The 72089-nt window shown below is 32.4% G+C and overlaps 2 protein-coding genes across 4 annotated transcripts; one reads left to right on the top strand and one right to left on the bottom strand.

Annotated features, from left to right (window-relative positions):
- Positions 1–19326: 19326 nt before the first annotated feature.
- Positions 19327–41690, bottom strand: LOC139521087 (gonadotropin-releasing hormone receptor-like). Of its 3 annotated transcripts, none has more exons than XM_071314355.1 (4): positions 40906–41690; positions 25795–25996; positions 24707–25135; positions 19327–20848 (listed from the first exon to the last, which is right to left on the bottom strand). In XM_071314355.1, the coding sequence occupies exons 1-3, from the start codon at positions 41419–41421 to the stop codon at positions 24708–24710; spliced, it is 1146 nt and encodes a 381-aa protein (XP_071170456.1). In that variant the 5' UTR covers positions 41422–41690; the 3' UTR covers positions 19327–20848; position 24707. The 3 variants fall into 3 exon arrangements, with proteins under 3 accessions (XP_071170456.1, XP_071170455.1, XP_071170457.1); XM_071314354.1 differs by having other exon boundaries at positions 24847–25135; XM_071314356.1 differs by having other exon boundaries at positions 24861–25135; positions 40906–41676.
- A 7837-nt stretch (positions 41691–49527) lies between these two features.
- Positions 49528–53663, top strand: LOC139521076 (piggyBac transposable element-derived protein 4-like). The gene is made up of 5 exons (XM_071314334.1): positions 49528–50344; positions 50800–50998; positions 51498–51781; positions 52208–52389; positions 53209–53663. Exons 1-5 carry the CDS (start codon positions 49653–49655, stop codon positions 53553–53555), a joined length of 1704 nt encoding a protein of 567 aa, XP_071170435.1. The 5' UTR covers positions 49528–49652; the 3' UTR covers positions 53556–53663.
- The last annotated feature ends 18426 nt before the right edge of the window (positions 53664–72089 follow it).

Here is a 72089-nt window from a genome sequence, read left to right as displayed (position 1 = left end):
ACACTGCATTCAGCAACACACCAGGTACCATGTCTTCTGACTAAGATGAAGCACCTGAAATCTCCCCCATCTTATAGTAGAATTTTGGTTGCTATTGTGCCTTTTGGTATCTTCTGCTGTTTTTTGGTGGAAAATATACTTTTGTTGCTATGTTACACTTGCATACATCTCAAATAATCGCATTTGTTATCATATCAGTAATATATTTTAACGTGATACACTTGTTTCAATAGCTGCCCTATTGTGTGATCTAATTAAGTTTGGATCAGTAATTGTCACTTCCGGATATTCTTGGAACCATTTCATTACACCTAATTGTACATCACGACACTTTTCCGGCTCACTTTGAATGATCTTAAGACCATCATCTATATTGCATAAGACAATATACATAAATAAATGTCAATACGAATGCCAAGTTTTGCATTTACGGGTAAATTGAAATTATTAAAACGCGCAAGATTTACTTCAAACAGAGGATAGTCTGAAACAAAGAGAGATTCCGTCATTCTCCATAATATTTCAAATAAAGAAAACAGAAGTATATGGTTGTTCTATAATCATAATTCGATTAAGAAACAACAAATCAGTAACAAACTTAAACCGAGGAAACCACATCAACTATAGGAGAAAAACGAAAGAACAATAGAAACACTGAAATGCAACAAATTCAAACGACGATATACATAGAAACGGACTGTCGGTAACAAAAGTGACATTGATGGTGGCTTATCTTAATCAGCGCCAAGCAGACACACTATCTTTTAAATGTCGACTCACTCTTTAAGATTTTCAAGCATCATTGTGAAGATTTCACTTTATCTTTGGATTATCCAGATACCAAATGACTTGTCATTAAAATAGACATTTTGTCGTAAATTTTTCGAGCGTAAGGATCAGGAAGTAAACTATATATTTCTGGCCCAATACTAATAATTTGGTCGTGAACAAGGGCAAACACCGTCTTTGCGTCCATTTTTGAAAAAAAATGCTTTTCTGGAAATACAATTTATGACATGTAGTCAATACTGTACAGAAGTTACTAGTACTAGTACACTATTGGCTGATGACTTTATTACAAAATTACTGTTCTTATAATAGTTACTGATAACGTCTGTAAGTTTGCAAACTTCGATTGTAGACTAAGTTATGTGTCTGCCTCTCCTTGAGTACAAATGATGACTATTACTCTTAGTGCCGGCACAACGTTGATTTGACTGGATTAAAACACACAAAAAAAACCAGATGCGAAAATGTGTTTCGGTATTGCAACACGAATTATACCATACAAATAGAAATATCACACCCCTCCCCTTTTGAAGGTAATTGGTTGCGACCAAAATTAATACAAAGAAATATTCTAAAAAATCAATCCAACGAAATGCTAAAAATGTAGGAATTTGTATAATAACTCTTATACATCGATTAGAACAGCATAGATCTAATTTAAGTATATTATCTTAATGAATCGGAAATAAAACATTTGCCTATTATCCTTCTTCAAATTAAATCCTAGGGATATACACAAACATGATTAGTCACGAGTGACAACGACTGAATAGACACATTTGAGCGTCAAAATTGTTCATTAATTAGTTATATAAATATATATAACATTTTTCATTGAATAGCATTTCTAGAATACATTTAGTTTAGCATACAAGACTTAAAACTGCTTACCGTTCATACAATTAACTAGAAATCACGTGGTGCCAAGTCATTATTTTGTATGTACCAAATTTGTTGCCTTCAAAACTGACTATTTGAGATTAAGATTGATGGTCACATTTGGTCACACAAACATATATCTATGTCTGCAAGTCTTGGTACATATTGTAATTAATCAGACAAACAGAGGTTAATTTCAGATTAATACTAAAAAACAATTAAGTATTTACTTTTTTGTATAAGCTCTGAATCGAAGATCCATCATAATTAAGTCTAGTTATTTTGATTTAGGTTTCAGGTGATTATTAAGTGCGACCAGTCTTAATAAAAGATTGATATTAAGGTAAATGTTAGGATTTATACAATATAGTTTATTTCTTAGGGAATAATAGCAAAAGTATACTTTCATATACATTAATTTCCTTCCCTCTTAGTATAAACAAATTAACCACAAACAACTGTATATGATTAAAAAAACAAACATATTATAACTAGTGAGAGGTTTAGCTAGCTATAAAAACAGGTTCTTTTGCGATTTCATAGTCATGAGTATGATAGTTGTTATCCATTCGTTTAATATGTTTGAGTTTTCACTTTAAATTTGCCATTTAATTGGGGACTTTTTGTTTTGAACTATCCACGGATTTCGCATTTTTTGGTGTGATTTCTTTTCACATCACCGGGCTTCTGCAAAGGGGTATAAACCCTTGTGCTTATTGTACGCTGTAGATTTTTCATGTGTTTTTTAATGTTTGACAGAAAGGTTTTTATTTATTCAAACAAAGTGTCTAGTAGTTGTCCATGTCTGTCAGGTGTACATGTATCCACATGTCTTTCAAAATCCTTATCCGTCAGTAGCTTGAGTTTTTTTTATCCAGTAGATAACCAGGGTAATTCGATATTTTAGGATTTGTGTTGAGACTACTTAACTATGTCTAACACGAAATGATCCAACATATTTATAATTCCAATAAAGAAAAAGATATAACAATCATTTCCGCTTCATCATATGACAGTGATATTGAAGTTTTGGAGAAAAAAAATGATGGTCTAGCACTCATTGATGGCTCGTGATTTTGAAATTTCTTGTTTTGTTTCTGTGTGCGAATGAATAATTATTGTATTTAAATATTCCTACTTATTGCTGGGAATTTGATGTAAATAATTGCAACTCCCGACCAATTCAGGCAGTCAGGTAGCTTCACGATTTAATTCCAAGTTAAACTTCTAACCCATGTTAGAGAGAAATAGAGGTAATTTAGTTTAACCTGAACTACATGTATTTGTATTTCAACAATTACCAACAGTAAATTAGTAGTGTTTTATTACAAATTGAGAGAAATAAAAAGCTGGGCAATTTCTTTTTTTTCTTTTTCTTTTTATAATATTTTCTATTTTTTGTAATGCGTAACATTGTTCGCACGTATTTTTTTTCTTTTTCTTTGGAAGGGTTTGGTGACTGTGTAATAAACTTTTTTTTTCATAATATTTGTAATTCCTGTAATTCTAATGTATTTTTCAGTGAAAAGATACAATGCATCATATTTAAACATAATTTTTTTTAATGTGTTATATTTTAATACAAATGTATTTCGGTAACATCATGACAATTCATATGGAAGTATTATATTGTCCGTGTTATACCGAATCTGTATGTATATTTACCCTTTATAATGTGTTTCATGCAGATAGAGTCATTAGGGTATTTGACCTACAATTATGCGTACTGTAAAAGCAGTATTTGCCTTTAATTATCCCCCGTCATTTTGAGAAACTACACGATTGTACGTTCATTTACCTTTGAACTACTTTAAATTTTGAAATCGCTTATTGTTATACTTCACGTATTATGTTGACGTTAATGCTATTACTTTTAATGAATTTGTGACGGAAAACCTAACTATATCTAATGAACTTTCTCACCAAAATGAAAGACGATACTAACTAAGCACGATTAAAACCCTAACAAAGAAAAATAGGAACTCATATATAATTAAGCAGAAAGCGACATATGAATAAGGTTGAAACAGTACACTCTTCAGCATTAAGGTGTTTGGTCAATGCCCATAACATGTGCACTAATGTGTTTCTGTAAAATGATAACCCAGTTCGCTGGAGATGAACACATTAGGAGGTTAATTGCATAAAGCATTTCTGTTTGTCATTTCTTAAAGCAACAGACATCGGCCAAAGCATTTGAATGTTATAACACGTTCTTGAATAAAATAAGATAAATAAATTTATGCTGAATTGATATGTAAAATGCTTCCAACTGCATTTTTTGTTTTCTCAACCAGATCTATACGAAGAGTAGTATTTATTATAGTTGACTCGGAGCGACAACAACCCAAATATTCTGAAACAAAAACTGTTTGATACAATAAGCAATCAATTACCGTTAGAGAACTCGAACGAAAAAGTGCATTGTTCTAGATTTCAGTTAAAAGAAATGAAACACATCCATTTCGATAAAAAAAAATTATGTGAATTAACTCGGCCAAGTCGTACAGAAAAAGCAATACTCTGTGCACATATTAGGAAAAATTGAGGAAGTTTCTGTTACAATGCATTCGGTAAATACCACGTGTGCCAGGTCTGCTGATTTAATGTAGCATATGAAATCAACCATATCTATTAGTTTGAATCTCAGAATCTAATAATAAAGACAGGAAGAGATACGCGTAGACAACATGGTATCGTGCAAGAAAAATAAAGAAAAAAAACTATTTTTGGAAATATTCATAACACTTTTATAACTTTAACGATTGCACTGAGGGATTTGAAAGGTTTTATAATGGTTAAAGTTACTATAATCGATTTCGTAGCTGTTATGACCGTTCTTCAGATTCATAATGACCATTGTAAAATAATTTTATTAACGAATTGTGACCGTAAAGTGATTACTTCCCTATTGTACGTAACGTTGACTAATATTCTCCACACTTTTATATCAACTATAAACCGATAAATCTTATATATGAATGTTTGATTTGAAATCGTGTAAAAGATAGAATGAATAGCAGTGCTATATATTGATGTATGATACCATATACTAAGTTTTAATAAACTGATGTTTGGCACTCAATGATTATTCGTGATTTTCCAATTTCTTGATTCGTGATTTGTATCCTTATTTTTTGTTTCTGTGCATGAATATGTTAGATTTGTACCTTTTGGATTTATAATGTTATGTGTTCCATTATTATGACTAATTGATGAAAATTCAATGTAAATAGTTGCAGCTACCGACCAATTCAGTCAAGTACCTTTACGACATCATCCTAAACACAAGGTCGTGCCTATGTTACAAAAAACAAATAGCTCAAATTTAGGTCAACCTGACCTACATGATTGTGTTTGCATTTCAATAATTATCAACAGTAAATAAGTTGTGTTATTTACAATTTGAAAATACAATCAGTATGATTTCTATTTTGTGTATGCCTACCGTTGTTTATTTAAGTGTATTTTTTCCGGAAGTGTCAGGTGACTGTGTAATGTGTTGAGAGTTATCAAAGGTACCTGAGTTAGAGTTTCATACGCTAGACGCGCGTTTCGCCTTCATATTCTTCATATTTACTCATCAGTGACGCTCAGATCAAAATAGATGAACTTTGTATTAATATCGACAATTCCTGTTCTTCTTATAAATTGTACTATTCAGTGAAACGATACAATGCATCATATTTAAACACCATTCATTTTTCTAATACGTTGAACTAATACACAGAAATTTTGGTTCAACTTCATAACAATACCCATGGAAGTATTATATTGTTAATATAAAATTACCGTGTTATACCGAATCTATAATTATGTATATCTGCCCTTTATATTGTGTGTCTTGCAGTTAGAGTCATTATGGTATTTGACCTACAGTCATGCTTACTGTAAGAATAGTATTTGCGTTTAATTATCCCCAAAATTGTCGTCATTTGAAAAACTACACGATTATACGTCCATTTACTTTTGAGGTGTTTTGCATTTTGAAAAGGCTTGTTGTTATATTCATGTATAATGTTGAAGTTTATGCTGTTGTTTTATCGAATTTGTGACGACGAACCTAACTCAATTAATGAACTTTCACACCAAAAAGACAAACGATACTAATTAAGCACGATTACAAAGATAAATAGGAATTAATATATAAAAGAGGGACGAAAGATACCAAAGGGACAGTCAAACTCATAAATCTAAAACAAACTGACAACTCCATGGCTAAAAATGAAAAAGACAAACAGAAAAACAATAGTACACACGACACAACATAGAAAACTAAAGAATAAACAACACGAACCCCACCAAAAACTAGGGGTGATCTCAGGTGCTCCGGAAGGGTAAGCAGATCCTGCTCCACATGTGGCACCCGTCGTGTTGCTTATGTGATTACAAATCCGGTAAATAGTAGTAAGCAGAAAGATATTTAGGAGTAGGAATGAAACACTTCAGAAAGGAAAATCTGATTGTAAACTAAAGGAATAAACATGCACAAAACTATAACAGTACACTCTTAAATATTAAGGTTTTTGTCAGTGCCCATTAAACGGTTTTGTTTGTCAAATAGTAGAAATAAAAAGTGACATCGACAAAGCACAAACATGTAATACTGTGAAAGTACTTTAATTCGTGGGTATCAATTTTCGTGGTTTGAGCAATATTTACATGTTCGTGGGTTTTTAAATTCGTGGATTTTAGGTTTTTTTTTGAAATGATTGAAAAATTAAAGCCTTTAGAAACGAAGGTTACAAATTGTCTGGATTGAAGGAAATTGCAAAGTAAACATTGACCGTGTAAATCGTAGTGATAACACTAATTAACCCATGATAAAGTGATCAACAGGCTAAAGACCATCAAAGGTGTTAATTAGGCCATAAACATGTCACCTTAAGAAAACTGGTAACATACACAAATGCTATAAAAGTATCTTGAAATGTCAAATAATTCTTATCAAAATCATTCCCAGCATTAAATTATTATTTCCCATATGTACGATAACTATGAGGATATAAAATGAACACTTTATCATACTATCATATAAATACCGTTAATCTGAATTTCATCCATCAAAAATATTTTTTATGAGAATTAAAAGATCAACAGTTGTACAGTTTAGGTTCTAAAAGATTAAATGGATTTAATCCGGCATGCGGTTGTAGTTCTGTGACTGCTATTAAAGTTCTCTCAGATTTGGCGTTATTCAATATATTTTCTAGATCATATCAGTAGTCAAACCTACCGATGGGGATCTTTCCATGTCTTGATTTGGACAATAGTTGTTTTATTTCGTTGGACACTTAAATTCGTGGATAAAGTCATCCACGAAAACCACGAAAATTGGTACCCCACGAATAAAAGTACTTTCACAGTAGCAAGTCCTTGACATTAAAAAAAATGTTTACCATAGTAAAGGACTATCACGATGATATAAGAGATGTTAAAACATTGTTGTGACGTCATTCTATTGTTTTACCTCTTGTTTATTTCAGTGAATGGACTATCATTTACCCGTAAGAAACCATTATGTTACCTTTAGCTGTCCAATATTTTTAAGAATAGTCCTCTTCTTTCTTAAAAATATTGGACATCTAAAGGTAGTATAACTGGTTCTTACTTTTTTTTTTTTTTATTAAAGTCAAGTTCCAGTACAATAATTTTGTCACTCATGAAAATGGTTTCTTGAGGAAACAAATCACTTCCAAATTGATTTTTAACACTACCAATACTCATAACACAGCCATTTTTCTCGTGTTTTTGGGTTGTCTCTTTCCGCACTAATTAAATAAGTTGATTATGCTGGTTGTAAGTCTTATTTTTGTTGCCAGTCTTGTTTTTTTGTTGCCTTTATGAATTTCTTTTTTTTTTCAAAGGAAAATCAAGACAAAATTACGTTTCGGTAACATTGAAAAAAAACACAATGGACTCAGTGAGTATACACTAATAAACGAAAAAAGAGTGATACGACCTTGCAGAAAGAAAAAAAAACATAAAAAGGGGGGTATTCAGGTGGTTCAGTTTGGGTAAACAATAACAGTCACTTGAAAATTCCAACAAAAGAATATAACCGATTGCATGTTGTTATCTCTTCGTTTGTTCATAATGATTTTGTATTTGAAATAAAATCGACTGCGGTGCACTCGAAATGGTTCAACAAAAACCTGTCTTCATATGCTATTCCTTTTTTTCTCATTAACCCCGTAAAAAAAACCGAGAAGAAACAAGAAACTTATAGAAGAGGACTACATTTTGAAATATAATATATATAAAACTTGCCATTACTAGCTGCTTTGACTATATCCTCTTTGTAATCCGACTGAAATAATGTACCTGAATAGATTCTGACTACACATATGATTTATTCCAAAGTTTGAAACAATACAATAACCAATTACGACATCTCTTTCTTCGTTTTTACATTAAGAATATAATTTCATCACTTTATCCATTTCAACCACAAAACGCATGTAAAGGTATTCATCGAAAACTATTAGCGGAAACTATGAGTTGTCCTGGGGCTTGCGCACGCAAAAGTCACGATACGCATACCCTGTGTCTTATTCGTCATGTAGCAATACATGTTGTTTACCTTTAGCTGTACTTTCTTTTTGTCTATTTTTTTATGTTGAGCTACTGTTTAAAGGGGCCAACATGTAGGATATATTTTAATGTAAAGAAGTTTATTCACAAAACAGTTTTCATACTAAATGAAAATAAATCTTTGCTTGTTTTTTTCTTTTGTTTTACCTTTTTCGACGTGTTAAACAATGTTTCTGTACGGGATATAAGCCTGCGGCCTCAGACCTGTCCAATATTTTACAGAATGGACTGTTATCGGCTTATATCCCGTACAGAAAAAAACGTAGTGGGACTAGAGGTGTATGACTCTAATTTGATTTCGAGTACTAATATTACTAAAACTAGATAGATGGCTTCGGGAATTTAAATAAAAAAAAACTATTGGAAACATAGAACTCGAATCATGATATCAATCGAAATTTGTTTTCGGCGATTGCCAAACTACTACAAACATCAAATATGGCTTTAAGTTGTAACGAGGATGCCTCAAATTAGTTGCAATGTCTAAATATCATGACAATAATGGCATAGAGGGCGTACGCTACCCTAAATCATCCCTTCGTTATTTTTACTGACGCCATTTCCCGTTTCACAAATGATATCGGATATGTTCCTTACGTCATAACTACAATCCCCTTCCCTTTTATGAATGTGACCTACCGAATGAGACTATTTACCGGATTTGTTATAACATGAGCACCTGAGAGCACCCCTAGTTTTTGGTGGGGTTCGTGTTACTTATTCGTTAGTTTTCTATGTTGTGTCATGTGTATTATTGTTTGTCTGTTTGTCGTTTTCATATTTAGCCATGGCGTTGTCAGTTTATTTTTGATTTATGAGTTTGACTGTCACTCTGGTATCTTTCCTTCCTCTTTTAAAAGTAAATGATTCAGTATTATGACAAACATAAGTATTGCGGTTATCCACACTGTTACGGGAATTTATACATAGATTTTTAGTATAAAAAAAGTCCAGAAAATGCTTCGCCTTGCGCTAAATATGTTATTATCAGAATGGATAAACAAAAAATCCAAATCAATTCTTTGTTTCGTATCCCCTCGTCGTTTTGATTCTTTTTATGACATATCATTTCTTTTTACAAAACGGGTGAGGTTGTGTCAGTCACTGATTCCCCAAATAGTTTGCTATATGCCGACATAAATCAATCCTACAAATGATTTTTTCAATAAACAATCAAAACAAAACTACAAACATCTGGAAAAGGAGACATACACTTTTAGAAACTATCTGGACAAGGGTGATGATTTTTGTGACTTAGAGGGATATTTAAATATATGTTTGCTGATTTGATATGTAAAATGATTCCACCTGGCTTATACATTGTTTGTTTTCTCATCCAGATCTATACGAACAGTAGTTTGCATTATAGTTGCCTCGGAGCTACAACAACCTATTTCAAATAGTCGTAACCCCAAACTGTTTGATACAATTAGCAATCAGTTACTGTTAGCGAATTCGAACGAAGAGGCGATTTGTTCTATTCTTGAATAAAATGAAAGAAAAACATCCATTATGATAAACATTGTTATGTCAGACACCTTACGACGATTGATCATGGAAGGATTAAATACCCCAATAATTGTTATTATCTTGAGATCACCCATATGGCTTAACAGTACCACTTGTAGTTTAATTCGTTCTCTGAATGAACAAGTTTACACAAAAAAATACTCCAGGCAAATAAGTGCAAAACTGAGAAAGTATCCTTTTCACTACATTCAGCAACAAAGCGGGTGCCATGTCTGTTAACCTTACTGGAGCACATGAAATCAACCCCATCTTTAAGTGGGATTTGTGTTGCTACAGTGCCTTTTGTTTCATAGATAATTCTGGTGTTATTTTAAAAATTAATACAACTCAAATAACTGCATGTGTTATCATATCGGTAATATTTAATGACGTGACAAAATTGTTTCAATAACTGCCACTATTGTGTGATCTAATTGAGTTGACATCAATAATTGTCACTTCCGGCTATTCTTAGAACCATTTTATTACACCTAATTGTACATCACGACACATTTCCGGCTCACTTTAAATGATGTTAAGACCATCATCTACATTATAAAAGACAATATACATATATATATGTAAATCTCAACATGAATGTCAAGAGTTGCGTTTAGGGGTAAATTGTAATTCAAAGAACCAATGAGAGTGAAACAATGTTTATAGACACTTAAATTGTCAAATTTTTTTTCCAATTATTTTTATGTCCTGATCTGCATGAACAGATAGGTCAATATCTAGACGATTCATTTTTAAAATAAATCTTGATACATATATGGGTTTTATACCATCTGTCCTTTTTGCCAATGCCGAAGAAAAATTAGAATCTGTGTCGTAAGCTTCTCGTGCGTACAGATCTGTACATGTATGGCCAATTACTTTTACTTATGTCGTAAACAAAGATATACACCGTTTTGCGTTAACGTTCTTGGTTAAAGAAACTACAATTTATGACATGTTAAAATTACTGTACAAAAAGTACTAAAACACTACTGGTTGATGACTTCATTACAAAATGACCTTTTTTTATCATAGTTCCTAATACCGTTCTGTTAATTGTTACACTTTGACTGTAGAATACGTCATATGTCTGTCCCTTCTTGAGCTCGTAACAAATGATGACTTTTACTCTTAGCATAGTCCTGGAATAATATTGATAAGGCTGCATTTAAACAAAGCAACAGATAGCAATATTTGTCTCGGTCTTGCAACGCGAATTCCTTGTAAAACACATAGAACACTTATCAATATAAGTTCATGAACAGGTAAACACAACAATTTCTTCCGCTTCTTGTAAATGATCTGTATGCAAAATCTTACCTTCCTTTGAAGTAGAGCTTCTTATTCCGTCCGATGGCTTTGTAGATGCCGCATATCACACTGATCGCACCAGTTGATGACGCATCCATTATTTTTTCAAAGCATGAGAGCTTCTAGTAATAATTTTCCTTATGACAACAATTGTCGTCTACTTACAAAGCAAGACATGCAATTTAAAGGTCAAGTAAAAGCTATAGATAAAGATGAATATTTCGTGTTTTTCGAAATATTTGCAACATTATGAAGGATAAGATCGTTTGTGGTATAAGACCACAGACGAAAATTGTCTATATTTCAAAAAATGTGAAATCCACCATCAAACAGCACGCAGCGCGAGTAGCCGAGAAAAATCTCGACTGTGATACTGAAAATTCCAAATAAATAAAAATAAATTTCAAAGAAAATTCTAAACGTAATATCCATTATCAAATGGTAAATTCAAAAACATAAACCAACTGAATAACACTGTTATATTCCAGGCTTCGTACAGACATTTCTTCATATAGAATATGATGAATTTAACATCTAGCTTTTCCTTTAGATTGATTACAATGTATTGGCAAAACAAACAGTCTGTGTCATTTTGTCTCTGGTGGAGATTTGTCTCATTGGCAACCACACCACATATTTTTTCTTTTTTTCTTTTCTTTTTTATATATAGACATAATCATGATAATAGGTTTAAATGTCAAAAACAGGGGTACAGCAGTCAATTTTAAGCAGCATAACCACCATTTACCCAAAGAATTTACTCAAACCTTAAGGACTTCTATATTAGCTACACAGTCCGTTTATTAACTCAATAAATGAACCAACATTTGTCCGATGCCATTGCTAAGTAGAGTAGATCAAACTATGTTAGCTCCTTATCGATTAGGACAGTTTAGAGACCTGTTTTTTCACTAAATAAGTCAAAATTTGGTGGCTATGTCGAATGCATCTATCCCATTGAACTAGAGATAAAGGATACAACATATACAGTTAAGTCGGCCTCATATCTTGACTTACATCTAGAAATTGACAATGAGGGTCGATTGAAAACAAAACTTTACGACAAAAGAGATGATTTCAGCTTTCCAATTGTGAACTTTTCATTTCTAAGTAGCAGCCAGCAGCACCCGAATACGGTGTATATATCTCCCAAGTGATACGATATTCCCGTGCTTGCATTTCCTATCATGATTTTCTTGATAGAAAGTTGTTGCTCAGAAGGAAGCTATTAAATCAAGAGTTCCGAATGTGAAGTTGAAGTCATCTCTTCGTAAATTTTACGGACGCCATCACGAGTTGGTTGACCGTTATGGAATAACCGTTTCACAAATGATAGCGGATATGTTCCTTTCGTCTTAACTGCAATCCCCTCCCCGTTCATGAATGTGACCTACTGAATTAGACTATTTACTGGATTTGTTATACCATAAGCAACACGACGGGTGCCACATGTGGAGCAGGATCTGGTTACCCTGCCGGAGAACCTGATATCACCCCTAGTGTTTGGTGGGGTTCGTGTTGTTTATTCTTTTAGTTGTCTATGTTGTGCCATGTGTACTATTGTTTGTCTGTTTGTCCTTTTCATTTTTAGTCATGGCGTTGTCAGTTTACTTTCGATTTATGAGTTTGACTGTGGTATCTTTTGTCCCTCTTTTACATATCTCAAATAAAACATTTGCCAAATTATGCTTTATTAAAATTAAATTCGAGAGATATACACCAAAGTGAACAGTAACGAGTAACCACGACTGAACAGACCTTTTAACATTGAAATTGTTCAGTAATTAGGTATGGCTTATTTTTTTTTTTTTTATCCGAGCATAATTTTATGGAATAGTTTTGCATAAATGACTTAAATCAAAATTAATATTACTAATATTTAACCAGAAAATCCAGTGGCGCCAGGTCATTTATTCAAATGTACCAAATTTGTTGCCTTCAAACTGACTATTTGAGATTAAGATTGATGGTCTCATTTGGTCACACAAACATGTATCTATGTCTAAAAGTATTGGTACATATTGTAATTAATCATAGAAACAGAGATTAATTTCAGATCAATTATAAAGAACCAATTAAGTCTCTACTTTTTTGTATTAATTTTGAAACGAAGATCCATCACAATTAATTCCAATTATTTTGATTTAGGTTTAAGGCGATAATTGAAGGCGACCAGTCCAAATAAAAAAATGATATTAAGGTTAAGGTTAAGCTTTATGCAATATAGTTTATATCTTTGACAATATCCAAAGTATACTTTAATATACATCAATTCCCTTCGATATCATTATTAACAAATTAACCAGCGATTACTTTTAGTTGATTTAACAAAATAATAAATACAATATTTATAGAGCGCATTACATAATAACAAAAATTACTCTAAGCGCTTCACATTTAAAAACATATAAAATACAAAAAATACATAAAACATAGATTACAAAGCACTATCTTAAAAGAATCAAACAAGCATATAAAAATTTACTTTAAAAAAAACAAAGGGAGAACTAACAGGTTTAACAGTACCGATATGTGACCCAATCGTTAGTCTTATCCTATTTTGAAATATAATCGTGTTTGATTTCATCTGTGTTTTGCAATTTGGAAACTTTAGTCACATAAACGGTACTAATTCTGATGCAGCAGTTGTGCATTTCGAAACATAATGTCTTCAGTGACGCTATTGGCCAATTTGTAATTGAATATTCAAATATTTATAGGAAGATGTGGTGTGAGTGCCAATGAGACATCTCTCCATCCAAAAAAACAATTTATAAAAGTAAACCATTATAAGTCAATGTACGGCCTTCAACACGGAGACTTGGCTCACACCGAACAAAAAGCTATAAAGTGCCCCACAATTACTAGTGTAAAATCATTCAAACAAGAAAACCAACGGTCTAATCTATAAAAAAAAACGAGAAACGAGAAACACGTATAAATTACATAAACAAACGACAACTACTGTACATCAGATTCCTGACTTAGGACAGGTGCAAACATTTGAAGCGGGATTAAATGTTTTAATGGTACCAACCCTTTTCTTTTTTCTGAAACAATAGCATAACATTACAACATAGAAAACCACACGATAAAATATCAATTGATAGGCTTAACTCAATCAAAAAACGTAAATGAACACACTATGAACGAATAAATTTCATCTGCGATACCTGAATGCAAATGCAGAGTTAGTAAAATATTAGGGACAAACATTCAAGGCCAAAAAGCAAACAAACAAGTCCAAACAAAGCCATGACAAGACACCACCGCCAAATATTTAACCCTTCGAAAATAATCACTTTTGAAAAAAAACCAGTTTTAATAATATCTATAGATAACTGAAAAATAACTTTGTCGTTTTAGGTATACTACTTATAAGTATAAAATTCTTTGGTAATATAATTAGGAATACCAAGAAAGTTCTGTAACATAAATACATAATTTAACACTAGATACAAATTGGGGTGAATATCAACAATAAAAATATACAATTAGAGCTAGCTAAAACTTCCCTGTACAGATTTAAGGAGAAAAATCTTGATATTCATACAAATGTAGTACGAACATGAAGAAGAAGTGAAAATTAGTAGATATACCAAATAATCAAAGCTGGTATATAAACAAGATCCATATTAATATAAAATAACAAAAAACTTTACAAAAAGTATCAACAGGTCGAATTAACAAGAAAATACGATTTGAGAGTACTCGCAGTTACTGACAGCTAGTTAAAAGCCAAAAACAATTAATAATAAAAAAATCATGCATCAGAGACTAAAATCAACTAAAACACATCCCAGGGATTTAGTATTTTAACGTCATGAACAGTCAGAGAAGACATGACTTGTGCAATGCCAAAAATAATTGTATCGACAGGTAGTAGGATAGTGAGGAGCGACGTTAATTTTAGAGATACAAATTAACGTGTATGTGTCTCTATACATTCCGCCTCAAAAGAAGATACAATTTAGTTATGTTTTAATTTGCTAATGACCAAATCGATATTAGTGCCAATGTTAACTATATTCAGAGATCCCGTTACAATATTGGTACGATAACCATTACTTAAAAGTTTGTTTAAAGGTTCGACGAGTTTACACGGATCACATAGTGATTTTCTCGCTTTAAGTACAATATTACCGTAAAATTTAGGTACAGCCAAATTTAATAATCAAATCTTTGTATCTATGAAAGAACTTAGTAAAAGTTTAAAGTAATTTATGGTATCGAAATCCCTGACATAATTATTTCCCAGTGATGCATTGATTACGTTCGTTAAAATCTATGACATCAGAACACACACGGGCATACCGAACGAGTTGGAATATATAAACACCGTATGATGGAGCCAAAGGCACATCGCCGTCTAAAAAAGGAAAATTAACAATAGGAAATGAAAAATCGTCTCTTTCGTCGTAAATTTTAGTATTTAGTTTCCCGTTAGAAATTGAAATGTCTAAATCTAGAAAAGGACAACTGCTGCTGTTAATGTTAGATTTAGTTAAAGTAAGTTATTTTGGGTAAATTTCGGGAGTATATTTAGAGAACGAAAAAATATCATCCAGATAACGGTAGGTGTTTTTGAATGTATCAACCAAATATAAAAATGATTTGTCTTTACTGAGTTTGTTCATAAACTGAGATTCATAGCAATATAGAAATAAATCTGCTATTAAAGGGGCACAGTAAGTGCCCATAGGAATATCTACTACCTGATGATACACTTTATCGCCGAAACGTACATAAATGTTTTCTAGCAGAAAATTTAAAGCTTCAATCATATCCTCACATTTCCAGTAAGTGTATCTAGCATACTTTCCTTTTTCGTTACAAAAAAAGGCTTTAAACGATTTACAGCAAATTACAATGAGATTTTTCGAAAGTCCATTTTATCAAATACAAAAACCTTTTTTTATAAGATTGTGTGGAAGTGTAGTGTACAGAGTAGAAAAATTATAACTGTCAACAGAATTATAAGGACCATCAAAATCATGTATTTTATCTAAACCCTCTAAAGAATTTTTAACACTCCAAAAATTATTAATACCATTATTTTTATAAGCTTTATTACAAAAGTTAATAACCAGTTCTTTGATAGTAGTAAGGGAGGTAGTTAGAAGAACTGATAGTACACTCCTCGATGCTGAGATGAAACGGAATTGAAATGTTTTTTTGTGTACTTTCGGTAACGAGTACATGGTAGGGACTTTCAAATGTTCGGAAGATGCTTTAAGCTGGGTAGTGGCAGTAGTATGCTTGTTAACGATTTGACTATCTGTGGTGCGGACGAACCTGAATGTAGAGGAATTAATAATTTCGTTTGAAGAACTTCCGTGTAGTATATGCGGCTCACCACCACTACATTATTGGCTGCCTTGTCTGCCGATACGAACACAAATCACTCTTCGAGTACCTTGAGTTCATTTTTGTTTCACGTTTGCACCAATTTTTACAGTAGGCAGACAGAGCGTCCTTAATGACCTGACGACACTGTTTCCAATCTATTATAGATGGAGGACGGTATTTCGGTCATTTCTTTAGAAAAGTTATGACCTCACGGTCTTCGACGTTTTGAGGTCTCCTGTAATAATATGACCATAGGGAACATATCTAAAACTAGATGTTTCGCAGTCTCAAGTGGAAGGAACATTATTTTTTATATTGACGTCTGCTGTAATTGACGTATAATTTTAAAATAATCAAATTTCTGCTAGTTTCTTATATAAGAATACGAAATAAGGGGTTGTTCTTTATTATTAAAATATGGAGGTATTAAGCTATAGCCGGAAGAGTCATTGAATATGCTAAACAAATTAATATATCCATACCTCTATTTATATATTCTGAATACATAAAAGCAACAGTAGTATACCGCTGTTCCAAATTCATAAATCCACATGTTTAAAAGCGGATCATGTCCAATAGGATCTAAGTAGTTAATAATTTTAGGGAGAGGTGTTTAAATAATACATTTAGTATTGTTTTGCAAAGAAAATTTTGATATTATTGCAAAACAGAATGTACATTGTAAGTGAAGATTCTGTATTACATAATCATTTTAACCATCCGAAGATACATTTTCTAAAGCCTTCACTTTATTGAATGATGTAGCGATATACGTGGGATTCTCCGTTTTGCTGTAAATTCCGATTTCTTAAATAAGTCATTTCAAATGATTTTGAATATAAAACACTATTTATTGCTAGCCGTATTGTCTAGTGAACAGCATCCATTACGTCATTTATTATGCCAATTATGGAATTTTATCCAACTGTCATAAAAATAAAAGGTTAAGCTAGCTATGAAACCGGGTTTATCCATCATTTTGTTAATAAGAAAGTGTCTATAATTAGTCAGGAATTTGACAGTTGTTAGCCATTCGTTTGGTGTGTTTTAGCTTTTGATTTTGTTACTTTCCGTTTTAAGTTTTCTCCGGACTTTTTTTTTATTTTCTTTTCTTTGATCTTCATCATATTTCTCCAACCATTAGCAATATACCAGCTTCACCTGCATATCGGATATACATTTCCCAACTCAATCGTATTCAAGACCTTGTAGCTGCTACTTAGACTTAAAAAAAAACGTCATCAGTATGTGATCAGAAAGTTGATTAACCATAATTATGTCAAAGAACTCTCGTCTTTATTTTTCTAAATCAAAAACATTAAAAGATACCAAGACCTTGTTGATAAATTTTCTGTTTTTACTCCACCATACATGCTGGTCTTAGTATAGATTATTTGTACTTATATTGTTCATGTGTTAAAGTGTTCTTTTCATTTGTCTTTGCATATTAATAATTTCCTTTTTGTTTGGTGATATATGCATATATGTTTGACGTGTCTCTGTATTTATACTTTCCGCTATTGTGTGTTTTGCTATGGTCTTTTTTATACTACTGTGTTTCATTTTCGCTTATATTTTTTGTCTATAGACTGTCTATATGGCATTTTGGTTTTTCTATGTTGAAATAGTTATTTATTTAAATGGTTATTAGAATTATTACACAGTATTGACATTTTTAAATAGTTTGTTTTTTTTGTTCACACATTGTTGTCTATATAATGGATTTCCACGAACCTCATACAAGTGAGAGGTTTAGCTAACTATAAAACCAATTTAATCTGCCAATGTCACATCAGTAAATACATGTACCAAATCAGGAATATTACAGGTGTTTCCCAATAGTTTGATGTTTTGATTTTACCGTTTGACAAAAAACTTGAATTTTCCTTGGAGTTCAGTATTTTTGTTATACTTTTCCATAAAAAAAAAAAAAGAATTACACGTAAATTAAATAACAGGTCAACCACACATCAAATTAGAAAAAAACATAGATTCTCATGAATAAACATTCATGTAAATATGAGTCTAGTCAAATATCGCTCTGTTTTCAGAAAACATCTGGATAAATGTAATAGACACTACATTATATCTGCTATCGATAGGAAATCTACAAAAGGACAAATATATTAGGATACAAACTAACCAGTATCAACCGAGTTGTCTGGCTTATGATATACACAGTGACAAATGCCAGGGTTCAATGTATAATTAAACACAACCGTCTCCTCTTGATATCAATGATGCAACAGTTTATAACAAAACTCACGAAGGATCGGTTTAAATATACCAATCCGACTTTTTACTCAGTAATTAATATTTTTCCAGAAGTAACCTTCTCTGTGGTAGGACATTCTGGCACTCGGTCAACCAAGAGCAACGTTAATAAGTAAATTCGAGATTTTAATCGGTACAATTTTGAGAAAAGTTTACTGTTTTAATGCTTTCTATACATGACTGAATCATCTGCAAATAGTAAATTTCTCCCACCGATCATATACATTTGATTTTCATTTTTTTTTGGCTGCTCGTAATTGACAAAGTACCAGGATGTCCTACCACAGAGTAAGTAACCTGTCGAATAATTGTAGACCCTGGAGTCAAAAGTCGGTAATATGAAAAAGGTCTATTAAAGATTTCCATCCAATTTCTCAAGCGTATTAATGTCTACCCACCGACAGAAAGTATTCTATTCTACGTTTACTCGTCAAGAACATACAAGACACATATTCTACTGCACGTTATTAGTGTCTGAAATGTTTCTATTCTTGTAATGCTAGAAGCACAGACACATTATCCATCGTATTATTAATTTAGAAGAAATAATGAATATATTTATAGCATCTATTATTAATACAAGATATATTCTGTAGATAATTATTAGCAAATAACGTCATATCATGATAACTCCTGTTTATTTTAAATCTTAACAACAACATTTTAACAATACATACAAATAACAAAATATATGTTTCAAATACTTTCGAATATCTTTTTCAGTGAGCATCAATCAATAAGGCCAAATAACATTGGTCGAATGAAATGTAAAATGGTTGGTTTATACATTTTGTGAACAAGGAAAAATGCGGCGTAACTGTAATGTACAATAAACAAACAACTTCAGTAGAATTTTTGGTTTTGTTTGCGCTGCTCAATCTTTAGTTTTGAATGCACCTTTTAGTCTTTTCGACGTATTTTGAACCTTTGTTTTGTCTGCATTTTCCCGACATAAGTTTAAATCACCAGCTTGTATCGTCTCCATTTCCTTTGTTTTGAACTAGAGTAAATATTCATACCTTTGAAAATTCCTTCGAAATCAACCCAAAGTTGAGTTTATTTTCTCTTTGTTTGTATGTTGCACAAAGCAAACTAGCGAGTTTGAACAACGGTAAAGTACTGTTGCATAATGTTTATGCAGTTAAATTCTAAATATAATTCTTGAACAGGTGATTTAAAAGTTATTTTGGCGTATATAATTTGACTTATTATGCACTCATTTGACACGAGTTTAAAAAGTTAAATACTTTTCACCTTTTATCTGTGTGATTTGGTTTTCCTTCTGTTTATAATCTTGCGAAACTGATTACTTGGAAACGTGCGGATATAAAATGTATGCCTGATATCTTTGTTTTTTGACGCCATTAAATTCGAACCTTTAATTTGCGGTCGTTAAGTGCCCGCGGGAATCACCAGCTAAGGAGTCAGTACGCCTATGTTGTTAAAGTCGGTCGTCTACAAAAGACATAGATGGCTGTGGGTGATGTTGATTTTTTGTTGCAAAAATAGACGTATAACCTACGTTTTCAAACGTAAATTAATAAAATTGATCACATGTTTTTTCCATCAATAATTCCTTATTACAGATGTTTTACGCAATGTATTTGTTTGGGCGTAAATTCGAATGGTTAAATCTCACATTATTGTGCATTGTACGTATCTAATATTTAATGCAGAATTTCTTTTAAAATTGCATTAATTTGATTTAAGTCGATATGTGTCACTTCATCAATAGCAGCATCAATAACTTGATGTTAACATTTCACAATTTACAGTATACTTATTTTATTCAAGGTGTGACAAAATGAGCAAATGTTTTAACGTAATATGTAGTCATTAACATTATTCCTTTCGTAATTTATTGTCATTTGTGTATTATTATGTATCTCCAGAAGAAGTAACCTCTTCCGTTAATGGTTTGGTCCCTTCATCACATTTACACATAATGATGATACATGGGACCTTTGATTGTTTGATCATTGCTGGAGTTTGACTACATTTACACATGATAACAGTATTTCGCCTCATCGCCACTATTGTCATATTGGTTCCATTAGCCCCATCGTGGTCCTCATGTCTGGTGTAACGGCGAATGAAGGGAATTTTATCGCATGTTCCTGGTGATTTGTCTCTTTTCATAAACCTGAAAGTAGATAATTAAACATTAGAATATGTTTATATAGCCAAACACTACAGTTAAACTTGGACTTGGATTACGTATAGTTATCCGAGTACATTCAGAACGTATTGCAATATTCTATAAATTCGAAAAATATGACTATTGAATTTATACAATTCGCAGTGATTTTTCTTTTTTAAATGTTGCGATCGCAGTGATTTTTCTTTTTTAAATGTTGCGATCGAACTAATCAGATATTGCTTTTTATCATAAGTCAGGGAACTGCAGTTCATAATATTCGCATTCCAGTATATATATCAGTAAATAATCCAGAGAAAAAAGAAACACGAGAAAAAAAAATCTTAATTACGATTCAACCTACCATTTTACCAGGAAACTGTGCGAACAAAAAAAATCAAGTATAAGAGAAATGTTATATATAATGGTACATTTTCGGTCAACCCCACTGCTTGGGAACAACAGTAACAGGTCCCCTGTTGTTTCAGCTCAGTAGCGGGAACAACAGTTACAGGTCCCCTGTTGTTTCAGCTCAGTAGCCAGGGGATCGGTACTGATATGAATCATAACAGATACAGGTGGTTTGATTTCACCATTGATGCATTAATTGTGAAAATCATTTCTAATTGGCAATAACTCCAATGACAAGTCGAATGAAGATTCAGCCATAATTGCTTATTTTAAGATCTAGTTTTGCTGATCATTTTTTAAATTTAACGTTTCTATAATAATTTCCAAGTTAATATGCAATTGCAATAAAAAATACAAAAATACAAAAATAATAATTAAAGGGCAATAGCGTCAATTACTGACAATGTCGGTGATGTAGACTTATTGTAGACCTTATGATTTTTTAATTTGATACCCTAATGCTGAATGTAGACAAATTTGGATAAATTTGGCCCAGTAATTTCGGAGAAGATTTTTAATAGATTTTGACCTGGTGAGCTAAAAACAATATACTTTTTAGTAAAGGAAATTTAGACACAAATTTAACCTTAGATAAATTTAGCGACTGATTTGTGAACAGTTTTGGTCATACCGCTCTTATGGTATAGAACTATTAATCTTGGTCCGGTCCAAAATAAAATGTAAACATTTTTAACCCCATAGTTCCTTCGCATAGCTGCATCTTTGTCAATAGGTAAAATATTTTGGTAGTTGTTGGTATTTGATGAAAGCTTGGGACTTGGGATCACTGTAGAACCATTATTGAAAGTTTATGATTAATGGTAAAGAAGTAATAAATTTGTAATAGAGAGCACAGTAGCTCTGTTGTTCAGATCAGAAGTACCGGCTATTTTACTATCAAACTTCTGGGAACCAGTACGCTCTAATATGCAGTTGAAGGCATGTTAAATGTTTCAGTACAAGTATGGATAAGGTATTGTTTTGACATGGAATGACTGTCACTTTATTTGAACTTAAGACAGAGTACCCTTTAAATTAAATGCTTGAAATTGCAGATTTTAACTTAGAAAGCAAAGGGGTTATGAATTAGCGGTTTTATACTTTAACGACTCTACGTATTTATGTATCCCTGGCTTTCAAATTCTTATGTTTCAGCGTTCCTTATGAAAGTGAACCCAGAGGTTCGGACGGAAAGGATTTATATGTTTCAGCGTTCCTTATGAAAGTGAACCCAGAGGTTCGGACGGAAAGGATTTATATGTTTCAGCGTTCCTTATGAAAGTGAACCCAGAGGTTCGGACGGAAAGGATTTATATGTTTCAGCGTTCCTTATGAAAGTGAACCAAGAGGTTCGGACGGAAAGGATTTATAATGTGTTTCAGCGTTCCTTATGAAAGTGAACCAAGAGGTTCGGACGGAAAGTGAACCCAGAGGTTCGGACGGAAAGTGAACCAAGAGGTTCGGACGGAAAGTGAACCCAGAGGTTCGGACGGAAAGTGAACCCAGAGGTTCGGACGGAAAGTGAACCAAGAGGTTCGGACGGAAAGTGAACCCAGAGGTTCGGACGGAAAGTGAACCCAGAGGTTCGGACGGAAAGTGAACCAAGAGGTTCGGACGGAAAGTGAACCCAGAGGTTCGGACGGAAAGTGAACCCAGAGGTTCGGACGGAAAGTGAACCCATTGGTTCGGACGGAAAGGATTTATAATGTGTTATTTGTATAAACGTCGGTGTTATTATCTTTGGTTGTGTTAACCCTTGTGGTAATTGTTAGTTGATTTTGGTATATTTACGTCGTTAAATCTTGAATATAATAGAGATTGAAAAGTTATATTTGTTTGGTTCAATCAAACAAGGGGTCTATGAAAATTCTTTTAAAAAATGCAAGTATTCTTAAAATGTTAAAATGAAGAGAAATAACTGGCATGTTTCGTTTTTTACCTTTATACAAATAATTTTCAATAAAATAATGTCACGGCAACTATAACGTGGCAGATAACTCACAGTGGTGAACCAACCTACCAGCTGACAATAAAAATATCTGTGCAGCAAAATGTTTGTTTAAATCAAAGTTAAAATTGAAGAAAAAACTGAAACTGGTATCATTTGGATGAATTTGTGTAATTCAACTAATTATCATTCAGTATATACATGTCTTTTAAATTAAGAATTAAACTGTGTTTGTACGTCGTAAGGTCAAACATCTTTCAAATGTGTCTGGTAATGAATCACATCAACATTACCTCGCGATGAACTCAAATTTAGTCTTTCCCAATGTTTCAATTAGACAACAGATATTCACATCTAGCTATTAATTACAAAAGTCGGTAGCACAGCATTCGTGATCAAGGATTTGCTACATTAACATGTGCATAAAGGCTAAATATTTACAACAAATAATATATTGTTTATTGGAATAATAGTGGAGCCTTCTCTATAATCGATAAAGTGCTCATTCACTTTTTTTTACTTTTAAATAGCTGTATACTACTGCTGCCTGTATTATCTACCACCAAACGAACGAACAAACACATCTACAAACTATATATATATATATAATTTTAATTATGTCACGTAATGATAAAAACGACAATTGTTGTTATAGGATACAAAAACTACAAATTTATGAAATGTCATGAGCAGTTACGGATTGCTGTCGTTTCAACTTGCAATCACTATTCCATGGGAAAAGGGAATTGGTCGAAAGAAGTCGAAATCAGTGGACTGTTCATTTCTATACATGTCGGCTTAATGTCTGTATTTTCTTTTACTTTAATGAAGTATTGAAAATATAATAAGGAATTCCAAAGTATTTCTCACATTGAAAGAATCACGGGTTTTCAAAATAATTTTAACCCGTTTAGAACAATACTATGACGCTCCATAAACGATTTTTTGCATAATATAAGGTTATTAATGAATAAGAAAAATACCCTAACTACTCGCCTACTTTCCGTTTCCGACACAGTCTAGGATTTGTCCACTATATATATATTGATTTTATAGACTCTTTATCGAAGTTCTTATAAAATATATTAACATGGATGTTTTAAAAAAACAAAGAAAAACACTATGTGGAAGATCAAGAGGTGCCCTTTGATTCGTGTATTTTGTCATTTGGCACAATTTTTTGAAATTTTGGATCCTCAATGCTCTTCAACTTTGTACATGTTTGGCTTTATAAATATTTTGATATGAGCGTCACTGATGAGTCTTGGATAAATGAAACGCGCGTCTGGTGTACTAAATTATAATCATAGTACCTTTGATAACCAATTAGTCCAGAAATCTGCTTATGACATTTTTCACTACCACAACATAGAAGTTCTAAAAGAAGCATCGCTTTTTCGTTACCCAGTAAATAGACAAAAATTTCATATTCAATAATTTTGAAGACTAAAATAGAGAGATAGAAATATTAAAAGAGAGCTAAATAACATTGAATTTACACTGACCTCATTTTGAGATGTCCAGTCGAATTTCATTGGGTCTTATCTTAATACATTTGACATCCGTAGTCCGCACTAACAAGAAGATGTAGCCATTACAGTCATTTTTATTACTGGGTTTTGAAAAAGCGGCCTTCCCAACTAACCTTGGTTTATGCACCTTGCACAAATGGAAAGCTCCATATATGATAGGATTCAACACTGCGTTAGACTGACCAATCGTTGTTAAAACTGTTAATAATGTAGCATTATATGTTTCCTCGGAATCACCGAAAGCTTTTCTTGTAAATATAACATAGTAAGGAAACCAACAAACGATGAATGTTGCAACAATAAAAATAGACATTCGTAATGCTTTTCGTTTTGCTTTCCTCATGAATGTGCTCCTTACTTGTCCTCTCGCTGATTCTGACGACGTTGACGCATGTTCTGGTTCTAAAAATATAAATGTATGCTTACATTGAATATGATTATTACTTTAATAAAAAAAAAAATCACTTTGGTGCGATTACAAACAAATATGATGAAGTTTGTGAGAACCACGATAAACTAAACAAAAAATAAAGGTTAAAGAATCGATTTGGAAATAATTAACTTTTACATTGAAAAAGCTGTAGCAATTTGAACATATTCGCAAATTCTTTCCCACTTCTTTTCATTTCGGGATTACCTTCAATAAGCATAGGTTTACTTAAAAAAGAAGCATTTTATTATGTCTCGCATATTTATTAGCCGACAAAATATGACAAAAGAATATCCATTTATCATTAAAACAATATTCCTTTGGAAGATTATCAGGTAGCACCAGCCTCATAATAGATCAATATCCGATTGTGATTTCGATATGTACGAGAGAGCAACACTGTGTGATATATACAATTGATGATAACTGTGTGTCATGTACATGTAAATAAACGGTCGACTGTGGCCTTTGTTGAACATACGCACTGTATGATTATAATTTTTAAAATGTCAAACAGTATTAAATATATGAATATATTGGTATGATTGTCAATAAGACAACAATTATATTGAACGCTGGCACTGTAAACATTGCGTGTAGTACAAGTTTCTTGCCGTAACTAAACACTTACCTCTGAATTCCTTAGATTTTATAGATATTGTGTAAAATATGAGACCATACGATACGACCATAATTCCTAGAGGTATCATGAACTGGGTAATCAATGAAAACATGTTGTACATTTTCTGATATTGCTTGTAAGGGAATGTCTTATCAACACATTGGTAGAAATCTTCCTCAAATGGTCCTCTCAGTACACTAAATATAAAAACCTGAAAAAATAATGGGGTTATTCAAATTTCACTCGATAGATATTAAAAATCATTGTACTAAAACGAAGGTGAATAAAAAATTGTACATTAAAATTAGGAACACGAAAAGTACGTCGCTACAATACATATTTAATTGACAGAACTTAAGCACATGCAAAACAGTAATAACCAATACCGCATCAAATAATACTAGCAATTAACTGATCATCAAGTCTGTTGATACTGCAATTTAGATTCTTTATTTAAAATATAAAACCATAATTCTTGTTTGATTACTTTGATATAAATAAAGAGATGTGCTATGATTGCCTATGTTTATTTGATAATGCCATTTACTGAATGCATTTCGAACAATAAATATTGATTTTAGGAATTAAAATTGAGACGCAATACAGAATAGAAATAAGGAGCATTCAGAAATATATATACACTAACAAGATATTCCAGTGCAAATCATCAAAACAAAGAAAAGATTGGTGAAAGTATCTTAACAAGTAACAAGCAGAAAATCCAGATATCAAGAAAAAAATGACTTTAGATTAAGAATGCGGACGAGTTTGACGGAATGTTTTTTTGTCAATTAAATAGTAATTTACTGTATAAAAGAATTCATCTTTCACATTGACTTAGTATGTACATGTATTTAAATATACGTGTAGCATTATATGCAAATACAATCCCTAAAGCATGTCATGGATTGTTCAACGAAGGGGAATAGCCATTTTATTTGTAAAAAGGAATATACTTATTAACTGTAAAATTATTATACTATTTACTCCTATAAGCTTGTTTACGTTCGTTAAATCGATTTGTAGTATCAAAGAAAAAGAAAACAACATCAACCTAAACACGTCAATGGATGTCACATGTTGCAATATGTTTTAAACCTTTCAAAGATTAGTTGTTTCGGTTTTTACATTTTTAGCGGAAGAAACATACAAATATCGCTTCAAAATGTTTACTTACTTATGAAGCACTACATGTATGCATTAAACTGATTGAATTATAGATTGTCCTTCTTTGAGTCCTAAAGTACTATTTCAAACATGCTTATTTGTAAATGAACAAATACCATAAAAAAGGTACTTTAGCAAGTCAAAATGAAATAAAAACAATTTCGCTTCGTTTAATACAGTAGCAAGCTGTCAGAGACCAGCGCGTTAGCCGAATACAATCAAATTACATTTGCGATTAACACGTGTTATATATTAAAGGGAACAAGTTTATGCAAAAGGTATCGTTTCGCACATAACATAACATAATGATCATTGGTTACCATACACGGATGTATCTAATCACTTTTAATATCCTTCTTAACGTCGATGTTAAACCATATTAGATTCATGATATATTTGTTTGTTTACCCACCAATAGAGTACCTAAATTTCCAATAATGACAACTTACACATGAATATGTACATATTTATAAATTATAATCTTATAACAATATCAGTGAGTATATCAAACACAGTAAATGAATGGAAACAATTGTTCTCATTCTGACTTGGTACATGTGTTTCCTTTTGTGAAAACATGTGGATTAAACCTGGTTTGATAGCTAGTTAAACCTCTCACTTGTATGACAGTCACATGCAGTTTCATTATTTCAATTTTATAGATGGTGAGAATTATGATTGTTCTAAAAAAAGAGGGAATATTTTGCGGGTGCATACATTTGACTTTATAATCAGTAATATATGCATGTTTGCACGAGGGGGCTACACTTTTTGTTTTTGGGGCGTTGTTCCGAATGTGTGACATCCATGGCGTTGTCAGTTTATTTTCGATTTATGAGTTTGACCGTATTTCTATCAAATTAGAAAATAAGCGGACTATATCTATACCAACCGAACTATCAGACGTTTTTGTTCAATAATGTAGTGATAATACACGAGCAGTTTCATGATTATTAAAGAGTAATAACAAGTCAATGGGCAATACTGTATGATTTAATTATCAAACCATGCCATAAAGATAACATGTACATTATTTCAGTTTCTTGAATTTACCACCACTTTATTGAAGTTACATATATCTTGTATCAAGATGGAGATGAAGGGAAACTAGTATTTCTATTTCTCTGTTATAAGACATAACTCTCTGTCAACAGATATATCTTAAAGGTTTACACAGGTGCAGATCAAAATAGCATCCTGTTAAGATATTTATTGCCAGTCGAAGATTGCATGTTAAGTTTATCAGATTGCATAGTTTTTAATCTTACAATATAAAACGGCTGAACACAGATAAATCGGTAATTGCAACGATCATACTGATGAAAGGAATCCTTAGATATATTCACATATGCGCCTTTTCCGCAATTCAAAGCTAAATATATTTCACTTAAGATCGGTATTGTTTCATAATGCAATAAACTGATGAGATATATAAATCATAATCATTGCTTCCTGAAATTGAACTCACGCAGAGTGCTGTTTAGTAAGTCAAAATTGACCACTCGTTTTGAGAGAGCAGGAAACCAAAACAAATGTTAGAAATGTTTAGAACCGAACTGAATTTTGGATTAAGGTTTTTAATACTATCGATCAGTTGGTTCTCTTGTGATTGCATTTGTCCTGCATTATACTAGTAATAGATAATAACATAGTGTATGTGACGAATGTGCTCTATGTTAAAAAAAATTATGCTTTCAGATGATAGAATCAGAACCGCGTTTTAAAAAATTCATTGACATTTAATTGAAAATGATATTGACCACTCAGTTTGATTAATTTATCTATGTTCACTTTAAACATTCAGAGTGATGATATTTAATTATTACAAAATTCAAATATCGTGGTTTCCAGATGATAATTAATGAACGGCTAATAAAAATGTTATAGGAATGATTTGGACCACAGAACATAGATTACATTTGATTGTCCTTGTCTCATGTTTATAGTTCGAGTGTTATATTACTTTGATTGTTGCATGTTTAGATGATAAATAAAAAAAAGACTAAGCACACTAGTTTTCGGACGACTAAAACATGTCAATATCGATTTTTATCGTCTTTATATTAAAACACCAATCCCCGAGGTTTTCAGAGGATAAATAAAGAAAAAGATAACATTATAAAATGATGTGTTTTCAACCACTTATAAATATAACATAATAGTTTAAAATCAGTTATTATAAGTATACACTATTCAACGTAGTCACGGTAAATACGGTCCTTATGTCAGTCCATCCACACAGTTGGATTCCAGTTAATAGAAATGAAGAAAAAAGTTTGCACAAATCTTATCATATTGTAGTACGTAATCATCTACACTCAAATACATGTTGAGTTTGATTTTATTAGATTTAATATTGACAATAATAACATTCCTTTTTTATACATATGGAATGGTTAGGTTTCCGGTTTGCTGCGGGTACTAGATCACCTCTGATGTAGTTTACAAACATAATAATGTCGTCATTTAATGTTTGATTAACAAACAAAATGCTTTCTCGTGATCAAAAGCCGACTGAATATAGATTAACCGGTACTTGCATTCTTCATGAAAATGAATCCTTAAATATCTACACATATGTGGCTTTTCCGCAATTCAGAGCAAAATATTTCACTTTAAACCAGTTTTGTTCAATATTGCAATTAATGTACCTTGTTCTCTATAGATTTGAATGATTTTGATGTCTATTAATTGCACCATATTTGACACGGATAACGAAAAGTTATATAATTTAAATGAATGCAATAATATAATAATTAATTAGATTAATTTAATTTTAAATCTGGAGCTGTCGTGTTTGTTACTTACTGCTAGTAGCTAGTGCTTTATTTATTTATGTTTATCATTGTCATTTTGGTTTAGTTTCTCATGTTACCTATTCTGACTTTTAATGTACGTTTGTTAATTCGACATTGGCTAGAGGTAAAGGGGAAGGGTTGAAATCTCAAAATACATGTTTAACCCAGCCACATTTTTGCGCAAAAGTCAGGAACCGCTAGCCTTTGATAATCTGATGTTCATGCTATTTTGTTTTACAAATAACTCTCAACAGCGTCAACTTTTGTGCATATTTACCATTCTAGAAAATAACATACATTGTAAATACCCAATTTTGATTTAAACAATACATTTATGTAATCATCGGTGTCAGAAAAATAGATACTAGTTTTAACTTTATTGCACGTATATTAATATTCCCATACGTTCTTTTATTCTACAACAACTCTATTACTAACAAGATGAAAACTCCATGCACTTTAGAGAACAAAGTTAATATAACTGGTTGAAGTAACATGTCGTTAATGATGTTGTTTTAAATGTCATTTTAAACATGATGTTCACGAAGAGCTATAACTTAATACGGATTTCAGCTTACATATATGAAGAAAAACAAATGGATCAATTTGAATGTCATTATATTGTGCAAAAAATACAAGTTAGGGTGTATAACACCTGATTTTGCCATAAAATCCGATTAAACATATGTATGAGTAGGATGTCAAAATGACATTCTAAGCATGATCTGTAATGAATTTAAAGTTACAAGTTCAAATGACAGAACATTAAAGTTTTAGAATGCCACCCTTTAAAATCAAATAGCTCTTTTAATTAATTGTATACAATTGCGCGACAATTATATTAGGATTTAAGTACTTAAGTTTATTTTGTGATTTCACGTTAGAATATTAGAATTCTACGTACAAATATAATGTAATCGTAAACACTAAGATTCTCTTTCCCTTATGAATGGCATGCGCTTGTGGTAGAACTTGAAAAAAGACAAAACACTTCCAGATAGATTCGTGTCATTCTAAAACAAATTCTATTGCTGAGATGATGGTAATCATGTCCTATTGCATACATGGTTGTCTTGTCTTGATATTTTACAATGAGAATGATGTAATTGCATTCTCTTTGTATTTTACTATCAGATTTTAGAGCAAATTGTGACAGTTTTTGTTCGATCTCATGAGAGATTTAAAAGAAAAGATGTACATTTAGTGCATATATTATGATTCTTCAATAAATAGAACAAATCATATTGAGTTCCAATATTGTTACTGCAATGGTATTTTGGTTGATATTGTCGAATGTTTGACTTACACAAGTAATACTGTTTTAACGGTAAAACAATCTGTATATCAAGAAAATATCAAATGTAAAATTGCTAATAAAAATCAATGTTCGTGTTACAAAATTAAGCAATAAGAACTAACAATGCTATCGGAAATAAACACATACATTATAAACCCAGTTGTTGGCATGCTACGAAGTATATTATGTTCTTCTCATATATTTTATGATAGTATGATACTAAACCTTTAACGTAGAGATTATACTTGATATTCATATGATAAAATTGAGAATGGAAATGGGGAATGTGTCAAAGACATATCTTTTTCAATCAGTTTAATTAAGGTCTTGAGTTGGCATGTCACTAACTACTAGTAGTCCTTTGTTAATTTATGCAGTAGTATCATTGTTATTTAGCCTAGTTTCTTTTGTTACCTTTTCTTACATCAGACTCGGACTGTATTTTAAACTGAGTTTCATTGTGCATATTGCTGTGTGTTTCTTTATTCTACATTGGCCAGATGTATAGGGGAGGGTTGAGATCCCACAAAACATGTTAAGTCTAGCATCATGCTTGCGCCTGTCCGATGTCTGGAGCGTCTAGCCTTTGTTAGTCTTGTATGTTTTTTTTTTAATTTTAGTTCATTTAAATGTTTTGGAGTTTACAATGACGTCCATTTGCACTGAACTAGTTCACATTTTTATTAGGGGACAGCGGAGGCCCTCATCCGGGTGCGGGATTATCCCGCTGCGTTGAAGACCCATTTTTGGCCATCGGCTGTTATCTGCTCTTTGGTCGGGTTGTGGTCTCATTGACATATTCCCAATTTCCATTCTCAATATTAATGATTGATAAAAAGGCATTAAAAGAACCATGTTAAGAGATTAACATATTTCAATCTTATTAATGTATATATATATATATATATATATATATACTTTATTACCTTATGCTTTCATGTTCGCCGTTCTATATTTAAGATAATGGTAATATTTACAATAAACACCACACGTAGAGAATGTTCATATTGTTAATAACTACTAACGTTTAAATACTAACACTATAGCTACTAACGCTTACAACCTAATAGATATCTTTTAAACTGATGCTATATTTTATTTACATTATAGAAGTGAATACTATGAAGACTTCATCTTTTTGAAGAAAAACAAAATTAATAATAAGAGAATAAAACATTCATATCTAAAACTGACTATAAAACAAGTTTGTAAAAAACTAATCCCTGTATGGCTACAGTAATCAATCAAATATCATCTCATGCATACATCAATTTGGCAAGCACCAATAGTTGCTTTCTTTCTTTCCCATTTTAATTGGTGATATTCATTTTATTATTAAGTACTATGTACAATATATGACATTGAGTGGGATAACACGAACAGACATCAAAAAAAGGCCTATTTTTATTCTATTTTCATTATTGCGTCATCTCATAACACAGTTAATGCATTGCAATGTCACGTTTATTAAAGTTTTACTGTTTTCTATGTATAAATTGAGTATAATATATATAATAAAAGAGACATGTCTATTTAACCGACCTTTAAATGTTTAAGCTAGGTTTTGTTAATAGTTTTAATTTCGCATAATAAATGTTTAAATTACTTTAGCTCAGCTTACAATTTATTTACGTTGTTATCTTTAAAGATCAGAGTTGATTAACGTGTACATACATTTTTGTATCAAAGAATTATTTTAAGACCCAATTTTTTACTCATGGTTTATAAGATATCTGTGTCTCTTGTGAAAAATCTTACTTTTTGATACACTTCACTGATGACAACATCATATACAAGTGGGCTATCATCAAAGAATTTTTTTTTGATCGCAAACATATTTGCTGAGTTTGGTAGAAACTTATTTCATGAAACCGTCGTAAATGGGTTCTGATTTAGCACCTCTGATCTGCTGTCAAACTTGTATATGAACTTTAAAGCAGAATTTATACTTAACCTTGTCAAAGACAAATAGATAAAGAACCCCCATCTTTTTATGTTCTTTCATTTCTCTTTCAGACATTTTGATAATGTCATATTTTTCAATAGCCACTATAAAGTCATTAATTTTGTTCTGATGCGGCGTAAATCAATCATATTCAATTAACCGACATTTCAGTGAGTACTTGCATACTACATATCTCAGTGAACTTAAGGTTACTAACGTCACAAGACGATATGCTTTATATCTTGACCTTTTCTGAGATATTGACACATTAAAACTATCAACTTTGACAAACGGGATTATTTCAACTTTCCAATAATTATTGTCAACTCTCATCATTAACACCTACATGTCAGTATCTGTGAATAGACTCGGATATGTATCTTAAGTCTTGCTTGTTGTCAAGGATGTATAAATATCCAGATACGTCTTTTTCGGTGTTTTTATATATACAAAAAAATATGTGGTATGATCCAATGAGACAACTCTCTACATGAGACCAAATGACACAGAAATTAATAACTATAGGTTACCGTACGTCCTTTAACAATGAGCAAGGCCCAGACCGCATAGTCAACTTAAACAGGCCCCGAATGACAAATATAAATATTTGTTTAGATATGTATTCTACTTAGTATTAAACTGATGAGTTGAGTCCCTTTCAACTGGTTTCTTTGGTTGGTTTTTATGCTGTATTTTTGCACTATTGTCCAAAGTTAGGAGATGGTTGGTGTCTTCAACCATGTTTGACCCACCGCATTCTTAATGTGCCTATCCGAAGTCAGCAGCATGTACTTCAGTAGTTGCCATTGGCTCATGTCCGTCACATTAGATTTTCGTGAACTGTTTTGTTATAAATCATGCCTATTTTTCATGCCGGGGCATTTTAACGCCGACTTTAAAGTATGGGTTTTTCTCATATAATTGCTTACATCCACTTTTATTTAACTTGAGTAAAAACTAGTAGTTTCCCTTTAGTAATCATCCAACATCTCCTTATTTTCATAAAAACATAAAACTTGAATCTGGGATCAGAGATTCACATAAAACTTTATCTTTGAGTGTCAATTGTGCGACTGTATTTGATATCCGAGTTCAAGATGTTAGTTTGTCTTTTAGCCTTGGTTGGCTATATTTGAGATTTGAGTTACACGTATGTCAGATTAGAAAGACTTTCCCATCTTTGAAATCATCTAAAATTCAGCAGGTTTTAAAATTAATGATTTTCCTTTTTTCTTCTTTGACTGCTTTCAGTTGTTAATTATTGTATGATTATTAATTGGAGGCATTACATTAACAGCTGGCAGTGATACAAATAATTACTGACTGCAAAAAACTGAAACAATCCATACATAATACAGATGGATCGATTGTGTCTATTCAGCACTTTTAATTCAATACTGCTTATCGTAGATCTGCTTACTGCACAGACACATTTCATCCTATAGGAATTAATTACTGGTGTTTGAGAGCAACTATTACAGGCAACTCATGATTTTAATTGGTTAAATGAATTCATATTTATTAAAACGAACATATCTACCAGAACAAGAGTAATTAGAAAAAAATATCTATGTAAGTATTGCACTCTGTATTTATAACTTAACTTAAATCAAATTAAATGAAAACATTCTTTTATTGATTCAACATTGTTAATTTTACTCTTTTATTATGAAGAACTATTTGATATTGGACGTTAAACAAAAAATACCAAATCAATCATCAGAAGTATCAAAGGGGAAAATGTCGGCATTTTAAACTCCCTTTGGTCACTAGCCAATATAATAATCATTCAATTTAAAATATTGATTTTGATACACTCGTGTGATTTTGGAGGTTGCTATATCACTAACATATATGAACATGTTTTGGTGTTTAGTATGACGTTTATTTTTTCTGAACTCGTACACATTTTATTAAGGGGCCAACTGAGAACCACATCTCGGAATTTTCTCGCTGCGTTGAAGACCCTTGGTGGCCTTCGACTGTCATCTGCTCATTGGTCGGGTTGTTGTCTCTTTGAAATATTGCCCATTCCATTCTGATCAGTTTTATATACAAATTGCAATATTACTATTTATGTTATAAACAAGTGCGTGCTTTTTGTAGTTGTTGATGAAGAGTAAAGTTTTTTTTATAGCAAATTGTGTTCTAAGCTCAAATGTGCGCACGATCAACGCTTTAACAGCTGTATGTCATTCAAAATTTTTTAGCTAAAGCATTCGATTCACTTTGGAGAACTGGTCTTTCCTGAAAACTTCTTGGAGAATGGAAAGATGCATAATACACTCGATATATTCGATGTGTAAAAAAACATTTCAAATCACAAATTTTCAGTGAGGGTGAAAATTCCGATTGCTATTTTAATTTACATTCCATATAATGTAAGTGTACGACGAGGAGAAATTTTATGTTCCATTGTTTTCTCTATTTATCTTGACAATTTGGAAAGCTTTTTTTTTCGGAAAAAAAAACGAATGATTTGACATCTTATCAGATAAAAAAAAAACAGTGAGCTGAATGCGTGTTTAAAACTGTGTTGAACTGTACGCAGACCACCCTATACTTATGATAGAAACACGTAAAATAATAGTGTGACAAATGGAAATTGAAAGTCAATGTCAAAATAGGCAAAATAGTAGTTATTGCTAAAAATAGACCAATGATTATATTGTGTTAGATTTTTAATTTAATTTGCGAAAAGCAGGAAGTTTCACAAAAGCGAAAAATGCCCAAATTAGAGAATCCAACAAAAGGCCTTGTACAATATTTGATAAAAGGGAAAATTGCATATTTCGATCATTAAATGTCAACTAGAAATATTTGGCAAAGTAGTTGAGCCAATATTACGGTACGGGTGTTAAGTCTGGGGAATGGTTAACACCTCTGTTATAGAACGTGTTCATCTAAATTTTTGTAATCTACTTGCTAATTTAATTTCTTGTGTTATATAGAAGTGCATATGCTAAATTTAGAGCAGGTGTTGCTCCGATTAAAATTGAAACTGGTAGATATGAAGGTATAGATGTAAATGAAAGGTTTTGTTTTAATTGTAGAAAAAATGATTTGAATATATTTGAAGATGAAAAACATGTTTTATTAGAATGCCCAGAATATGCAGATTTGCGAACGATATTTTTTAACAGTGTATGTAATATGATAGAGTTTGTTATTTTACAGCCAAAATCTGCCATGAAGTACTTTTTAAGAGAAAGTGTTATTTATTCCCGTAATAAGTGATTATAATGTACAGTTGTTTTTTCTCTTTTGTATAATTGTTTTTTTTAATAGTATGGTGTTTTATGCTTAGATATATTGATATACATGTATGTACATTGTAATAGATGTAATATAAATAGATTTTAATCTGTGTTTTTAAGTCTCTCATAACTCTTTTTAGAGTGGCTCTTTTATAAATTGTTAATATTATATTGTGTTGTATATATCAAATGTTTTAAAGAGGTGAGACTCTAATAAATTATATGTTTGTTTGTTTGTTGTGTTCGCCATTATTGATTGGGTCAAGATGTAGCATTCCGTTTTTTTAACATGATTATTCCTCTGCAATTAACGTGAATGTTCACTTTTGTTAAGTGGGCCATCGCAAATACCTTGTGAAGGTATGTACCAAACGCTTAAATTTGACAATAATATAGGTGCTTAAGTGGACGAAAATGATGGCGCTAAAGTGGACGATCATGTAGACGCTAAAGTAAACGATATAGTAGGCGCTAAAGTAAACTAGTAAACGATATAGTAGGCGATAAAGCAAACAATATTATGTCGCTAAAGTAAACGATATAGTAGGCGCTAAAGTAAACGATATAGTAGGCGCTAAAGTAAACGATAAAGTAGGTGGTAAAGTGGACAAAAATGTAGGTGCTAAAGCAGACGATAATGTAGACGCTAAAATAGACGATAATGTAGGCGCTCAGGCTGACGAAAATGTAGGCACTTATGGACGATAGTGCAGACGCTAAAATAATCGATAATGCAGGCGCTAAAGTGGATGGTAATGTAGGCTAAAATGTCCACTAGAAGTTACGAACATTGCACCAGAACGTTATGGTTATCACGCAACAGTAAGATTTTGATAATAGATTAGTAGTGTCGAGGTTATAACACTGCCAATGATAATATACATGAAAGAATGAACGCATGGGTAAATAAAGTAATCGGGGGTTCACTGCGGCTTTCCATAGGTACACAACAAGATTCGGATATTGAATTTTGTTCTTAATATGTTTGTTTGAAGTTAATAAAACACATGTTTTGATAAATTTCTATCTTTGTAGCTTCCCGTCATATCCATTTTGAACATTATACTCAATATTTTTCGCAATATAATTTTAGAAACAGATTCAACCACAATAGTCACCCTATCTCGATAGTAAGATTTCAAATGTTTTAATGCTCGATTATTCACACTATGTCCCCTCACCTATCAATGCAAATTAAAATCGTCCAGTTTTCCAAATAGGAGATACACTTCAAATATAAGATGTGATTTCTTGTTTAATCTATTCTGATGCCTTAAATGCATGAAATATTTTCCACTGGAGGTTTAGCAAATAAGAAAATGTTTTAGAACCCACTCTTTCCCTTTTATACACTCACATTCAAAACGACACTCTTTTCCACCACAACTATTATATTCTGTCTGGAAAAAATCTCTACACGAATCATAACGTTAAGAAACTGCTTTATCACTGCAAAAGACCTAATACGTCTGACGAAAGTAAGGCTAAATCTTACCGGAGGGAATTGTAAGACTAGCTTTAGTACTATAACATTATTTTACGAATGTAACATACATAACTAAATGTTGACATTCAAGTGTCTATTTTAATCTCTTTGTGTTGTTAGATCGCTGTCGTATTTAGTTTAACGTAAATGTATTTTCATATCTAAGCGCCTGCAATCTTAACAAGTTGTGAATGAGAATAACAGAGGCAGTCAAACATCTGAAACGAATACACAATGTCTAGATATTAACTTGGGAAATTCAACAAAAGTAATTCACGATATGGTTTTGTTATTACAACTTGTACCAGTGTATGCAATCATGCCGAGAATTTTAATCAAAAAATCATATTGACAAGATTATTCATTCGAACTTTTTAAACAATTTTCAAAATGTGTTGCTATAAAAACAGACCCTTTCAAACATTAGAATAAAAACAGACGTTAGCGAAAAAATGATGAGATGTCAAAAACATGAAAAAACCTCCATATGAACCCGAATCGCTCATCTCACAAAATACGACATATTATTCAACGTAAAAGGATCAGGATAAAAGTGTTTACAAAACCTTCCCGTACAATAAAATGGCCGTGTCATACAAATATTAAAAACAACAAAAAAACAACAACAAAAAAAAAAATGGATCTACAAATGGTTTTAAAGCTGTTGTCTATTGTTAAGTTTTTCTATCACACACTGTCTTCAAGGTAAATCTCCATGAACGCTTAAATCCATAATAATCATCACCAAAGGGCAATCAATCGAATAAGGAAACGCCTGAGAGTTTTATGGATTTAAACAGGTTGCTGATCGAGTATTAAATTGCGTATCCTGGTACACGTTCAAAGAGGTAGATAATAAACTAGAATTTTAACCCTTTGTTCTAATTGTAGTTATATTGGTAATGTTAGTTAGAATATCGCAAGATAATTTACACTCAGTATGAACTCCTTACGTCATGTTTCGTTAAACTAATTATGTTCTGTTGTTTTAGAGGTGATCAAACAGTTAAGTTTATAGTTTTTACGATATATATCTTTTATGTCTTATCATTGTGCTATTAAAAGTTTTTATTTATAAATAATAGCATTCAAGACGAGATGATGGATGGACGTTTAACGTCTAAGTGGCAAATTAATATCATACTCAAAAGGAGCACATGTTAATGAGATATAAATAGTTTGACTTGTTTCTACCTAATTGACACCCTGAGTCGGATTTGTAACGTACCAATTCACAAGGTAACAGTCGGTAACAGTCCATTGGAAAACATGTCACCGTACCCAAAACATATTTCAGGCTCCGAGCTGAAAAGTCTTATTTTGTCTTTATTTTAAGTCACGTGATTAGTGGAGACGCAGAACTGTAGGTTACACGGTAGTATTTACATTCCAGAATTTAGGTTGCTCTTTTGTGTACCCTACCTAAGTCAATGTATCTGAACGGTTTGATTTGACAAAATATACAGTATCAACTGAACATACTTTCCCAATCTGAGGAATGAATCAGGTGTAGAAAAAATATGATATAATTTTACAGATGAAAATGAACTTTTGAGAATTTGTGTTAAATTGTGTATTCACTGCATGATAAAAGACCCAAAAGCACTAGTGGCCTTAGATTTTTAAAAATAGCAAAAAAAGTAAACGGTCATGATACACATTCATTTCTGAATAGTAAAATGAAAGTACTTCAGTTAATTGTGAATGTAGAATTTTTAGCAGTGTTAGAAAGTGGTGAAATTCTAAAAAGGCTATCATTATCCCTTATGGACCAGAAAATACTACCGTGCCACCTGTCACTACCAATGTCGGGCAACATATTCAAAAACGAGTCAATTAATAGTTCCCAATGAAGAGGTTGCCCGGGCTAACTGAACTAGACTGTATTTTTTGCTGTATATCTTTTCTGTCGATATATACAAGTGTTCATGGTAATATCTAGAAATATTCAAACAAGAGGAGGGAAATCAATTATATAAGATGTCAAATGGTGGTTTCAGTCATATTTTCATATCTGAACATTAAAATTTTGATCAATTTCGGTTTTTGCGTTAATTTAAAATAAACACTTTTTACTTTCCTTTTTTGGGGGGCTTTTTATTTTTTGAAAACTGTATTTCTACGTTGATAAAAAACATGTTAATATTAGACGAAAATCGTCATTTATAGGCAATACATTTTGTTTTATCTATAACGAGCCATTGATTGTTTGGGAGATATTGGTATTTCTAATGTTCTAATATAGCTGATCGGAATAATGCAAAGTTTCTGGCAATTGTCAATATATTTGAGTTTTTAGCATATCTAAGAAATGCGTTCTAAATTGTAAATTTAAAAGCTAATCAAATAACTTGTATGATAGTTTCAACCTAAACGCATTTCTCGCCCATACCGCATAGTCATCTACAAAAGGCCCGAAATGACAATGTAAAACAATTCAAATGAGAAAACTAACGGCCTTATTTCTGTCTTGAAATGTATCTTTAGTTGTTGTGCAAAAAGATTTAAATGGGTCAAAAACATTATACGAGGGCAAACTAACTCATTTTTAATTTGTCGTATGATACTTTAAAGGTGAATAAAGATAAATATATATCGTGGCATGGATTCTAAACATAAAATTTGCTGTACTTAAAATGGTTATAAGAATTTAACTTGGATTTTTATCGTTATTCATTATTATTAGTGATGGCGGTCTTCTTTGTTGATGGAACAAAATAATATAAACAAATATAAACTAAACACCATATTTGAATTAATTCTTTGAAGTTTTAGTATAGTTGATGTGATTTTAACGATCAGATGATGTTTTATACCTTTATAACCTTATATTTGCCTTCGGTCAGACTAGTTACACATGATATGAAGATTTAATGCCAATAGGAAAGCTGTCCACCAGGCTTATAAAGAAGTAACTGTAAGCAATTATAGGCCATTGTAAGGACTTCAACAATAAAAAAATCCGCAAAAGTCTAGTCAATTTTAATTTTAGTCAGAAGATCGGTATGAGGCACTAAAACAACTTGCAAACAACTTATATACAAAAAGCAACGAAATAACAATACTAAAACATACTTAAAGCTAGTTGAAAGATCAACACAACTCATAAATGTATCATGTTCGCCCGGACTAAAGACTTCTTTTATTTCAGATAAAGAAAAGTAACTTACCTGAGGTAAACTAAATAAGGCACTGAGTATCCAAGATATAACAATCATTATTTTAACTCGTTTTGGAGCTTTGTGACGACTTATAGGGTCCATAATCACGCAACATCGGTCCAAACTGATCACAACAATAATATATGTGGACGCAAGTAAACCTGTAGCAGTACCAAACTTTACTATTTTACACATAACGTTTCCGGCTAACCACTGGACTGTAGAAGCCCAAACGGCATCAACTCCCATTATGAAAAATGTAATTAACAAATCAGCTATTGCTAAATTGACAATTAATATATTTATCGTTGATCTTCTCTTCCGCATTCTATACATTTGGATAATGGTTGCTGTGTTTCCTATTAGGGCCATTAAAAACAAAAGACCAAATATAATAGTCCTTGTCATAAATGCTTCATTGAATGTTGGTGGCTGTTCCGTTCTAAGTGGCCATTTTGAACTTGTAATAAATGTAACGTTTTCACCAAAACTACTCGTAACATTGTACGTAAAATTCTTATCCATGGCACAAGAATAAAGAACTTTGACTGAAACTTAATCAAATAGTCTTCCCAAAAGAAATCATGTTAAGTAAAACTAATCAAAGTTTTTTAACGTAAGTAGTAGAACTTCTCAATGTTGAATGGATCTTTTACTTAAAGTGAATACGTTTTCTTCTTCAAGTTGGCACATTTAGAATCCGATCAATATGCTTTAGATAATAAAAAGGAGGAAATAAAATATCCTGTATGTTAAATCATATTTATATTCTTACACTATGACAAGCCATTGATTCGCTACTTAGTTTTATTTTCCGTATAAGGCTTACGTATAACGTTATTGGTCAAATCCTATAGCAGCTGCTTGATTGACATAAACCACGTTATTTCATGCCAGTTAATTAGAGATCAACTGTATGATCAAACAAACGAACAACGAACAATAAAACATCTAACAAGACGTGCTTCCAATGTCACTAGTATATAGAATGGTTGATATAAACCATGATAAATATAACAGTTAGTAATTGTCTCTTGTAATATAAATGTATGAATGAAGTTCAGCTATCTTCTTATAATTAAAATTTGCAACAATACAAGTACAAACAATAAACAGTCTCGTATTTAAAAACGTCCGTTAGTTTATTGTTGTTAGGCGAAAGTATGTCTTGATATATTAGATGTACGAAGTCAAACAACCTTTGTAAAGGAGGTTACGTTAGATTACTTTCATCTTATCGATATAAAAAGAAGGACACGATTGCTAAGAGGACAACTATTCGACAAGAATGTATTTACGTTTCACACTTGTTAAAAGATGATCGTGATGATCACAGAGCCGCAAACTTCAATGAACATAACATTCACACAAATCTATTGGTCAAACTTTTCACGACAGGAAGTTTTATGTTTACTATATCAAAATTTTACGAAATATGTCAAACCGACCCAGCAGGCACAACAACGTTGATTCAACATTGAAAAAACGTCAGATTTCAACGTTGAATCAATGTTGAAAAGTAGTGTTGGATTGAAAATTGATATGAAGTTGAAAATATAACGTTGATTCAACGTCAGCGTCCAACGTTGAAATTAGGTTGAATTTTGGCCTAAATTTGGTCGATGTATGTTGAAAACAAGTCGATTGCTGGTTGAAATGTGGTCAATATAAGTTGAAAACAAGTCGAATGTTGGTTGACTTGTGGTTGTTGCATGTTAAAATCAGGTCGAATGTTGGTTGAACTGTGGTCAGTGTATGCTGGTAACATGTCAAATGTTGGTTGAACTTGGGTCAGTGTATGTTGAAAATAGGTGGAAATTGTGGCCATGTAGACTGTTAAGGTAGATTCATGGTATACCGCCATCTTGGATTGAACAATCACAGTAAAAAACCGGTCTAGTTATTTGCCTAAATCTGCAAATTTGGAGACAGATTTGCAATTTGATGGTTAGACTGTTTAATAATATAAAGAAAACTTGGCAATTTATTGTATAATTCAAAATAATTAAACAAATATCATTTTATTTTGCTTTCTGAATCATTTTTTTCAAATGAGCCATTTCAGGGAAGATAACTCTTTTAGTAAAAAATTTATACTGGACAGATAGGGAATTTTTTTCTTTTTACTTGTAGCAAGAAAACAAGTTCGGTGACACCATTTTTTCTTTTTATTTTCTTAAAACATATTACAAAACCTATCTTTTCACAATTTATTTCAAAATTCTATCTCATAGATTATTTTTTATGCACACAATTGTGTTTTTCCATTAACAATCTAACCAAATTTAGGCAATTTTCAACGACTCATAGCTTGAAAAATAGCACGGTGACCCCTACTTTTTATTATATTTTTGAAAAGAGCATATTAAAATCTTCATTCTGGCTAAGTATAAGAAAATTCTGTCTCAAAAAAGATTTACTTATGATCTACCTTAATGTGGTATCCGATACTGTTTCTCGATAAAATGTCATTTTTATAATTTTGTAATATGTTGTAGGCCTTGGCGAGTTATAAAATAAAACACAAAATAAAACATAGGTCACCGTGCTTGTTTTCGAGAAAATTGGGGATTTGTGCAATTTTGTAAAACAATTAGGCAATGTTATCAATTTTTTGGAGCAGATATTTTTCGTCGTACATTATTAAGATCGGGTTCAATCTGAAGCTGTGATAAGTGACAAAAAGAAAAAAAATAAATCACTACACGAATAACTATACAATTATTCAAGCCTTGCTTGACATTGCGGACCAGATGCTCAAAGTGGTATTTTTTTAAACCTAAAAAATGGAAATAAACTGTTTCTGAAAATGTCATTTTTATCATTTTTCGGCATAAACTGCATTTTGACATGCTTTCTCCAAATCTCAAATAAAAAAATATAGGTCACCGTGCTTGATTCCATGATAAACGCGATTTATCCTAAAAATTGCGTCCCTCCTTTGTAACCTCAACGTTAGCGCTATTTTTTAAAGTGCACGACGTCGCTGGCAGACAATTTCGACGTTATCTCTGCAAATTACCGGCGACATTTTTCAGATGTATAAATATTGCTTGTAAAGTACCATCTATAAATTGGTTATATTGTTTTCCGGAAATAAAATCATGTGAATAACAAATACCTCTCTCTGTTTGTGGTCTAAGTGAAAAACATCTCAAGAAAAGTTATAACGGACTGTTGATAATTTTTACGGCTTTTAAAATTAAAGACTCGGCAATTTAGAACTTGACATACATGTACAGGTACATTTACTGTACACACTCGTATATTATTTCATACCGTATGTTGACCTCTAGATTTGTTTTGTTTTGTTTGTAGGGCTGCTGTTTCATTACAAATATTCCTTAAAATCCTTTTATTCAATTTTAACCACTGAGAAATCCGTTTTTGTTGATACGAATTAAAAGTTCACATCATTTGGACAGTAAATCAAATTTAATTAGTTAATGTGTATCGAATTCGAATTACGTGTGAACTCAGCATTATCCTGCAAACGGAACTTCTTTTTTATGTACATAAATTGCAGCACATACATTAGGCCGTTACTTTTTTCGTTTGAATTGTTTTACATTGTCATTTCGTGAACTTTTATAGCTGACTATGCAGTATGGGCCTTGCTCATTGTTGAAGACCGTTCGGTGCCCTATAGGTGTCAATTTCTGTGTCATGTTTGTCTCTTGTTGAAAGTTGTCTCATTGGCAATTATACTATATCTTCTGTTTTATGTGGTCATAAAACAAAAGCAAACTCTTATAAAAGAGAATCTTCAATTTCCTAAAGAATGTTCTTGTCTAAACAATGAAACTAAAACGTTGAAATTTTTGATTTGGCAAAAACGATTGGATTAGTTGCGATTAAAATCCTTCTCTCATAGCGTAATTTGTTTGGTAAATTACTATATATTTTTTTCACCATAGCGCGTACATAAAATATCGCACGTTCATTCCTCTGTCTGTCCTTCCGGTCCTTCTGGTTAATTACATTTTTCAAGTGAACAATTCTTGCCAACTTTTTATAAAAGTGATATCGTATGGATAGTTATTACGTTCGAAAATCAGTGCATATCAAATATTCTTTTTAAAAGAGTTATGCCATTTGGAAACATTGATTATATTGGAAATTGCATTGTATTTGCTGTCATTCCATCATTTCTCTAATATATTTACAAAAAATATAAATAACAAAATAAACAGCTGCGCTACGAGCGCATGATACGCCCGTCGTGTTATGAAGAAAAAAAACAATTATACATGTTTTTAAAATAACACGGGGTTGTACAGGAAGTCATGCTAAGTATATCTTGACTCATTCATTAATCTTGCTCAATAGTATGTTTGTATATCACAATATGTTTTATATGATCCCCAAATTGAAGCTCAATAAATATTCAAGAACTCAAAAGTGAATTAAAGAGTCATCACGAAAAAGTATACAGATCTTAAGAATAATTTAACTAAAAAGTATATAAAGTTTTATGCAATAATTATAAATAGTTTCTGAGATACGGCGCGACATGTGAAACCTTCCTCTTTTTGTCATAAACTCAATAACTCTAAAATCAAATTTTGAATCATCCTCAAAAAGTATATACAGATCTTCAGATTAATATAACTAAGAAGTGTGTAAATTTTTAAGCAATAGTCATAAATCGTTTTTGAGTTACAGCACGAACTGAGAAATCTGTTTTAGTTATAAAGTCCTGTAACTAAAAAAATTCACCAAAATATTAAACAGATCGTTTGACCATCATGACTGAAAAAACAACCATGTTCAGTTTAATGAAATTTGGATAATATGCTGTTCCATGTTTACGACGGACATTTGTGTACCATAATACGTCCCATAATAAAAAATTACAGGTGTATAAACATATTGTTGGCTATTGTCTTTTGTTAGATAAAATACGTGCAACGTTGAGGAAATAAGAACTTTGTTCTTTTATATTAGCGGCGTGTACCTACATTTTTGGTATTAGTTTTAAAATATCATTGGTTTCCTGTGCTGCAATAAAATGTCATGGATGATGAATGTTAATAAAAATGATAATTGCCATGCATGATATTAGTTACAACAAAAGGGTCAGTCGTGTTTAGATTGCTCACTTTACATTATTTTGTTGAAGATCTCAAAGAAACAGTAATTTGTTTTATTTCTTATGATGTTATTAGACTGTTATCCTGTTAGAATCAAATGCACTTATAGTAATGGCGTAGAAGTTAGCATGCGGGAGAAACAGAAATTGGAGCATCGAAATTCCACATTACGTTTCTTATTACGGAAAATTACACGCATTACGTCCCGCAAAAAGTGACGTTTTGCGGGAATTCAAATGCTTAACGTCGTGCCAAGAGTTAACTCACTTGAAACTGTATCGGATGCCCTTCAGTTGGCATACATTTTTGTGCCTTCATTTTTATTGATAGAAATTGTACATGTTGTACCTTCATCTATTCTGTTCACACTCAAAGAATGTTTGTGATATAACAGTCGGAAAGCTGACCCCGGTTTGACCCCATTTCTTAAAGCAACAATGGACGTCATGTGATTACCATATATGGGCATTTTTTTAGCAAAAAAAGTGAAGCTCGTTTTTTGGAATTTGTAGTTTTTTGCATGAATTAAAACTAATTTCCTTTTAAGTGAACATTCTTGAGTATATAAGAAATATATTACTCAACTCAATTATGGATTAAACTCATTTTTTTCTCTCAAAATGTGTCTTCAAAGTCGAGGTGTTGAGGAAAAAAATGGGTCACAGAAAATTAAAATCGTAATTTTCTTTCTTAACTTCTCGGGAAGCTATGCTGAATTTAAATTATGTTATGTAACATAACTTGGACTATGATGTGTCAAATTTGTGCCAGTTGATATGCTAAGATACGCAAATGTGCCAGTTAGATGTGTCGATATTTCTGACGAAGCGGGGCCGACGGTAATTCACGAGTTACGTCCCTTTGTTTGACACTATCATGAACAAACTATTGTTATATCAACATGATCAAGCAATATGCTGTTATTTACATGTGGATATTATTAAAAATTATCTTATTAAATATATTTTGATACTGTAAACATGTGCCAAAAAATAGAGAAACACATTTTATCACTTTTCAGAACTCAGTCCCTGTGAAATAGGCCCTAGTCTATGTGTCCCTTTGTGCCATACTAGGGTTAATAATTTAATATTAATTTAATATTCCAATAGTTAATTTAATCTTGTTTTGGTATTAAAGTATTTTTTACTGCTGCAACCAAATTATTTTAACACAGAAATAAATGTCTACTCAATTTATACAAGGGGTAGTCTAAATATTCATGAATAATGGATCAAGACAGTATTAAAATGATAAAAACAACAGGAATTCCTTTTCATTACTGACACTTGCAAGTTGGTCCTACCATTTTCATTTTAACATAAAAGAGATCATAATGAAAGTTTTCTGAATGTAAAATCTTCATTATTTTAAATTTATAAAAGGAAAATTAGTTTGCAATCCTTGTATGAACAAACTAAAATAACCATGTTGTCTCATTGATTTCATGCAAGTTATAGTTCTAATGAATGGACTCAAATTATAAAAATAACACACTAAACCAATAAATAAATGGTGCTGGTCATGAACTTGAAAATAAATAAGAACAAAATAGACTTAGTAATATTTTTCTTTTTCTATTTGAAAAAAATAATAATAACATTAAAAAAACTATGCATTTTTACATTTATATAAAAGTATTTCAGAGCAGTTTCTGGGGGCTAAGTCAACAATTATGTTTTAGATCACAAGTCAAAATTAAGTCACACTTCATGTCAGTATGATAATGCTTTGAATAAGATTGATTAAAATGATACTCTGAAAGAGATTGTTTGAAGGCAGCAACCATTTGTTTTCAGGGAGGGGGGTACTATGGATTTTTTTCCAGACAAGTTGAAAACAATTCTTCTCTTTCAATTTTAGCATTTCATTTAATGGCAGCTGAGGGTAAAACAAACATTTTTTTTTTTCAGGGTCAAAAACAAATTATTTTTATCCCAAAATTGGAAACAAACTTTTTTTCTTCAAAACAATCAAAAGCCACCACCCCTACCCCCTACAGAAAATCAAATGGTTGTTGGCTGCCTAAGTTGAAATTTAGGACAATACTTTCTCATTTACTTTTGCAGGATTCCTTTATCACAAAAAAAAGTATTATTTTAAACAACGAATGTGTTTTATGTCAGTGCATCTAAAGCAGTTAAGGTTGTGCAAAGACAGTATAAGATTTCCTTACCTTGTTTTAGTTTAGTCATACATTTCACTGACTTAAAGAGAATAATTAATCCAGTCAAATATTCACAGCTGATCTCGCCATTACTTTTTCAAACAAACATACTAAATGTGTGTACATTGACTGTGTTCAGATGCCAGGTGACATCGATGTGTAAGACCGAAAAACTACAATGTCAAAAAATGTCTTTCTTTTGGAATTTAGATCAAACGGGGTTTCCCAAGGGGTAAAAGAACGTCAAATACTTTATGATTTTTTAAAATTTTGAGATACGTATTATTTTATTATTATTATTGTTTGTATAGTACATATAGTCTTTGTTTATCTGTGAAAAATAGAAGAAAATAATTTTAAACGACGATCAACGGCATTACGGGATCGTTAAAACACGGCCAATTTGACATGTTTGAGATTTTTTTTCCTTTTGACAATAAACTCCATGCTCAACAAATCAAAATAAATCTATTTCAGACCCTAATGGCAAGTGGGAAACTGAAAAAAAGATAAACTTCCAAATTGGCGCCAAAAAAAAAAATCCGCGAAATTAACGCAATTTCAGAATGGCGGGTTTTAATATCAGTCCCATTGTTGTCTTAAGAAAGTAGCAACAACGGTCGTTTCTAAGGGCTTGCTTTCCGACTGATAAAACAGTAATTATACAATAAGTTGCCCACATATATTTGCATCTCACAATTTCAAACAAACAAAATCTGAATACTTAATTTTTTTCTCTTAAATAGTCCTTCTGCTATGTACATTCCCAGATATTTCAGGGGCATATTATATGCATCTTGCATTGTTGTTCGATCCATATTGTGGTCTCCATTGTACATTCGAAACTTGTAACTACAGCATCTACAACAGAAAAAAAAACATATTGTATTAACATAACTTGGTTAATTTCGTAAAGAACACTAGTGTCGTATGTGAACAAATAATCACCGTGCAATGCTATTACTTTTTCTTTAAATATCTATTGAGAGGTACCATGTATTTTTAGAAAATAATTTATATATTTTCAATATACAAAAAACCTAAAGATTTTAGTAGACAAAGATGCTAGAACACATTTAAAAGAAATTGTGACGATATCTCGCACACTTTTAATGTGGAAAAACAATGATATAATTATATTTTGATACTCACCTCTTATTATTCCAATCTAGTTGGAATCACCAAAGGCATGTTTATTTTTTATACCCGTTTTGTATTTGTAATTTCCGACACAGGTTTATTGGTTAGTCATCTACAAAAGGAAATATTTTAATTGCATCATTTCCAAAATGTCAAATCCCTCTCGGCGCCAAACCGACAAAAATGTCGTTTACCGCTAGCACGCCAAAACGACATTTTTGTCGTTTTTTATTCAAATTAAGTAACATAAAAAATATATATCAACAGCAGCAGTTTGATGCTCTAAACCTATATAGTTTTAAAGAAAAATAACGTAACATGTTTCAAGTAAAAAAAAAACATCTTCTGATGACGTCATGGTCAACTATGACGTCATTTTTCTGGGCGTAAAGTTAATGATGGACGACGGCGATTCGGGATCCGAATATGAATCGGACATACATATTTCAGACTCTGAATCAGAGGGAGATGAAGAACTGGATGAAGGAATTCCCATGAATAGGGGACCGTTGTTCCCTGTATTAGATCCAGGGACTTTTTCATTGCCGGAACCAAATTTTCATGAACAAACTGGACCGGTAAATTTTCTGCCAAATTCAACAATTTTGGATTACTTTATGAAATTTATAGACATGCCGGGGAGAAGTGTTATCGACCTGTTAGTTGCCGAAACAAATCGATATGCCACCCAGTGCATTGATGAAAAAAGTCGACCCCCAAGAGTAGTGCCAGAGTTTGCACGATTGAAGAACTGGACTCCTGTGACACGCCAGGAAATTCTGGCATTTGTTGGACTAGTTCTTTCCATGGGTGTTGTTAAGAAACCTACATATGAGTCATATTGGGAGAACAATCCTAGATCATGGTCTATGGAAACACCAAATTTTGCCCAAGTAATGTCTAGAAATAGATTCCAGGCTATCTTGCAGTTTTTGCACTGTAACAACAACGAGACAGCAGTGCCACATGACCAACCAGGCTACGACCCACTCCACACAATCAGTCCTGTTATAGACATTTTAAATCAGACATTTTCAGAAAATTACAGGTACATGTACGATAAATAAAGTGTCCGATAGTACTTTTTGGTTCAAGAGAATACAATACATCTTAAGTTATTAGGAGAGTGAAGATATTATATATGTTGTTAAAGAATGAAAATTTTATTACATTGTAAATAGGAAAAAAGATCAAATTTACACATCTCTCACATTATATTACATTGTGTAACCAGAAACACATAATACATTAGCCTTGACTTTGTGTATAAAACTTGTCCAAAGTTAATTACAATGTTGTCATTACTGCGATGAAACAAATGAAAGTGGGCAAGAAATAAAATCTAAAAAATATATATCTGTTTACATGTTTTTTTTTAAATTTAAATATATACACTCTACGCGTGCATCTGTAACAACGATTTTTTTTTTATTCAAAAACGTAAAGTTTGCTTTGAATATTAAAAAAAAATCACCTACTGTTATTATTCTTATATTTTTACAGACTTAACCAGGATGTTTGTGTAGATGAAAGAGTTGTGGGGTTTAAAGGCCGACATCAGTTAAAGCAATATTTGTCCAACAAAAAGGCACATAAATGGGGGATTAAATTGTGGGTTTTAGCGGAATCCTACACCGGCTACACCCACCAGATTAAAGTATACAAGGGTAGACGAAACGAAGCAAGAAGTGAAAATGGACAGGTAAGGTCAATTATTGCATGTTGTAACTTTTTTTAAATTTAAAGTTCCTTTACTATATATATTTTTCAAGATTAAATTCAATAAATGGGCATAACGCGGCATAGTGATAGCATATAGTTATGATTTTAGAAATAATATACTTCCCTTGTCCATATTTTATATATTATCTTGAAAGAAATCTAACAGCCGGTCACCGTGAAACACTTTTCGGTAAACCAGCCTTCGTTTTGCCTAATAGAATCACTTGTTCGTGTTTATCCCCTGTTTATTTCAATATATATTTTCAGGATCTATTGAATAAAATAAGTGGCTTAAAACTTCAATATTCTCGTGGGATTTTCTCGCTGTATTAAAGACCCATTTGTGACCTTCGGTTGTTTTCTTTTGTTTGGTAGGGTCATTGTCTCTTTGACACACTCTCCATTTTCATTCTCATTTTTTCTTACACGCCAGGACTTCACAAATAAAAACATATAAACTCAAAGCATTGTTTTTTCAGGGGTACCAAGTAGTGACAGAGTTGATGACACCTCATTTAAACAAAGATCATCATGTTACAGTTGATAGTTTCTTTACAAGTCCCAAATTGGTACATTATTTGAAAGATAAGGGTACATTCTGCACAGGAACTGTAATTAAAACCAGACGTGGCATGCCAAAAAGCTACCGCATTGCTAAACTTCAAAAAGGAGACATGACAGTGAAATATCAGGGACAACTCATGGCAGTTTTATGGGCAGATCGCAGACTTGTTACCATTCTTACAACAACTGGCTCTGCAAGGTAAATTTAAACGTATATTAGATACATGTATTTTTATTTTAAAATACAAATATTGGATATGATCGCCTATAAGACAACTATTCACAAGAGAACAAATGAAGTACACAATGTTTCATCAAAGTAATGTTGAAATTATAATCATTATAATATTATTGTTTCTTTAATGATAATTTGATCAAATATACTATGATCGAAAATTAAAATCAATACGGTGACATATTTATTGCTGCACAAGTTAAAAATGTCGGTACAGACACCACAGAAACTTATTTCAGCAATTGAAATAAATTAATTTTAGAACAGATGATTTTAAGCTAAAACAAATAAAATCTGTATATTGAGTTTACTTTTTTATAAATGCATTTTCGACCTTCTTGAAAATATATTCATGTTCTTGAAGAAAACTAAATGTTTATAAATTTGTAGCATGATTAACACAACAAACAGTAGAGGAAGAGATTTGGCCATTCCATCCGCTGTTAAACGTTATAACTTTACAATGGGTGGAGTAGATCTCGGGGATCAACTTCTCTTACAGTTTGAGCCAAATTTTAAAAGTGTGAAAATGTGGAGAAAACTACTTTTCCATCAATTAGTTACTGCTGCAGGTAAAAGATAATTTGCAAGTTTAGAATATATAAATGTTTGTCGAAAGACATTGACATATTTCTTTATAAAATAAGGAGAATGTTGATTGACAATGAAAAAACTATCAACAAAATTCATATGAAATGGATCGATTCAAATTTTTATATATCGAAATGGATTAAAAGATAATAGAAAAGCTACATATAAACTTGTATAGTTGTTACAGCAGATTTCAGTGAGTATGTAGCTAAAGGTAATCTCTTTGGTTACCTTGCTTGTTAGCTGAACCGTGAAGTCATTGTTAGGTTAGCTAAACTTCCCTCCTTTAATAGTAGACTTGCCCAACAGAAAACCAATCTATCTCACTGTGGGACTAAGCTACTTTAAAAGGATGGTAGTATAACTTACCTAACAATAATTTCACGGTTTAGCTAACAAGCAAGCTATTACCATTAGCTACATACTGACTGAAATCTGCTGTAAAGAAATCACATAACCTGTATAGTTGTTCAAGAAATGAAATAACCCTAATATATATTTATCAGTCACTGGCCTTCTCTTTCATATATTTTTTCACCTGGATTTTTTTTTTCGAAATGCATTTATTTATTCATGATTATTTCAAGAACAAAGGTTAGACACATTGTCATATGCTGAAATATTTTTTTGAAATGTTTTTTTCTATCATTTTTCTTTATATTTTTTGCGTATTTGACATGTATCTTAATCGTACAAGCCTAAATTCATTTTGTATTCATTTTTGTTTTCTTCTTTTGATTTACTCGTGGAAGACATTGGTACGTATATTAATATGTATTATTTTTATTCTTCGTTTTCAGTTAATGCCTTCATCTGTTACAAAAGAACTTTTGTTGTTGAAACAAAGCTAGACCATTTAAAGTTCCAACAGCAATTATGTCAGGATTTGATAGGAAATCATAGAGATGGAAGTAGAAACCAACAAATAAGAACAGTCAGGCTGGAGCATCGACAGTTGGGCAGAATAACTGAGAGGCATTTCCCAGAAAGAATACCAGATGGTAAACGGAAGAAATGTGTGGTGTGTGCTGGGACAGACAGATTCAAGAAATCCCGTATTCAGTGGTGGTGTAGAATTTGCAAAGTTGGACTCTGCGTCGGCAGGTGTTTTAAAAGATATCACACCAGAATCAACTTTGAGGAATGAGAATACAACTTTTAAATGTTGAAAGTTTTTGTCTTATAGATCATCATGCAATAAAATCTTTTTAATTCTTTCATAATTGTTTTTATAAAAAAAATTATAATACGATGATTGGCAACTTAAAGATGAAATGTTTGATTTTAAAGGCTTCTCACCATAACAATAAAAAAACAGTAAAATTCTGCTCTTAATATAATATTTAATGTTCCATATGCGTGCCATGTCTCATGTGTGGTATAATTATTCCATTAACGTTAACAAAGTGCATGTGCTTGTACGTCGCATGTTGACGTTACGTTACGTATAGTTTATAGTAACGTCATTCACATATGTATGGCAACGTAACGTTGTAACAAAACAACGTCCCGGCGCTGAAAGGGTTAACTTGAAAATAAAAAAGTTTCATATTTGCGAAACGCCTACAAAATTTTTGTAAAATTCCAAATGAATATTATTCGCATAAAATTAAGTATATTGATATATGTCATACATTACATCTAAATTCGTTATCAAAAGATATACCGGCATGACATTTCACAAAGCATTAATTCTAGATCTGCTTCTTTCTGAGCATTCAATCCGCTGTATTACAGAGCAGTGATTTGTAGATTTTGTCAATTATAAAACTTTGTAAATTTTTATCATATATTTACAAAGATTTTGAAATATTAATCTTAATCAAATATATCACCACACATCTAATTTTGTGTTTCTGATTTTCTTATAACATCTTTAATTTACCACGTTAACATATATTAAGTCAACAGTAACGGTAGTTCATGTAATTTTACATTTTTATTATATAACAGTTTGACCTAGGCGTCTACTACTAGTATCTAATATTGTGAGGGTGTCTGCTTTGCTCCATGGGTGCATAAATACTCAGTTACGTCAGATCAGAGTTGGGAAGAAAAATCAAATACTGTGTGACTGGGGCGAGTCACTGTGTCTGCACATTTGAAACTCCTTGGAAATACTCTTCGGCAGGGTGTTTGGGAGGACTCTTGAAAATCAAAACGTTATTTTCTAGAAATAATCATCAGTTTCCCATTGGCAGTCTTAACACTTCCGGCCTTCCATCCCATAAATAAAAATTGTAGGTTGTAAATTGAAAATAAAATTTGATGATTTTTGTGCCTCAATAACTCTTTTTGTTGTTTTTTTCTTCAGAATTGCTCAGACCCTAAGATGAATAAACACTTGAAAAAGGGGAATTCTTTTGGGAGCACGTACAACTAGTTTAACTCTTCCAGATTTGGTGCTTGTCCCACTTAAGGCCATTTGGTCCAGCTGCTCGTGTCTTAATTAATTGTCGGAGGAATTCTGTACTACATTAATTGTTGGTTAATGTGGTTTGTTATGTTGTGTGGTATGATTGACGATCTCTGTTATCCCTATTTATATACATTGTATAATTCATAGGTTAAAACTTTTAAATTATAATTGTACATACACATCTGTGTAGTTCAACTACATATACAAGGTATCTACATTTAGTTGAACAATTCAGTTATTTTCCTTATTTGTGGTATATAAATAATGTCTGCACTTTTGTTCCGATTGTTCCGATATTTCTGAACTGACTAAAAAGGGAGAACCGTTATTAACTGCATATTTGTTCTTCTAAATATATAAACCTAAGTACCTATCATCAACACATGTTTATGCCTAGCCTTTACAATAAATATTGTCTAGACTTATAGCTACCGATTTATAAATGTTTCTTTATATTTATCATGTGTATTTACTAAATGTGGATCTTTGAACGGTCTTTGTTGTTAAGTTAATACAAAAGTTGTTTAACGATTGTATATTACTGTATAACTGTTATAATGATTGTATGATTAAAAAATGTCAGTGTTCGATAGTGGTTTATCCTTAAGCTTTGTTCGAATAAAAAGTAAAATTGTGAGGCACGAGACATCTTCAGATCTTCAAGGATTCAATTTTTTTTTTAATAAGAATGAGATAAAAAAACACTCCTAAGAAAGATTTCTTTTTTAATAAATCCATAAAGGTTGAAAGTATTTACAATTAAGTACAGACAGACCACTACTATGACAGACATATTCATCTGTTTGTATCTTATATTACAGACGCTGGACAACCTTGAGAGAAACAATTAAAACCAACAAAAGCTGATAAAGGCAATGTTGATATTATTATTATCTTATAAAACACTAAAGGCGAACAAGATTTAATTATAGGCTTAAATGAGTTCTCACATTACACGGGTTATCAAGTTTAATGGTATCAAACGCGATTTGAAGCGATAATATCCATAAAATGTTTCTAAGAAAGTTTTATGCTACTTTTCATCACTGACATCCACATCATTTGAGTGAACTTAAGTGGATAGTTGTCTCATTCAGTGGCGGATACAGGATTTTGAAAAAGGGGGCCCACTTTTAGAAAAATGTAAAATTCAAGTATATTGAATTTGTCAAATATTTGCCACTGGTCTGTATAGCGGTAATCAAGACATTTAAACTAAGTTAGGTATATCTGTTCATCGTTGACATAAGAGAGACCTAATTTGTAGATAAAGAACAACAATGGCAGTGTAAAAGATCTGATCAAAAGTACAACAGCAGGTACACAATAAAATTTAAAACTAAATATCCGTTCCTGTAACAGTTTCTATAAACAAAATTGAGAAGGGAAAATAGGAAATGCGCAAAAGAGACAACAATCTTACCATGGTAAAGAAAATTAATCACCGCCTTCATTTATCAGATTTGATTTCGTTCAACGTAATCAGTACGATATTTTACGTTTGAAGTTAGATTCAAAACAAACCGGACATAGTTTTACAATATAGTTAATTGCTACCTTTGTTTGATATTAATAAGTATTAAAATGTGCTTTGTTATTAAATGCAATATCAGTATTTAGTTCAAATATATAATCTTAAAACAATCCTAATTCTATCTTATTCATTCTTATGTGACGTCATTTTTCATTTTTTGATGATCTGTTTTACAAATTCAAATGACGTCATTTTTTTGACATGTTTTAGTTTCAAATAGGACGTCACTTGGCGGAGAGGTTTAAACTTATTCGGATGTGTCTACTTTTGTGTTTCAAATGTCTGGTTATGTAAATGTATTTCAGTTGCTTCCTGTAATTAGTTAATACTTCAGTTTTATCATGTACATCTTTTGAATATTCATTTTATAAAATTTACTGTTTGCAAAAGTATAAATTATTCTAAATTATAGGGATTTTCTGGTAACTAACAGAAAACCCTTGCCGTTTTTGGCACAACCTTTTTGATCTTTTGGTCCTCGATGCTGTTCAACTTTGTACTCGTTTCGGCTTTCAAACTTTTGTATCTGGGCGTCACACGTAGGTCTTGTGTGGACAAAATACACTTCTGGCGTATTAAAATTTTGAACTTGTTGCCTTTTGTTGGCTGTTGTTCGTGTGATTCTTTGTCAATTGCGTTCTCCAATTTATTTATATTGTAGTCCTGTGTTGTCATTTTGATGTTATATTTCACATGGCCATAAAAGTGCGAGGTTTGGCATGCCACAAAACCAGGTTCAACCCACCATTTTTTCCTTTAAAAATGCCCTGTACCAAGTCAGGAATATGGCCATTGTTATATTATAGTTCGTTTCTGTGTGTATTACATTATAACGTTGTGTCGTTTGTTTTCTCTTATTTTTGAGTGTAAATTCACATTGCGATAAGACGTGTCACGGTACTTGTCTATCCAAAATTCATGTATTTGGTTTTGATGTTATATATATATATGTTATATTTGTTATTCTCGTGGGATTTTGTCTCTGTGTGTTACATTTTAGTGTTATGTCGTTGTTCTCTTATATTTAATGCGTTTCCCTCGGTTTTAGTTTGTTACCCCGATTTTGTTTTTTGTCCATGGATTTATGAGTTTTGAACAGCGGTATACTACTGTTGCCTTTATTTACCAAGAAGCAGATTGCAGAGATCACATGAAGGCACAAATTGGTATTCAACACACCGAGAAAAATTCCGCACTCTGAGACATGTTCTTTTTTTTAATAAGATCCGGGATTTAAGAAAAAATATTGACTAGTTTATTGATTGATACAGACAAAAATCGATATTTATTTATTGTAACTAACTGTTACAAGTACAAATTTATGAACAAAAAATACTGTATAAAAAAGAGACGTCTGGTTGTCAACTCATCACGGTTGTAAGTATGGTGCGCAGCGGTAGGACTTAAAGTTACTTTGTCTTAGTAGGTTTCTCTCAGTCTGTTCTACTATGGTTTACACTTAATGACTAAGTGGATTTAGGAGTTTCATTCGTCGCCCATTTGCTCTGGCATTCGAGTCAAGAATGGCATCATGGTCTAACTTGATATCGCGATGAATGTTTAAAAGTAATAAACCCTTCATTCTGTCCTCTCCCATTGTCTACCTTTTTTGCTTTTCACAAGTTTTAGGGAAGAATTACCTCTTTCTACTGTTGCTGCAGATACTTGTAAAAGAAGGAGTACACGTAGAATCATTGCAATGTTAGGATAAAATTTGGTGTTCATTTGGCTTAATGTTTTTTTTATGGTATCTGGTTTGTCATCTGATTCTTCCCATTCTCGCTTCCATAAGCTTACTTCACTTTGAATGAGGAACATGACGGAATGTCATCGATAAAACATTCTTTGATTTCATCAACTTTTTCAATACTCAACAGTGTAAGGTGAGTAGGAAGCAAACAAAGAGCTAGAGTACTTGTTCTGCTGGCATGAGTGAAACGGCTTCCAAATTCCATAATAAGGTGATCTACGTAAGGGATGAACAATGTCCTCATCCAGTATTGCCGAGGCGTGTCAGCTGACACATTGTTACTTTTAGTTTGTCGTCCACAAACTCTTGGGATCGATATTTCGGTGCCAACTAGATTTGCCATTTTGTTAACATTTTCCCAAACGGCGCAAAATGCTTCGTCACAAGACTCTCGAATTATTTTCAATTCATTTGTGACAACACTAACTTTTTGGAAGGCCAAAAGTATGTCCTCTGTGGGTCCTTGTAGAAGTACGTACACTGAGTGTCCTAAGATATCCCGAAAAATGTAGGTACACATTAATGGCAACAATCCACTTGGAGTTTGTTATATGCATTAGCAATCCACTTGCCTCCGTTACGAACTTGGTATCCCAATTACAGTCTGTGTTTCTTGAAGTGATAGCAGTAAGGCAATGTACTATTGCTTCATATATATGAGATATGTTCTGTAATGTAGTATGTCGCTCTACCCATCTGGTTTCGCATAAAGTTTTCAATTTGTAACATTTAATCAGAGTACAGCCGTCTTGCTGCCGTTGATTGTTCACTGCTGTCAGTGGTGTTTCCAGTGTATTTTGTATATTTGATCTGCATTTCAGGTACTTTACAAGATTTTGACACTGCAAGATTAAGATCGTGGTTCATACAATACTAGTATTCTGCCCTTGGGTAAAGTCTTTTTATCCGTGCCGCACAACCGTTATACTTGCCATGTGACGAAGTCAATAATGATTAAATAAATTTTATTACGTAATTACAAAGTCAAGAAAGATTCTAAAGTTCAAATGTTCGAATGTTCACAAACTGTCTTTAAAGTTGAATTGTTCGAATGTTCAATATCTCACACGGGCACGTGATCGTATAGTATAACTGTTTCGTCCTTCTGGAGTACATTCGGATATTAAGCGCATGAGTTCCAGCCTACCCACGAGGGGGGAGACCTTGGCGGAAACTCCGGTACCAATCTGTCCTGATCGAATTGTGGTCTAATCGAATTCTGTCCTTGAAGTCCATTCAGAGATCTTATATAGTCCAGTGGTCTATACACACGGTCCATAGCTGTAGGCCGGTTACGTAGTCGTCTGTTTGTGGAGTAATAAATAGTCTGTGGTTAATTGTCAGACTATGCAATTAACCCCTGACGGTTACATGTTAGTTCACAGTAGACATGGTCATTTATTGGCTTCAGGGTATATATGTCTATAATATACGAACAGATTGTTATTAGTGTCCAAAGGCTTCCTGCTGATTAATATATGGGACACAATTGTGTAACATAATGCCTCCAATACTTATGGAACGAAAGTTCAATAAAATACGGTATTCTTCTTCCTGTAGGTTATTTTAATAGCTATTGTAAGGTTTCCGGTAACCATCACAACATATCTAAGTTGATAAGGTTCTATAAGTCTAATATCATAATATAATAAGTTCATCACATTCATCTAGTCCAATATCTGGATATATTTACACATATTTCATTCGAATCATAAGTTCAATATTTCGGTATACATAGTTCATGTTTTATTTCCGTCACCATCATAGTATAATGTTCATCAACTACTGGAAAGGGCGCAAATCTTTGTACAAGGGTCAGTCATCATCATCTTCATTACGAAGTAGTTGACGCATCTAGCTGGTTAGTTCGTCCTTCTTAAGAGGTGTTAATAACATCGTCATTGGGTTAAGTTTCATCCTTGATCAATGGCACAGAGGAAGACATCAGTCTCTCTGGAAGCAGTAACATCTGTTCCAACCAATTGCGTTGACACCATGTTGTGCCAACTGTTCGTGGCATTAGAACCAGAACTCGCACCCTTCTTTTTTGCTAACCAAGATATATTCTTAATAAATTAACAGTACAAAAATATGGCTATTCCAATGAAGATCGCACCTTAACCCCACTGATAAATTAAAACTTATTTCAATTTGGAAAACTAAAAATTGTCAACTTCCCCTTTGTTTCTTTTTTTTTTTTATTATCAATCGTCTGGTAAATCTCCTTTAGTTCTCTTGATTATTCAAGCCTAGCTAAATTTGATAAAACACTTTCTTTGTATAAATAAAAAAAACTATCAAGTTATTTGGTTTAAACAAAAACAAAATAAATAAAAATAAATAAATCTTGTATACAACTTCTACAATTTTGAGAAAATCTACTTAATAAAAACAAGATATGGTTATTTATTCATTTCTTAAGATATACATTTATATATTAATTTACAATCAAATAAGTTAATCAATCATTTAATGTAACCCCTACACCTACATAATACAAATGACATTTTTTTAATAAGAAATTATATTTAACCTTGTAAGCAATTGTAATACTTTTATTTCTTTAACCTTATTGCCTCATTATTTAATCTTAACTCTTAACTCTAAATAAAGACCAACGATTTATTCTCATCACTCTTTTAAAAAAACAAAACATTTAAGATTCCTTTGGTAAAATTTCAACTACGTCTTGTAACTGACTATTTTTCATATTTGACAACAACAATACCAACAACACCAAATGTCGTTCTCCTTAATCTTTACATTTTTCCAAAAATAGTATAAAGTGTCCTTATCATAATGATCCCTTCCTTTTTTATATATCTAATAAAAAAAAAATCATTTGTTTTAAAATTTCAAACCTACTGCCTATCCTATTTATACATTTCAATACGGCTCAGCGTTAGGGTATAAATTGAAATCTGATTTTAAAACTTAACTAACATCTTAAAAACTAAAACAATTAAAAAAAAATCTATGCCTACTTATGAACAAACTGACAAATCGTTAAGATTCTTTCTTCAACTCCTTAATTAATTATTTCCTTATTCTTATCTTAATTTCTAATAATAATCCTCATATTAAAGTGTCTTAATTTCTAATAATAATCCTCATATTAAAGTGTTCATGAAACATTTCAATTTTACTGTAAAGCTAGTTTTCCTTTAATATCAATTATCTATTTCACTTAAATTTCCTCGTTACGTTCGTATGTCTCTCTCTTTATTTTTTTTTAATTTAATATCAATCTATCACAATACTGGTATGTAAATCCCTTATGCCCGCGTCACACACGTTAAAATACCAAAAAGTGACTGAAGCAAGTACGATGAATAACGAAGTCTATACGATGGTGCCGAAATTATATACGATAGCAAAAGATGGACGTACGAAGGTTAACCGAAGACGGGTATTTAAGCTTAATATCTCAGCCGAAGCCTACACGATGGATCATGAAGGCTAAACGATGGATTACGAAGGCTAAACGATGGATTACGATGATGGTGCGATGGCCATACGATGTCTAAAAGATACAAACAGAATTTCGACAACATATCGTTTCTGTACAAGTCTGCCATGCATGGCGGGAAATCGATCTTTTTGTGTAATTCTTATAAAACTTAGTTTATTATCCCCTCGGCTTCTACGTGTAAGTTGCGTGTAGATGAAATTGTTATGGACACTCTAGAAAAAAAATGATCAAAACTTTGTATGGTGTTGCTCGTTAAGAATATCTTAAGCTCTATTGACTTTAAAGTTCAAAGGTCAAGGTCACAGTGGCAGTTGTAATACAAGGCAATACCACCCTTGTGGACACTCTAAAACCAACATGCTTCAAAAGATTTTAACCACATTTGGTATATTGTTCCTCCTTGTAATGATCTGACATTTTTTTACGTTCAAGGCCAAAGGTCAAGGTCATGCAGATGGACTTGTTTTTTCTCCTTGAAATAGCATAATACACAGGAAATTGGTTGCTCATTTTTTTACCTGCTGGTTCTAAAGACAATATTAAAGGTATTTCCAGTTACTGAATGTTTTGGTTGATTTCTAAAAAAAATAGTTTATGTATATATGCATATTCAATTTACCATTTTCTGCATGTGTCATATACAAATATAGTGTCCATATTTGTCCCCAATATGTTACATACGAGGGGATGCTACGCTCGGCATTGCCTTGTTTGAACTGTAAAATGTGTGCACTAGTCTGAATAATCACCCATAATTATGCCCATGTTTACTGATCTATCTTAAAGGTAAGGTAATGGGTTCGTTGATCCCTTTTATTCAAAAAGAGCACTTTCCAGGAGAATATCATAATAATATAGACAAAAGGAAGGATGTGGGGAAAGCAACAAATGCGGCAAAATATGACATATAGAAAACAAAATGGTTATGGAGTAAACATTCGTGTGACAACAACTCAGACGATACCTAAAAAATTAGAATAATGAAGAAAAAGTTGGTTTCCCTATATACGTGTACCTGCAGTGTTGGTGTACGAGGCGCGTTTATGATTTTCATTATGTTACTTGATATGAAAAATTGACGAAAAATAATATTTTTCTTGTAAAAGTAAATCCTGAGCCTGTAATAGCTGCTCTTCTTGTTCCATTTGAATTAATAGAAACAACGTTGTCGCCTTTCTTGTTCTCATAGAATCATATGATATGAGCTCCATATTTTGTGAACGTCTTTCTGAACTGTCGTATTAGACTGACCAGTGCATATCGCGCATGGCACTTTAAATGTATTTTAGCGCGAAAATTAACTTACATTTAGCTGGATTTATTACCGTCGTAGTTCCATCTTGTCGCCTTCGTGCTTTTATTCGATGGCAACACGACTGGATTACGAGGTCTTCACGAAGTCGTGTTGCCATCGTAAGACCTTTGGTATCTTCGTGATTCATTCATGTAGACATCGTAATGTCTAAACTTCCCGATGGAAACGATGGAAACACGAATGCAATACGATGTGCAAAGATGCATTCCCGGTGACATTACGATGGTGAGGATGGTGAACCGAACTCAATACGAACCCTCATTATCGGACGCACCTTCGGGGATTTTTTAACATGTTAAAATATTTAGAACCCTTCCCGAAGTTGTCCCCGAAGGCTAGAAAAAGTGGCCGATGGTTTAAAGATTGTTAAAGATGGCACTACGAATAGCCCGATCTGGATACGATCAGTCCCGATTTTGAAAATTTCCATTATCGTGTTGCCATCGGCGTAAAAATCGGGACAGTGTGACGCGGGCATTAGGTCAAAACATATTTATGTGCTATTTTCTGAAGATACGTCTCTTTTCCTATTAACAATATTCCCTTTAGAATTAAAAACTTTACCGAATATGTGTGCCATCCCTTGAAAAGCCATTTCTACTTTTGTACTGACATAGAAATATCTTGATTGTCCATTAAGAAAAAATGAAAGAAACTGAGTTCTTACCTTTTATATTCCTTCGCGTTATTTTAGACAATCCAAGTCGATCCTGGTCACGGCAACAAATCGTGACTTATGTGACGAAGTCAATAATGATTAAATAAATTTTATTACGTAATTACAAAGTTAAGAAAGACTCTAAAGTTCAAATGTTCGAATGTTCACAAACTGTCTTTAAAGTTGAATTGTTCGAATGTTCAATATCTCACACGGGCACGTGATCGTATAGTATAACTGTTTCGTCCTTCTGGAGTACATTCGGATATTAAGCGCATGAGTTCCAGCCTACCCACGAGGGGGGAGACCTTGGCGGAAACTCCGGTACCAATCTGTCCTGATCGAATTGTGGTCTAATCGAATTCTGTCCTTGAAGTCCATTCAGAGATCTTATATAGTCCATATATATACGAACAGATTGTTATTAGTGTCCAAAGGCTTCCTGCTGATTAATTTATGGGACACAATTGTGTAACAGCCACTCATATTACCAGCTCCATCATACGACTGAGATCTGCAATTTTTCATGCTTAAACCAAGTTCCTGAACTTTTGCAAGAATATTTTCAGCAATGGATTCACATGTTGTACTTTTGCATTCAATATATTCTATTACTTTCTCAACTGGGTTGTCATTGTCTAAATACCTAAGAACTAATCCTAACTGCTCTATGTCACTACTGTCAGTTACTTCGTCCGCCTGTATACAAAAAAGAGGACCATGTGGCTGAATCTTGACCCTTGTTATTATTTCGTTTTGTATGTACGTACATGTAACTCATTCTGTGTTGATTTTGACGTGTAAGACGCATTTTTTTAGCATGTTTCAAAATGTTCTTTTAAAGCAGTATCGCCTGAGACAGCACATAACTTGAATAGTTCCTTTAAAATTCCTGCATTGGAATTATTGTTTTTATCTAATATGTCGAAGCAAGTACCATCATCCCGATGTGACCGAAAAGCTTGACCTTGTCTCCCACAGTATTCGATGCATCTGATTATAGACTTCAATATAGTTCTATTTTTTTCTATTTTTTCTCTCAATCTTATATCCAGAATATTGTATATTCTTTTATGCGTATTTTCCTCTACTTGTACGAAATTCTTCATTTTTACCATTGACGATTTGTGATAAGAAGAAACCGCATGGTTCTTAAGGTCGCATACAGAATCTTTCCAATTTGTGTATGGGTTGTCTATCAACGCCTTTGCACGCCCTCCTGGGGTATTACTTATTTTACTAGGAAATAAAATGCAGGGTAAGCAATAAATTCCATCTTCAGTTATATCATATGTAATGAAATCAAATTGACTGAACCACTGATGTTGGCATGACCTTGTTCTTTCTCCTGTTCTTTCTCCTGTTGTTTTGGTTTTGTCTTTGTATTTCCGTTTGGGCAACTGGAAGGATTGTGGAGGAATACGATTCTTTATAAGTGAATATTTTTAAAGATATTTTTCATCATCTAGATTTCCTTTCAGTTGGCTTCTTAGTTTACAACTTATCTGAGGTGCTTTTTCGCTAAGAGTCTCAAAATGGGTTTTATTCGAACTGTCTTCTGTCAACGTATTCATACGACGATGATGCACTGCATTCTAGTTCATGTTCTCCTTCTACAACTTCGGTATCGAACTGTTCTTTCTTTTCTTCTGGAATATGACTATCACTAATTTGTTCTTTCTTTTCTTCTTGTTGTGTACTAATTTGTTCTTTCTTTTCTGCTTGTGCATCATTTTTTATCTGAGTGATTTTCTTTTGAAACCATGCATCGATCTTGACTTGAAATGTTTTCTGTTTCTTCAATGGGGGTCGTTTTACTTCATCTTTCTTTTTGTTGTCACTCCGATTCTCTAATTCATTGTTGTCCTTTACGTTATCATAGATCTTATGTATGTAAACAAAGTGGTTAGGATGGTACGCAGCTCTTGGTGTGTTGTCCAGATTCCCGTCTCTAGACCGAAATATGTGTACTGTTTTATTATTCACTAAATTAGTTCTGGGTGAAATATTGCCGTTCAATAACGGTCGTAAACCATTGTTACAATCTGGATATATCAAATATATGTTTTGTTTGATGATTGACGCTAGCGCCATGGCTTGAAGCAATGCGCACCAGCGCTTTGGTTGTATATTTGTACTTCACCACTGAAATTCTGTCCTTACTTTTCATGAATTCAGTGTCTCCTTCGTCACTTAATATGTATGAAAAGACAGTATTTGGATTGCTCGTACTCATTATTGGATTCTGTAAACATTCGTTTAACTTTGGATGACTAGCATAATAATCGGCATTTAGATACAATTCGCATGAAGTAAGTAGTCGTAATTGGTCAGAATATGTTTCTTTGCCTGAAACGTTACAGATAACTCGAAGTTAGTTGATCATAGAAATAGAAAAACATATTCTTCCTAATTAAAATAACTAAATGCTTTTTTTGCAAATACCTTACAATAAGGCACACAAAGTAGTGACGGACAGATTCGAAAAGCGTACAAACTTAAAACGGTATTTTGTATTCATGTTAAAAATATCGTTTAACGTATCATCAAAAAGCTGCTGGTCTGATATGAAATCATTTTGTTTAGTGGTTCGTAATAAATTGTGGGAAAAATGAATGAATAGACCGTCGGTCACGGAGGGACGGACGAACAGGCGGACGGACGGAATAACAAAGGTACAGACTAACACGGGGGAATGCAATGATAATGATCTGCATTTTTAAATGACATTGAACATTAAGTAAAAAATCGTTACCTGTAGTCTACATGATCATCTAACTAACATGGTTATCATTATACATTTGGTAAAATTTTAATTAAAGCGTAAATTTACGAGTTCCTGTAATAAAAATAAGGAGATGCGGTATGGTTGTCAATGAAAAAACACTACGATGTATCATTCAACATGAGTTAGAACTATACAATGTTACAATACTGTTACGTATAGACCTTTGGCCATTGTTGAAGGTTGTTATGTTACCCCAGAAATTACAATTTCAACGGATGCATTCTTAACGTCCAGCTGACAATATTTCAACAATTAATTTAATTTGATAAGATATTACCCCTAATTTTACTAGTTTGATACATTGAGGCGGAAATTTAACCTGCTGCCTCACAAATTGCCAGTCTACATTTGTCAAAACCAGATAAACAAGTTACCCCACAAGTCCGACTTGGAGAAGAAGCAAAATATCAATTTTAAAGTCTTACGTTCGACCAGGCCGGTGTTTGCACCAACGACTTCAGCATCAAGGCGAAAACTCTATCCCGAGGCCCGTGGCGTGAGGCGGTTGTCGTAGTATTTGGATGCAAATTAAAGTTGATAAATACTCAGAATAATTTTTTTAGTCTTTTTTAATAAAAGAGGGGCGAAAGATATCAAAGGAACATTCATACTCATTGAACGAAAATAGACTGACAACGCCATGGCTAAAAAAGAAATACAACGTTTAACGGACAAATATCACTACACAAGATACAATATAGAAAACTAAAATGTAAATACTTTGCAACACGAACCCCAGCAAAAGTTAAACTGGGGGTGATAACATGTGCTCTGGAAGGGTAAGCAGATCATCCTGCTCCAAATAGTCATGTGACACTTGTTTTGTTGCTTATGATGAATCTAATCATATTATACAAAGTAACATGATGTGAAACTGGGTACAAAGCAACAACAAAGAATGGGTGTCATGAGTTATTTTGTACGAATAAGAGTTAACTAAAAGCTGCTTAGCAGAGATACGCACCAGACAAAGCCAGGGATACGGAATAATATATACAGTTCCCATCTCCAGTTGTTTTTATGTTGCGAGTAGGGACATCTCCTGGTATCAATGCTTCTGCTAATTGATCAGTGTCTATAGTGGTAATATACGCTAAACTTTGTGATTGAACTTCTGTAATTTCAATTTCAAAAGCAGCTGTCATTTCGTAGTTGTGTTGTTCAATCCCGTTAATGTCCTCCATATCCATTAATGACTTCAGTCTATGATGGAATTTTCTTTGTCTCTCCGAATTATTTGAAACATACATGTTTGTCTCCTTTTTATAAACTGACAGTTACACACTCTGTTATCGGTTCAAAATATAGCACGCCCACCGGTCCAGTACGTAACATCTGTCATCACTCAGACAGCTACATAACGGAAATGCTAACGAATGGAGACGAAAAATACCGTTAATTATCAAATCAAAAGTTTTTTGATCATTTTTTTTTTTATTAATTTATCTACAAGTTAGACAGTTTAACTGACGAAAAATTTGATTTGAATCTTTTGAAATGAGTTAAAAAAATATCATTTTTGCAGCTCCATAAGCATAAATCCGCCTCTTTATATTAATATTCTTGTAATTGATATAAATTACATAAACAAAATAATTACAAACCTAATCCTGAATTATATCATTTTAATTTTTTTTTAATTTAATTGTGATGTCACTTTAGTAGCGTTGATCTAGTGTACAGTTCTTGGTTCTGTTGTGCTTTTTTGTGCGCTGGCATAGGTTGTATGTTCTGTGGTAAGCATGTCGAAATGTACTATTGTTTTGTTTATTTGTGTATTTCCCTCTCCTGGATGTTATTGTATTTATTTACTGACTATCTAATTGAAAAACGTAAAATTATTTATAATTTCAACTCTCATCCTTTTGAAAGAGTCATCCAACAGTAAGCATATTAATTATAACCAACCAAAAATTACGAAGAGTAATTGAACATTTTGAAACGTGTTCTGGAAGTAATAGTTTAAAAACAGTTTCCCCGATCTTAATTTGAAATAAAATATCAATTGTATTCACCAACATGTTAGTAGGTGTGTTTGATTTGTCATTAATTGAAGGTCATTTACTGTAACATCTTGTAATTTTATAACTTAATTAGTCACATTCCGCTTGCGTTGTGTAAGCGTAAGCAGTAGTTAATAGTAATTTAATCGACTTTCTATTATATAATGATTCAGAAAACTAAGCACTTATTTTGACTTTGATTTGTATTTTCTGGGTGAGTGCTAGAGAAGGTGAAGACCATTAAATTGAATGTTTTCGTACCGTTGAAGTTCCATGAATCTCAAGGTAAGGTGTCTCCTTTCTAATCTCATATTTGACAGCTTATTGATATTAGGAACTGGGAGAAAAATAATACCTTGACCAGACTGGATGATCATATGCACTTGTCTCAGAATTTGGTTTTTCCTATATACCTTAATATAATAGGTATATAGGAATTTTTTTTCTGAGACAAGTGCCTCCAGCCATCGGGATGATCTTACACTGACACACCGCGTCCTTATGGGATAACTATTAAGGATTGTGTGGCATATTTTTAAAATTTAAGAGTTTAAATGTATACTTAAAAGTTCTGTACTACCACTTCTTACACTGTGTCTTCTTCAGTATTCAATTGTCGCCGCTACCATGTGTTTTACACTTGTAACATTCCCAAGTTATTTCTCTATGAGATGAAACATGGATGAAATATCTAGGGAAAACAATTAAAAAATACCGAACTACGAGGAAAATAAAAAACAGAAAGCCCATAATCAAATGGCAAACGCTCAAACGAATGGACACCAGCTGTCATATCCATGACTTGGTATAAATCTGTCTGGTTTTATAGCTAGCTAAACATATCATTTGTACATAGGACATGTTTGAGATCTCAAATCTTTATCGAAATTTGTTTTGACGATTCTGGTCTCGATTTGCCACTTGCGATATAATATGGATTACTGGTCTAAAATCCTTCCATATCCAGGTTGAATGCGGTAATCATCTACATTGCACGAGCATTTGGAAAGAAATCATTTGGTACATAAGTTATATTGAATAATGATATGGAAATAAGGTTGACATATGTGGATGGTTCCTTGGACGGTTTTTATGTTTAGGGAGTCATTTTCATCCAGTTTGTCACTTTTAATGGGATTATCTTCGATAGTATCTTTTTTCCGAATAATGTTATAAAAACTGTGTAAACGTCAAATTGTCTTATTTAGCTCACCTGGCCCAAAGTGCCAAGTGAGATTTCCTCATCACTTGACGTCCGTCGTCCGTCTTCGTCGTCCGTCGTCGTAAACTTTTCACATTTTGAACTTCTTCTAGAGAACCACTGAATGGAATGAAACCAAACATGGCATGAATGTTCCTTATGAGGTGCTGACCAAGCCGATCCATCATCCAAGATTGCCGACAGCCGGGGGGTGTCTTAGTTTAACATAGGACCCTATGGGAAATGCATACAAAATACTTCTTCTAGAGAACCACTGAATTGAATGAAACCAAACATACATGTAGCATAAATGTTCCTTTCCTATTGAGGTGCTGGCCAAGTGTTTCTACTTTGAAGCCAAATTTTTTGTATATGATTTCAAAAACCTAAGTAGTTAGGTGAGCGATACAGGCCCTTAAGAGCCTCTAGTTTTAATTTTTTGGCTAGTGCTTTACCATTAAAATGCGTTATAAGGCGATCAGAAGAGAAAAAGAAAGATTCCAGGTGGACAATTTGGTTGACGCGCGTTAAATTTTTTCTATGGTTTTTTAAGCACGAGTCCTTCCTTCATATTGCTTATGAAATCCTCAAGCATTCTCTGCTTTTTTCATCCATTTCTGCTCGATTTATCAAAGTTCCTATTTTCTCTACAGTATTCTCCAGGTTCTTGTCAGTCTGGAAACAATTCATAACTGTCAAGCAGTGAAGTTTTGCACAAGGTATGTTCTTATTTGTGTTTGACTTGTGTCCTGTCTTAAGAAATTTGTGTATCTTTTGCTCCATATTTGTTTTTCCCCACTTTTACCATTGGTGTAACGTTCTATTTTTTAATAATCTAGCTAGCGTTTTAGTGGAGTACAGCCTTGTTTGCGGCTGATATTTATCGTTTTTGCCCTTTCTAATGGTGGTTGTTTACTTGTACACATTTTAAACAACTCTAACGATTCACCGACATCTTTCAAATTCCTTAAAAAACTTTGTATCTGTCTTTTCTTGCATTACATTAAATAACTGTTTATATATTTGAACATAGTGGCACCACCCTCATTTACACGACTACATCTTAATCTACCAATAGTGTCAAATCCATTTTGATGAATATACATGCAGAAGACTAAAATTTTGGACAAAATTGGACTATGAATTCCCTTTTCACACTACGTCATGTGATAAAAAAAGTTTAAATAAAAAAATAAGAGGAGTGGTATCGTAACTACTGTAAAAATCAGCCATATGTACTCGAGTTAACTGTATGCTCATCTTGTTCTGCACTAACCTTTTTACAATGTAGTCATAAGCACTTCAATACCATATTTATAGACAACCATCATAACCAAAGTCATCAATAGTAAGTGAAGGATCATGTTTCATCCCTGAAAATGCCCGATGTGTTACTTATTTCAACAATTTATTGAAAAAAAGAATGTTCACCGCAAGGAAAAAAAGCTGAAGACGGACTAACTTGTCATATGTAATATGAACACTGTTTTCGTGGTGAGAGAGCTGTTGAAATTCAATGATATGCATATAATACAATTCTTAATAATGCATGGTCTGTTTTGACATTGTTGATGGTTCCTAAAACTTATTATATAAGCTTAGCTGGAGATTTTGATGTTTTGGGTAGGTGTTGGTGCCACGAGGACCTAATCTAAGAAATGTGTTACATCAAAATAATGGAATATCATTGGGATTGGAAGCTCCTTTTCATCCTAAACTGAATTTTTGAGACATGCAGTTTGAGTGTGTCCATCATTGTCGTATTATGTCATTTCAAAAGCGAAATTTAGACCTACTTCTAGAAGTTAGATGTTTGTGTTTCTTATTTTTAAAGTCTTTAAACATTTTCTTTAGTGTAGATGTGCTCAAAATAAATAAACATTTAGTCTTGGATGCATGCATGATTTTTTTTATTAGTGGCTTTGAACTGGCTGTCAGTTAACTGCGAGTATTCTCAGATCTGTTCCTTGTGTCTTTTTGTTGTTGGGATGTACAAGTACCCGGCCACGTCTAATTGTATTTTTGTTCATCTGCTGAGTTTAGTCTTTTTCAACTGATTTTTATAGTTTGTTTTTATGTTGTAGTGTTATACCACTGTCCAGGTTATGGGGAGGGTTGGGATCCCGCTAACATGTTTAACCCCGCCACATTCTGTATGTATGTGCCTGTCCCAAGTCAGGAGCCTGTAATTCTGTGGTTGTCGTTTATGTAACACTTGTTTTTCGTTCATTTGTTTTATATATAAATAAGGCTGTTAGTTTTCTCGTTTGAATTGAGTTACATTGTCATTTCGGGGCTTTTTATAACTGTCTATGCAGTATGGGCTTTCTCATTGTTGAAGGTGGTACGGTGACCAATAGTTGTTAATTTCTGTGTCATTTTGGTCTCTTGTGGAAAGTGGTCTCATTGGCAATCATACCACATCTTCTTTTTTATAATTGTTCTTCATTGATTGTATACGTATATACATGTTATAGTGATGCCACAAAGATATACTTTACAGACATCTCATAGGTACACAATTTAATGACGTCGTGATAA

The sequence above is a fragment of the Mytilus edulis genome, chromosome 4, assembly GCF_963676685.1.
Source record: "Mytilus edulis chromosome 4, xbMytEdul2.2, whole genome shotgun sequence".
Lineage (NCBI taxonomy): Eukaryota > Metazoa > Mollusca > Bivalvia > Mytilida > Mytilidae > Mytilus > Mytilus edulis.
Note: the sequence above shows the minus strand (reverse complement) of the source record. Positions and strands in the feature narration are given on the sequence as shown.

Coding starts and splice junctions, on each gene's coding strand:
- LOC139521076 (XM_071314334.1), top strand. CDS start 49,653: ATGGTCAACTATGACGTCATTTTTCTGGGCGTAAAGTTAATGATGGAC. Junction 50,999..51,497: donor CAAGAAGTGAAAATGGACAG/GTAAGGTCAATT, acceptor TTGTTTTTTCAG/GGGTACCAAGTAGTGACAGA. Junction 51,782..52,207: donor ACAACAACTGGCTCTGCAAG/GTAAATTTAAAC, acceptor ATAAATTTGTAG/CATGATTAACACAACAAACA.
- LOC139521087 (XM_071314354.1), bottom strand. CDS start 41,421: ATGGATAAGAATTTTACGTACAATGTTACGAGTAGTTTTGGTGAAAAC. Junction 25,997..40,905: donor CCTTATTTAGTTTACCTCAG/GTAAGTTACTTT, acceptor TTATTTTTTCAG/GTTTTTATATTTAGTGTACT. Junction 25,136..25,794: donor AAAATCTAAGGAATTCAGAG/GTAAGTGTTTAG, acceptor TTATATTTTTAG/AACCAGAACATGCGTCAACG.